At 43.6% G+C, this 70,389-nt stretch overlaps 1 protein-coding gene across 1 annotated transcript; it reads left to right on the forward strand.

Moving 5' to 3' along the window:
* Window positions 1–31,808: 31,808 nt before the first annotated feature.
* Window positions 31,809–58,362, forward strand: TMEM72 (transmembrane protein 72; the record flags this gene model as incomplete). The annotated part of the gene is made up of 5 exons (XM_081268780.1): window positions 31,809–31,878; window positions 51,456–51,522; window positions 54,900–54,971; window positions 56,305–56,444; window positions 57,884–58,362. The coding sequence occupies 5 exons, from the start codon at window positions 31,809–31,811 to the stop codon at window positions 58,360–58,362; spliced, it is 828 nt and encodes a 275-aa protein (XP_081124906.1).
* Window positions 58,363–70,389: the final 12,027 nt, after the last annotated feature.

Below are 70,389 nucleotides of genomic sequence, written 5' to 3' on the forward strand. Positions count from 1 at the left end.
GCCAGAATAGCCAAAGCAATTCTGAGCAAAAAGAGTGATGCTGGCAGCATCACAACACCAGATCTCAAAATATATTACAAAAACAAGCCTGGAGCAGTGGCATAACCCAGCAGCTTAGGAGGCTGAGACAGGAGGATCACAAGTTCAAAGCCAGCTTCAGCAATGGCAAGGAGCTAAGCAACTCAGTGAGATTCAGTCTCTAAATAAAATACAATATAGGGCTGGGGATATGGCTCAGTGGTTGAGTGCCCTTGAGTTCAATTCCCGGTACCAAACAAACAAAAAATATATATACTACAAAAACAGCAAGGTACTGGCACCAAAACAGATATGAAGATTAATGAAATAGAATAGAATTGGCAGAGACAATCTCACATAAATGCAATTGATACTAGACAAAGGTGCCAAAAGTATTTGTTAGAGAAAAGATAACCTTTTAAACAAATGGTGCTGGGAAAACTGGAAAACAATATATAGAACAACAAAATTTGACCTCTATCTCCCACCCTGTACAAAAGTAAATTCAAAGTAGATCAAAGACCTAGGAACTAGATCAAAAACTGCAAATGCTAAAAAAAAATGTAGATTCAATAATCTAACATATAGGAACAGGAAGTGACTTTCTTAATAAGACTCCTAAAATGCAAGAAATAAAACCAAAAATCAATAAGTGGGATAGCATCAAGTTCAAAAGCTTCTGCATAGCAAAGGGAACAATCATGAACATGAAATTAGAAGCTACAGAATGGAGAAGGTCTTTGCTACCTGCTCCTCAGATTGGGTATTAATATTCAGAATATGTAAAAAGCTCAAAAAACTTGACCAAAAAAAAAATAACCCAAATAATAAATGGGCAAAAGAACTAAACAGACACTTCTCAAAAGAAAAAATACAATTGGCCAATAAATATATGAAAAAATGTTCAGCATCTCTAACAATCAGGAAAATGCAAATCAAAACTACTACAATGAGATTTCATCTCACTCCAGAGTGATAATTATCATAATTATAAATAATCATAAAATAATCATAAGTGTTGGTGAGGATGTGGGTAGGACTTCTACCACTCTGGAAAGCAGCCTGGAGATTTCTCAAAAATATAGGAATAGAATCACAATATGACCCAGTCATCCCACTCCTTGATATATATCCCAAAGATCTAAAATTGGCAAAATATAGCATCACATACACATCAATGCTTATAGCAACACAGTTCATAATAGCCAAGGCACAGAACCAATGAGGTTGCTTTTCAACAGATGAATGGGTAAAGAAAATGTGAATGATATCAAAATGAAGAATGAAATTATGTCATCTGCTGATAAATGGATCAAAATGGAGAACATCATCCTAAATGAAATAAGCCAGACTCAGAAAGCCAAAGGCTAAATGTTTTCTCTGGTATGTGGAATCCAGTCCAAAAGAAGGAGGAAAAAAATAGAAGAAAAACAAAGGGACATGGGGGGAACTCCTCTAAAAATAAGGAAGACCAGTGGTCTAGATGAAAGAGACTAAAGGGGAAGGAGAAGAGACAGGATAAAGGAAGAACAGAGGAATGAACCACCTAGCTTTTCTATGTACCACAGTTATGAATATACCACAGTGAATCTCACCATCATCTATATGCAGAAGTCACTAAACAAAAACAAAAAAATCTAAAAGTAAATAGCAGAAAGTTCAGTAAGGGGAAGGGAATCAGTAGAGGGAGGGGAGAGGAAAAGGGGAAATACTGGGGACTGAATTTGAGCAAATCATTGTCCACACTTTTTAAATTTTGTCAACATTAATCCTAGAAGGGGCATGGGGATAGGAATGATGGTAGAATGAGATGGACATCATTACCCTAGGTACATGTACGAAGACACGAATGGTGTGACTCTACTTTGTGTACAACCAGAGAATCGATAGATTGTGCTCCATTTGTGTATTATGAATCTAAATGCATGCTGCTGTCATGTATAACAAATTAGAACTAATTAATTAATTTTAAAAAACTGAATCCTATTGTTAGTTATAATCAAAAAGAAATAATTAAAAAGAAAAATAAAAACAAAGAGTGAGCTCCTCTCTTGACCTAAAGGTCTCTTTCTTTGTCCCATGCACTTGTACTTCTGACAGTCTGCATTTCAAGCTGGGCCTGGCTCCATCTACATGAGCCCTGTCTGTCTACAAGTCATCCTTCTGTTTTTCAAAGTGTTGTGAAGGAGCACAACAGCAGGGTTTATGTGTGCAAAAGCAATATGGTTATACTACAGAAGCAGAGCAAGAAGGGCCAGGAGGAGGAGATGGTGATGAGGAAGGAAGTGTGGATGGTGGACCAAAGCAATGGAACCTAAAATCACACCAATGCAAATTTGTCCTCTCAGGCCAGGATGGCTCCTGAAAGATGCCAACTGTGTTCCCCTTAAAGGAAAAAGTCTGTAAAACAAGAGCAAGAGAATCACCTGGGTAAAACATTCTCTATACACTGGCTGGAACCATACACTAAATGTGAATGAGTATAAAAATCCATAGAATGATCTTCCAGGTCTGCAGACCTGCTGCTACAATATGGACCAGAGGAACAAGCAACCTGCCAGGTCACCCATGACCCTGGGCTCTGCCATGCCTGCTGAGGCAGCAATTTTCTTCTACTTCCCTCCAAGTTCCCTCCACACAGGATAGGGACCAATATACAAAAAAATATTGTGTTTTACACAAGTCATGAACAATCAGAAATGAAAATTTGAAATCAATGCCATTTATAATAGCATCAGAAGTACAAAATAGGAATAAATCTAACAAATGTGTTCAAAAACTGTATACTAAAAATTTTAAAACATTGCCCATAAATTATTTTTAAAAACCTCAAAAAAAATAGATCAATAGATTGTATTCGTGGATCAGAAAAATATAATACCACTAATATGTCAATTCTCCCATGAAATTATCTATAGACTCAATGTTATCCCGGCATAAACCCAAAAATTGGGGCAGGGGAGCAAAATTACAGAAACTAGTATGCCGATTCTACAACTCAGCTGTACCTAAGGAAAAATAGTTGCACACACAAACACACACACATAGGAACAGCTGACATTTAACAAAAGTGTAAAGGTGATTCAATGTGCGAAGGATAATCTGTTCACAAACTGTGCTAAGACAATTTGATATCCATATGAATAAAAAGGGATTCGGGTCTTGAGCGTTAGGTCCAACAGCTCAGTGGTCTATCTGCCGTGCTCACTGCAGCAGAGGGTCACCTCTTCAGTGGGAATTTATTTTCTCCCCAGCATCTGGGTGCATGACTGCTAGAGCCACTACTCCTTGCCGTCCCAAGGGATACTGCGTTCTCAGGTGGACAGGAGAGTTATCTGTCATCAGCATCAGCATCTCTGTGTCACCAAGTACAGTTTCATTTCTACATTCCACATGGGAAGTTTGCATTTCTCAGATTCCTCCAAAAGAAAGGGAAAGCTAAAAATTACCCTGTTAACCCAAGCAGAGAATTCAATAAAACCACATTAAGAGCCGAGTTATCTTTTGTGAGAGATCACATTATTTTAGCTGACAACATCAAACAAGTAACTAAATAATGTTCTGTTACGGTTTAGATCTGGAATGTCCCCCCAAAGTTCATGTGTACAGAGGTAGGACTTTAAGGCAAAGATTGTATCATGAGGACTCTAACCTTGTCAGTGGATCAGTACATCAGTAACTGAGAGGGCTACAGGGAGGTGGGACCTATTTGAAGAAAGAAGTTCATTGGGTAGGTTTATCTCCTCTCCTGCCTTTTCACACATCTCTCTCTCTCTCTCTCTCTCTCTCTCTCTCTCTCTCTCCCTCTCCCTCTCCCCCCCCTGAGATATATATATCATATATCCTTCTATCACACACACATATATATCATATGTCATATATATCCTTCTACCTCTGTTTCCTGGCTGCCAGGAGCTGGGTCGCTTTCCTCCACTGTGCCCTTCCACCATAATGTTCTGCCTTATCTCAGGTTCAGAGCAATGGAGCCAGCCAACCATAAACTGAATCCTGTGAAACCACAAGCCAAAATAAATCTTTCCTCTAAGTTGTTTTTGTCATGTATTTTGGTCACAGCAATGAAAAGTTGAACAACACGCTTTCCAATACTTATTTGTGGAGCTGGTCCAAGATCCAGAAAATACCTAAATGGAAACTCAGATTCATCTGAACTTGGCATTTTCAGTTGATCTAATGGCTCATTTATATTCAGTCGACTGCCTTGATGGCACTTTATTAGAAGACAAGCTGGAGAATTCCAAGTCATAAATTCCTGTTCCAGGTACCTTATCTTTCAGAAAGCTTAAAGGAGTTCCAGATGACATATTAGAAGGGGTGAGAAATTGTGGCTGGCCTGGAAATGAGATAAAATAAGGGCATTAGAAAGCCAGAATGGGATACCTCCATGGCTAGGTTTGAATTAATAGCAGTGTGACTGACTATGTTGTATTGAGAAAAAATCCAAGTCAGGGCTTGCTCCTATAGGCCATGGAACAATCAATGGCTAGGAAAGTATGGCAACCTGGGAGGAAGGAGCCTGGAGACAGGGAGAGGCCAGCATGGGGGGTGGCAGGGAGTTCCCCACACTACTGCACACCCATGGCAGAGATGAGGTGTTGGAGGATCCCTGATTTATGGGAAGTCCCCTGGATGCATTGGCTCCTTAGGCAGTGAACACATTCCTTTGCCCATGAAGCCCCCAGCCGGGACTGAATCCACCTTCCCCAGCCTGAGCCATTGATTCAGAGAAGCAGTGTAAGTACTGAGAAGACATGCTGTAAAGGACAGCAGGGTGCCACCCCAAGTCTGCCACTTTGGCATAGGATCATGTTAATCTGAAGGCAAGTGAAAAGAAACAGATACAAGAAGAACTCTATATTCTGATCCTTTTTGCCTAAAAGCAAGTCATAAATTTGTCAAGGTGTCCCCTCCTCTCTCTAACAGGAAGGACAGAAGTTCATCATCAGAGGCAACTCTAGACTTTTTAGTCCAGAGAGAGCACCAGAAGAATCTACTAATGAATCTTGATAAAACTAGTTCTCATCTTCTATTACCATCTGACATACTGACCTTCCCACTATTTGCCATCCTGGAAACTTAACACATTCCATCTTTATCTTGTTACTTTTCTACAAACTGAAGACCTAGCTCCAAATCCAACTCACCACCCCATATGCCCTCAAAAGGCAAGCCACTTACATTTCTGAGCATCAGTCTGCCCACCTGTAGAGTGCGGAGAGAACATCTCTCTCAAACATCTTTCTCATTTAGGTATTTTCTGGATCTTGGCCCAGCTCCACAAATAATCTCCACCTAAGAGAATTATGAACATGAGATGGCTCTTACCAAGAGTAGAGATAATTATCAAAGTTCACACAGGTCATGGGGAAGAAAAGACAACTTTAGATCACTGTTGGGGCTCCAGGGATGAAGATGGGGAAGTTGAGGTCCTTGATATGGGGCACTGTCAGACCCTTTTATTAATGGTGGGTCACCTTGAACAACTAGATAAATACATCCTGAAACCTGGAGATTTCTTTCTCTTCCCAATCAAATGCAAAACTTCATTATAAACTAGCTTTGGCCTCCGAGTCCTTGCACAGCCATTGTTTTTCTCTCCATAAAGTCAGACTTAAATCTAAGCTAAGAAAAGTCTTATTAAAGGCAAGCATGTTTCTGTTCCTGGGACTAGGACCAGGAGGGACACAGTGGCTTCAAGAGCTCATCCATGAGCCAAAGATGTTCCCTTCTGAGTTTGGTGGGCTGAGTCTGAGAAATTTCTCTATGTTTGGATGACAGCACAGCTTCCTGGCTTGGCTATAACTGGGAGAGTCTGTGGAGGACACAGGGCATGAGCTACTACCTTGTCATCTATTTCTGCAGCCATTGGAAAATGGCACAATTGGCCAGACCAAGATGAAGCAGCTGACACTCTAGGTACACAGACGTCTAAACTGAACATCATGACTTGGGGTAGCAGCATTTAATGTGTGATATCCCCTGTTCTTCATTGAAGGCCAGAGAAAGTAGAAGTGGATAATTCAGGGCCAGCTTGAGCATTCTTCAATGAATCTTGATAAAACCAGTTCTCATCTTCCATTACCATCCTGACATACTGACCTTCCCACTATTTGCCATCCTGGAAACTTTAAATGTTGTTACTTTTCTAAAAGCTGAAGACCTAGCTCCAAATCCAACTCTCCATCCCATATGCCCTCAAAAGGCAAGCCACTTTGCCCTGAGGGAAAATTGAAAGTGGTTCTTAGGTGATCAGGGACTAACATAAATATTGAGACTAGGAAAGATCCCAAATCAGGCCATCATTTGGACCATGAGGACAAGCTAGAACATTTGAACCAGAGGGAGAGCCTGTGGTTCACATGACAGATGCCTGCCTGCTTGTTCTTTGACATTCCTGCTCTCTTCCTTTCTTTTCCTTCTACATGTGAGATGTTAGTCCCTATCAGGGAATTAATTCACTGATTGGATTAAGGCTCTTATCACCCAATCGTTTCATCTCTGAATGTTCTTGCATTGTTTCACACATGAGGTTTTGGGAAACACCTCATATATGAACCATAACAATAGCTTCAATGTACTTGGAATTTTCCCAGTTACTTTCATAGGGAGATAAGGAATGGCTGCCTTCACAGCTTGTTATTCTGGCCTAGGCTTCTCCTTGATAAAGTAAGTTAAAGACTTTACCCTGCAACAGACCTCAGGTCTCAGAAATCAGCATGAGAGAGGGAGTCTGAGATATTCAGGGAGAAAAACTGTATCTGGAAAAAACTCAGATAGCAAATAGTCTAACAATAATCGATATGTTTAATATGTCTAAATAATAATGAGATAAAATTGGTGATAGTATCCCTCCATTCCTTTTAGCAGTATTTTAAAATCATAAAATGCATGAAGCATCTCCAAATATTACTCCATTACCATTAAAACTTGCTCATTGATGATATTAAGGTTGTAATGATACAGTGTTAAGGTCCATTAAAGTGTTCTTTCAAGACTTCTCCATGTCACCTCACAGTTGTCAATTTGTTTTCTGCCTCTACCTCCTTGGCTCGGTAACATATTCTGGAATTCAGACTTTCTAAGGGTCTGTCCTGAGAAGATTGATAGTGTCTGGCAAATGCGTGGAGGCAATGGGCTCACATCCTGAGAGTGCTTTTTAACATGAGCATCAGCACATTTCACATGGCCTCAAAGGAGGTCTCTCTCATCCTTCTTCAGTCCTAATGCTGACAAGTCCTATCATTTAAAGAGCAACTCAGTTTAATGGGTCCACAGAAAACAGAGGGCAATGGGAAGGAGTAGCTAAGAGTCAGCCTGTGTGCATTTTTTTCCTAGCACAAATTATCACTCCAACATTAATTCTCTGATTCTATGACACCAATAATTCAAGTACATTCTGACACTAACAACCCAGAGACAGAACAGATCCTATAAGGGCTCAGTCCTGCAAAATGGCCCACACTTCAGATACTCGCTACAAGTGGAGTCTCCAGGCTGCCTGCATGTCTGCCCACCTGACTATAAATTTACAGGTTCCTCTGATTCCCCCCTCAAGTTTGATAACTTGCTAGAACGACTTGCCTCTGAAAAAATTCAACACAGCTACAATTACAATTAAGTATAATTTTATTGTAAAACAGACAAATGGAAAAGATGTACAGGATGCAGAGGGTTTGAAGGGCAGGTGATTGTGAAACAGACTGAATTTGGGGGCAGAATTAAGAGAACTTCCTGTCAGTAAGAGAAGGAAACTAAAGAGCTATAGCCTTCCACCCTGACAGGTGCCAAAGAACCTGGGCCAGTCTTACACAGTCTAACCAAATCTGCCTTCAATCTCCCTTCCTTGCCTCCTGTCCTTCAAAAGTTCTTCTGAACTTCAGGAATTTTCAAAGGTGAAATATTTTGAAACGATGAAGTTTCTTCCATCTTCCTTCATAACTAGCTTGAAATGAAGCCTATTTTCCTTCCAATTTGACTCCAAGTATTTCTGCTGCAGTGAGCATTGTAGACCAGCCTCCCTCCCCCAGGGCAGTATTAACCTACTCAGTAACCACTCCATGGATCTCCCATGCCTTCCGGCATACCACCCAGCCTCCCAGCACAGGGATGTGTCCCTAAACCCCAAAGCTCTGTTAGTTCCCTGTTTCAGAGTTTTTCTAGTAGTCACATTCCATAGGTGTTGTCGATGTAATCCTTGGCTGTGGGTAATTTCATTAGCGTAGACTTGAGCAGAGAGAGAGGTATGGGGAGAGGGAAATGGAGTTTTCTCCATGTTGAGGTACTAAGGAACATTCCACCTCAGGTGACAAAACCCCAGCCATTAACCTGCCTTTTTCATGGTCAGATACTACCATGTTAAAATTAAAAAAGAAATAGGTCTGGCCAGCCGAAGGGACTTTCCAGCTTTGGGGCAAGTCCAGAGCACCAAGGCACTAAGCCATGGGCAGAAACCGTGGCAACCATCCCCAAATACATGGTATGTGAAGAGAGAGGTTTCCAGACCAAACGTAAAAACCTGCCACCTGTGGTGGATGGCCCCTTAGCAGTTTCCTCTCTTAAAGGCAGTCCTTAGAGCATACTTCCATTTCAGTAAATAAACAATTTATGCTTTTCTAACAGTCTGTTGACTAAAAATCTTTCTTTCAAGAAGATAAGAAATGAGGATGATATCACCAGGTAACAACCAAACTCCATCTCCAGCCTCTCTCTATCCTGAAGGTCAGGGATTTGGGCTAAAAGTTCCAACCCTCTAATCTGTGGTTGATCCCTTTGGTGATCTCTCCTGGGGGGATGGGGGAGAGGTGCCTAGGGGCCTGCCAAGAATCACCTCATTAACATAAATTCAGTTGTGATCAAAAGGAACTTATTAAAAAAAAAAAAAAACCTAATCACTTAGGAAATTCTAGGGGTTTTAAGAGCTCTGTACTAGGAACTAGGGCAAATGTCAAATGTGGGTTTTTTTTAGCTGGTTCAGAGAGGTGGTGCTGTGGCAAATTACCTGGCTATTCTGTACAATGAGTATCAGGTTTCTGATTTGTAAAGTGAATATCTAAAAACAACTCAAAGCTACCTGGGAAGGCTGTGCTCACTGGGAGGAAGTGTGAAAGGCACTTGCACGCTGTGGGTTGTCAAACAAGATGAATGAAAACTGGTATTAGGATAGACTGTTCTCAGGAGGCAGTCGCCTTTCACACCCAGAGTGTGGCTGAAGCAGGAACCACCTGGAGCTCCCGGCTGTGAAATGGCACAGCTTCAGAACCATTGTTTGTTCATTTGTATCAACACACATCTATCCCATGATTCAGCATTTCTATTTGTAGGTATTTACCCCCCAAAGAACTAGAGACTTACATTTACAAAATAGAATTGTACTCAATGCTCTTAGCAGCTTTCTTCATATTAGTTTAAAATAAAACAAACAAACAAAAACTCTGGAAACTACAGGTAAATAGATAAGCAAATAATTGGGGTATAATTTTTTAAAAAATGAACTACTACTATAAAAACCAAATTGGATGAACCTTAGCCTACAGAGGAGCCAGACACAAAAGGGCCTATCGTTTGTGTTCATCTATATTAAATCTGGAATAGTTACAGCTAACCTATAGAGGCTGAAGAACATGACTGTGCATGGTAGTGTCACCAGAATGGGGGTCCTGAGAAGGTCCCACAAAAGGGAAGGGGACCTCAACTCAGGCCATGCGGGTCCTTCACATCATTGCAAAATGTGTTGCAGTAAATCACCTTCAGAAAAAGACCAAGCACCACTTGGAGGGTTGGGGAACTCAGGTTTATTATGCCAAGGGACCCAGATGAGCTATTGCTCTAAAATTCTGGCTCCTGAGCAGTAGGGTTACAGGGTTTTTATAAGGCAGTGTAGGAGATCAGGTTACAAGGGCGGTACTGATTTCTCATAAGTGGGTTTGAAATTGGGGGTTGCTCAAGTGGGAACAACAGTTGGGACAGGGCAGGAAGCTTGTGGAGGGAATTCTTTGAATAAGCAGTTTAATGAAGCAGAAAAAGGCAGAGGAACAACTGCAAGTGATATCAGGAATTGGCCTTTATCACAGGTAGCAGCTTCTCAAGATAACTACAAGCTTACCAGCTATAATTCAAAACTAGCATAGAAATGTTACAATTTAAATGAATATTTAAACAACTCTCACAGAGACAAGTAATGAAGTAACACTCCTACAGAGAACAAAGCTATAAAGTAACATTTTTTCCTCTTCAAAAGGAATTTGAGGACAGGTCAAAATGAGGCACCCACTGAATTTACTGAGAGAAAGAAGTGCATACTCTGAGAGACAGGGTAGATTGTGGGCTTTGGAGAAGCACACACCAGCTTAAGCATGTCTACATGTAAGATCAATAGTAAGGGTGTTACCATTGGGATGTTCAGTTAAAGTCCAGGTCCTCAGGGTCCCGAACAAAGAGGTGTGCAAGACACAGAAGTAACAAGCAAAGTACAGATTATTGAAGGTGAAGGTAGCACTCCATTAGATAGAGCAGAGTGGGCTGAGAGAGAGAGAGAGAGAGACAGAGACAGAGACAGAGACTGACAGAGAGAAAGAGAGAGGCAGGCCCAGGGCCCCAGTGTCAGAAAATTAGGGTCTCATATGCTGAGGTGTGAGGCATTCTCTTGCCTATAAGGACATGATTGGTTACCTTATGATACCTCCTTAGAGTATTTTCCAATTCTCCCCCACTTTGTTACTGTCTAGAGTACTGAGTTCATTATCTCTGTAAAGAATTGAAAAACAGTATGCAGAGATAGCAAGCAAGGAGCAGGTTTATTGCAAAAGTGACAGTAACAGACTTCTCTAAAGAGAAGGGGCCACAGACGCAGGAGTCCAGTGGGAGAATTTGGGGTTGTTCTTTTTCTGAGCTCTGAAATATTCTCCTTTCTTATGCCCTTCCCTATCCATGTTCTCCTCACTTTTATTGATTGGTGTCCCATGTGTCCATTTTAGATATTTATTGGATCCCCTGCTTAGGGGCACAAGTAGGAAAGTTTCCCTCTGATAGTGCCCAACCAGGAAGCTGACCTAATTAGAAGACCATCTCCATGCCCCTTTGCTCTGGCCCCACACCCAACATCCTTACTTGTCACCTGGCCCTGGCTGCCTATGCACATTAATTACTTTAGAAAACCTAATTAGAATGCTGCCCATTTTACCCCCCACTAGTCATTTTAAAATATCAAACCTGTGTCGGGAGTTATTGCCGCAGTCCGGCTGGGCAAATAACCTGGAGGTGACAAGCAACTTGAAGGTAGAAACGGGAACTACTTTACTGCGAGTGAACTCAGCAGGAACTGAGCGAGAACTCAAAGTAGCGGCTCCTAAGGTAGCAGAACCGCCTCTCTGCGGGACAGCAGAGGTATATATACCTAACTGATTACACACAGCTTGACTCAATTAGCATCATCTAGATACAGCAGTCAGCCAATAAGGAATCCTCACCATCTTAATGGCTCCCTGGCGTTGCTTCACAGACCACTCCTCCTGGCAAACTGCCAGGCGCCATCTTGACTTGATTTGCATCCCCAACAAGTTATCAAGGTGATTAAATCCTCAGGGTGGAGTTGCCATGGTAATGGGACTTATTGTAAACAGGGACCTGTCTGATTTCCTTGTCTGGTCCTCCAGCAGCTTCTTTCTTATTCCCTGTCTCTGTTCTTGGTATCCCTGAACTCCTACCTAACACTGGGACATTATATAAGAGGGTGTTTTTGTTTGTTTGGGTTTGTTGTTGTTGTTGTTGTTGTTGTTGTTGTTGCTCTCTTTTGTGATAACTGCACATGCTGTTTCTGGGGGGGGGGGAGTGGTCATTTACTGACATGTTGACTATTTTAGTGGCCTGAAATCAGTCACAGTAGGAGTATTTGTCATACACACACACAAAAAAATGGATATCTGTTGTTAAATTTTTCTCAGCCAATACACTCTTGTCCCAGAGTCTGGAGCAGAATGCACAGAAATTAGGAAGTCTTTCACTGGGAAGTGACATGGTTCTACTTGTGTCTTGGAATGACCCCCTGGCTATAGTGTGGCTTCTAGAATAGCGAGAGGAGATGCAGGAGGCTGAAGATCAGCTAGCTGTTGATGTCACCACATCAGAAGATAAACAGGCAGGTTCTAGGGCCAATGCCACTATAGAAATGACAAGAAGTAGATGATAGCAATGCTAGGGTGTGGAAACAGCAGGGCTTATGCTGAACTGAAAGGGGTTGAAGGAAAACTAAAAGTCAAAGTTGACTCTGAGGTTTTAAGCATAGTGATTTGGCAAATGCTCATATCATCAGTCGAGTTAAGAGCTGCAAGAAGGAGACTTTCAATGAAAAGTAGTATTTAAAAAAAATGAATCATTTTGGGGCTGGGGTTGTGGCTCAGCAGTAGAGCCCTTACCTAGTATGTGCGAGGGTCTGGGTTTGATCCTCAGCACCACATAAATATAAATTTAAAAGTAAAGGTATTGTGTCCAAACTACACCTAAAAAATAAATATTTTTTTAATTGAATCATTTTGGATTTCTTCAAAGCACAAGAAACTGATGGTGTGCATGACATTGAATACAAGGTGCAGGCTAAGAAGAGACAGACAGACATCCATATCCTTGGCTTGCAGATCATTCTCCTGCCCAGCAGTTTTCACCTGGATTTTACAATAATCTCTGGGTGTCAGAGTTGGAAGGATTTGTGATCCTCAGATCTGCTCACCTCATTGTACAGATGAGATCACCAAGACTGGGATTTGATCAGGGAGACACACAGCCTCAAGCCTGCCACCTCTAGACCCTCCCAGAGGCCCTGACATGCCCAGAAAACAAGGGCAGCACTTGCTCATTCATCAAGGGGCAAATTTATTTGTCATTTACATGGACTAGACAGGTACAACATGGGAGATGGTTGCATCCTTGCTAACTTCCTCTATGTATCATTCAGTTTTATATTGCTGTTACAAAACACCTGAGGGGTGGTAACTTTAAAGTAAAGAGGTTTATTTGGCTCATGATTCTGGTGACTAAAGTGTCCAAACAGAATGGTGCCACCATCCTGGCAAGGGACTCTGGCTGCATTACAGCAAGGCAGAGAAGTAGAAAGGGAAAGGGACACATACAGGAGGAACAAGACATAATGTGGCCTTGCTTTATTACAACCTTCCCTCTTGAGACTGTATTAATCTATTCATGAGGGTAGTGTCCCATGACCTGTGTACCTCCCAGTACTGTCTACCAAGAGGTAGAGGTTCCACCACCTCAACACTGCCACACTGGTGACCAGGCTTTCAGCCCATGAACCTCTGGGAGACAAACCAAAACCAGACCACAGCACTCTCTATATTGTTCATTTATAGCATCAATTTTTATACTGTTCATTACTCCTATACTGTGCACTAACCGATGTAATCTATACTTTTTGGGTAATTTCAACAAATTTGTACCTTTCATGATGTCAGGTAAGAGGAGACTGCCAGACTGTCTAAAAAGCTTGGTAATAATGTGTCACTCTCAGACCTCAGCACTATCCTATGCATTGGTCACTTCCAATCGGAGACTCCTATGCACCCAGAAAAGGGGGCACAAGCCAGTGTTCAGGGGAGGACAGCAAGCAAGGGCAGCTCACCCAGACTTCACAATCAATGGTGCTCACATTCAAAAAGGATTGGGCCCAATGGGAATAGATAAATAACAGAGGAAAATAATACAGGGCCCTGTAAATTGTCCCTGTCCAGATTTCTCTGGTCTCCCACACCTGATTCTCCACATATCAACTTCAAACAATGAATTACCCACATCCTGGAGGAATACACACAAGTGTAATTTACAACTCAAAACCCAAGCAAACACTAAACAGCACCCAACACTATGGATATAAATACCAGTTCATATATGTATATTGACATTCTACAGTTTGAAAAGAATGAATGAGAAGGTGTTTTTCCTGGCTAATGACTTATATGCCATCATATCTCAAAAATTCATGAAGGAGATCTCTTAGGGTCTTTAACAAGTGCGAAGCTTCACTAAGATTTACCTAGAAGTAGAATTGATGGACCAGATAGTAATTTTATGTTTAGTTTTTGAGGAAACACCATACTGTTTTCCATAGTAGTTACACCATTTTCCATTTCTACAAGCAATGCACAAAGGTTCTGGGAATGGGAAAGGGAGATGGTTGCATTCTTGCTAACAGTAGTTTTCCCCTACTCAGTAAATACCCACCTTGATTTTGTAATCTCATGGTGTCAGAGCAGGAAGAATGCTTGTGATTCTCATTAAGTACATGAGGTCATGAGGCCCAGGAGTTTGCTCAGAGGTGCACAGCCCCAAGCCTTTCATTCCTGGCTAATGAAGTACACATTAAGGTATATCTGCTTCCTCTTAAACAGATGACTTTATTTTGAGATCATCATTGACAAGCCTATTCAAAGAAATTGATTTACTCTGCAAAAGCAAAATACTGATATACCAATATATGAGCTCTGACATGAAACCACTTCAGCAGTATGAAATATATTGTAGTGTTCCAAGGTTTCAGTGGGGGGAAATCAAATATGCCTATCAGAAATGAAGGTCAGGCAGAACTAGTAACTGAACTTCTCCCTGCAAGTCTTGAGAAAATTCTTTGGAAGAAGGCCCTGTGGTCTTAACACACACTTCCTACTCATTCATGCACATGGGCACTCCAAGCTTATAGCATATAAGAGGTGGGATGGTCCTCTAGGAAGGACCCACAGCCATTCTGAAAGGCAGCCCCATCTGTACTCCATGAGACTACTGTGTACCTGTCACTCCAAGTCCTTCTCAATTCCCAGGGCAACAAGACCAAGAGAAGCCCTGGAAAGACTGATGCTGAGTTCCACGGGCTCAGGTAGCATGAGGGCTAGGATGAAGCAAGTCCAACCTGCTTTATTTCCCTTTGATAGAATGTACATACAATAGCCCCCACTATGGCTGTCTTCATTTTCCATAGTTTTAGTTAACTGTGATTATCACAGTCCAAAAATGATAAATAAAAAATTCCAGAAATGAACAACTTATAAATTGCAAATTCTGTACCATTCTGAGTAGTAAGAGCAAATCTTGAGTGGTCTTGCCTAGTCCTTCTAAGACAGGAATCATGCCTTGTCTAGAGTATCCACACTGTATATACTACTTCCCTGGTTGTCACTTAATAGCTGTCTTGGTTATCAGATCAACTGTCACATGATTTCAGTGTTTGTGTTTAAGTAACACATTTCCCCAGCTGATTAACTCAGATTTACTGAAACTGGAGTTCATTGAAGTTAAGAGAAAGAGACAACGGAGAAGCATGAAAGAACTCGAGACCAAGAGATGCCCCACACACTGTTAGCCAGAGCAATGCACCAGCCCAGCCCAGCCCAGCCCAGAGTCAGGGGAAGTCATTGCAAAGCCACATTGTAAAGAAGGTGGATGGACACAAACACAACAGGAGAATTGTGGCCATTCTTGTACTTTGCCATCACCCTCATGAGGTGACAAAGTAATATACCAGCTTTCAAGAAACCTTTAGATTTGAATAAGAAAAAATCTGTGGTTATCATGGAATGAATAACAGAAGGGGTCTTCTGAAAGTATGCACCATTCAAAACCCCTAAGACTCTTGCTCAGTGAGACAGAGTGTGTCTTCTTCCACCAGCTTAGTGGTCAGAAGCTCACATGGATTACCTAATTTGGAGAAATTTGACCATTTTTATTCTTGAGTGTTTTGGACTAAAATCCATACTCATTTATAAACAGTTAAAGTGACCTAGGCTCCAAGAGGCAAAGTAACTTGCCTATGCACATGCAGCTAGTAAATAGCTAAACCTGGACAGTCCACCAAGTCTGCTTTTATCAATCACAGTTTATCTTGTAACACCTGTCTGAGGAGTGATCAGTCAACTTTTTGATTTATCTGATTTTTCTGAGTCATACAGAAATGCAAGAGCAGAATGAGAAAGTAGGAAACTCATTTTGCAATCTATTAATATATGATACCACAGTTGCCTATCACTAAAGGAGAATGGTCCACTGGTTTTGTCAACCATAAAATGAGTCTTAGTGCTGATAACTGCTAAGAGGGTAGTTTGTGAGGTGTCCTGGCTGGCTATCAGGGAAGAACAAAGACCAGAAGCTGGGCTTTCAACCACTGCACTAGAGAGTACTGCTTCTCTAGCCAAAAACCTAGAAGTCACAGGTGGCTGCTATGTTGTCATACTTGTGTTAAAAATAAATAAAAAAATAATATGGGGAAGCCATCAGGGTGAAGTTGCTCCAGCACCCTGGGTTCCTACAAAAGTCAACTAAAACTCAACTGCTTTGGGTCAACAAAGGCCCACGTATTAAATGTATGGTCCTCGGAGTGGCAAGTAGTGGGAGGTGCTATGGATGTTCAGGAACAGGGGGCTTTATGGAAGGCCCTTTGGTCACTGGAGGCATACCACTAACTGGGACACTCATTTTGCAATCTGTTAAAATATGAGTACTAGATTTTCATTTTTAAAAAAGTCTCTAGAGCCACCCTCAAACTACACAGGTCACCTGTAGGATGGCTCTAGTATCTCATAGGTAAGGACATGAGACTTCCTTCTGTTTCAGGATTCCCTGCTGGACACAAAGAAAAACCAAGTAACAGAGGACAAATGAAGCAAAGGAACATTCATCTAGCCCCGCCATGCCTTTGAAATAAAAAAATGACTACCCCACTCTACAGATGGTGGGGCTGAGCCTCAAGGAACTCACACAGCAGCCAGAGATAGCGCCTCACCCCTTAACCTGCAGGTGGGGCTTCAATACATGTTTGGTCTTATTAGAAACACCTGGGTGGTTTTAAAAATTGCAACTCCTAAGTCTGCCTCTCCAGGGACTCTGGTTCATGGCATAGGACAGCCTGTTCCATTTTACTTTTTAAAAATGCTTCCCAACTGATTTTAATGTGCAGTTAGGATTAAGAACCTGTGGTTCTCGACATTGCCTGAAGTGTACATTGTATGCACATTGAACCAGTTGTGGAAGCTCAAAACAGGTACTAAACCCAGTCCCACCCACAGAATTATGATTGAATTGATCTCAAATCCTGGGCGTCAAGATTTTTAAAAGATCCCCAGGTGATTCTTGGGCAAACATAAGACCCAAAGTTTTAGGTGACATTTAGGAAAAGAATGAGTGTGACAAAGGTCAAAAGACCCCCATCAACTGGCTGCCTGCTAAAACACCCATATCATTTTCCAGAGTCAAGCTCTCTGGCCCTAAACGATGGACCCCAAACAGAGAGAACCTCTATAGCTGGCCCTGCATGATTCAGCTGCTTGTGTCCAGTGTTGCAGTTGTCTCAAAGCTCTGTCCCTGTACTCCTGCTTTTCCTCAGCCCTATCTGAGCCTGGAGCCCAACAAGCTTCTCAAGGGACCCCATCAAATACTTTTCAGTTCTCACTGGTCAATTTTCTGGGTCATGTTACCTTTGCAGGGCATTAGTGGCCTGACTTCTGAGGAAACAGAGTTCTCAGTCCCCAGGGATGCCACAGACTTGATGGAGACACAGGCTATCCAAGAAGAACAGGAAGGGATGACTGTCTAGAACAGCAGTCTCATAGAGTCACCTGGAAGACTTGTCATGCCCACAAAGCAGGCCACAGGGACCACCCTCAGAACTTCTGATTCCATGGGTCTGTGTGGGCACCAGGACTTGCATGTATAACAAGCTGCTGCTGCTGATCCATCAAGCATCCTTTGAGAAACCCTGGTCCACAAATTGCTGCTTTCCATCTTTTCCAATATTATAACTTTTTCTCTGAATTGAGTATTCTCTGCAAGTGTAAAAAATTACCCTGATTCTTATGCCTTGGAAGCAGAGTGGAAAGAAGGACAGAGGGTAGAAGAAACAGAATTATATCTGTTTCTAATCCCTGGAACCTGTGAATGTTGGGTTACATGAAAAAGGGAATTACAGTTTTCAAATAGAAAACTCATCAGCTGACCTTGAGCTTAGCAGATTAGGCTGGGTTAACCAAGTGAGCCAATATCATCATGGTGAAGCTTCTTCCTTGAGTGGAAGAAAAAGAAGAAAGAGGAAAGACTTGAAAGTGAAGGGCACCTGCCCATATTTGCTGTCTCTTAGGTAGATTAAAAAATTAAAAAGCCATCAGCGAAGGAATTTGTGTGCTGCCAGGAGCCGGAAGCAGCCCTTGGCTGACAGCACCAGTGATGAAACAGGGACCTTTGTCCCACAGCCACAGGATTTGATTTCTACAAGCAATCTGAATGACCAAGGAAATGGGTTCTCTCTAGCAAGCACCTCCAGAAAGGAACCCAGCCCTGGTGACACCTGTGCAGAACTTCTGACTTCCAGGGCCATGAACTAACAAGTGGGTGCCATTTTAAGACTTAAGATTGAATCACTGTTTCAGCAGCAATCACTGTGTGTGATTTAATCTTCACAGTGGCTTCCTCTTATATGGAGAACCATGCATCTTGGTCCCTCCACTGGGACACACTAATCCTGTTCCAATTGCATCCAAGGACTCTTTTTCTGAGTGCTGCTCCCTGCCCTGGTTCTGTGTTTGTACACAGTACTGAGGCTTCTAGGACCCTTCTCCAATGACTCTTTTGGACCAGGTAAAACAGATGGGATTTCTATAGGCAGAAACTGTGGATAGAAGAACCAGAGGAGTGAAGGTTTCACAGGAAAAGAAAACAAAGGGAAAGCAAAAAAAAAAACTGTCTCTTACAGTTGAGAAAAATACAGGCAGGGAGCTGACACAGGGATCAGAGGGAGTAATGTCAGCCCAAGTGGAAGACTTTGCAGACAAATACCACCCTGACTCCAAAACCCCTCTTTTGAGAGGCACCCCCAGCTTCTTTTGTAAAACCTCCAGTGATGAAGACCTCACTATGCCAAGACAGTTCAGTTCCAGCCTTACACAGTGTTACATTCACACAATATTGAAATTGTTAGAAACTTCCCAACAGGGAAAGGTAGCTTTGGGTCTTGTGTAAAGGCACATCATTACTCTTCCCGCAAGATCCAGGCACGTGCTTCACTGCCTATGGATGGCATTAGGCTGACAGAGTCCTGGATCACTTTGTCTTCTCCATTGCTGAGGCCTCACATTTGTGAGCTGGAGTGCTTCCAGGAAAAACTGCTGGCAAGCCTCCTAGATCAGCTCAGCCCCCCGTTTCTCTCCCATGGCCTTTGATTCATGCAGCTTTTATCATTGTTACCCATAAACAGCATTATTTCCTTGAGCAGTATCTAGCAACCAGCTGTCTGTAGATAAACACTCTATATATTTTTGTTAGTAAATGGATGATTCTAATATTTTGAGGTTAAAAAATGATTTAGCCAGATGCAGGTCATGGAAATAAAACTTTTTCTGTGTATTCTTGTTTTAGGCAGCTTTTTCGCTACTGTGACTAAAGGACTCAACCAGAACAATTGTAGAGGAGGAAAAGTTTGAGGGCTCACTGTTTCAGAGGTCTTAGTTCAGAAAAGTTGGGCTCCAATCCTCAGAGCTTGAGGTGAAGCAGAACATAAGTGTGGAAGAGTGTGGCACAGGGAAGCAGCTCACATGTAGATCAGGAAGCAGAGAGAGGGAGATCTCCAATTGCCAGATACTAATATACACCCAAAGTCATGCCCCAATTCCCACCTCCTCCAGCCACACCCTCCCACTCAGTTAATCCCTATCAGGGCATTGAATCACTGATGAGATTAAGACTCTTACAACCCAATCATTTCTCCTCTGAACCTTCTTGCACTGTCTCACATGTAAGCTTTTGGGGGACTCCTCACATCCAAACCATAACAATTCTTAAAAACATTATTTAAAAGTTGTATTCTAATATATAAATATTTGGATAAAATGATATTTTCTCTTCTATTTTTGTTTTTCTGGGGTGGTTTTTGGGGGTTACTGGGCACTCAGCTACTGAGCCACATCCCTACCCCTGTCTTGTATTTTATTTAGAGACAGGGTCTCACTGAGTTGCTTAGTGCCTCACTTTTGCTGAGGCCAGCTTTGAACTCAGGATCCTCCTGTCTCAGCCTCCCAAGCCACAGCATGCGCCACTGCGCCTGGCTGGTTAGGGTGATATTTTCTTAATGTTTCAGTTTTCAAAATACATTGTTATTTTTCTCCAAGTAATATATGCACTGAGGCTTTTTAAAATTAGTTTTAACTGGTTATGCATGACTCTATATACTGTAGAATGTACTATAATACATCATACATAAATTAAGTATAGTTTCTCATTTTTCTGGTAGTACATGATGTAGAATCCCACTGATTAGGTAGTTTTATATATATATATATATATATATATATATATATAATATAGTAATAATGTCTGTTTCATTCTACCATTCTCCCTACCCCATACTCCTTCCCCTTCCTTTACTCCTCTCTACCTAAAGTAACTCTATTCTTCACTAGGCCCCCTTATTGTGAGTTAGCAACCATATATCAGATAAAACATTTGGCCTTTGTTTTTTTGGGATTGGCTTATTTGGCTTATTATGTTATTCTCCAGCTCCATCCATTTACTAGCAAATGCCATAATTTCATTCTTTTTAAGGCTGATATTCCACTGTGTGTTAGATATATATATATATATATATATATATATATATATATATATATATATATGTTAAAAAATGATTCAGCCATATATATATATATATATATATATATATATATATATATATATATATCTCACAACTTCTTTATCCATTCATCTGTTTAAGGGCACCAGTTGGTTCCATAGTTTAGTTGTTGTGAGTTGAGCTGCTATAAATATGATGTGGCTGCATCACTGTAATATGCTCATTTTAAGTCCTTTAGGTATAAGTTTTTAAAAATCAAGAAACAACAAAAATCTTAAAGCGACAAAAGAAAAATAAGAAAAAATAGTCCTGTTTTAATCATTCTACTCCCCAAAGACAAACATCAATTCTTATAGAAAATTCTCCTGGCATTCTTTCTCATATTTTTTGGTGATACACCCTTGTTGCAATTTTTGAAGCAACTGTAGGCATTAACTTTTGACTTTGCCAACAATGCTCTATCTCCCATCTTTCTAAATTATGATTATTCTGGAAACTCCTTTTCTTTAGTTCTGAGTCACTTCCTTGTGTTGTATCTTTAACACTTTCCTCTCCTTTGTTCTTTCTTTCTGGGACTGTTCCAGGTCAATGCATGGGTCTTTGAAATCAATCCTCCAATTTATTTATTGCTTTATCTTCTATTTTTCTGTCTTTTGTAATCCCTTTATTTTTACTTTCTAGCCATTCTATTGTTTTTGTTTGCTTTCTTTTCGTTTTGGTTTTTGTTTGTGGCTCGTTTTTAACTCTGAGGTTCCTGTGCTCTGGTTGTTTTTCCACTGTGATCCATCTTTGTTTTAAAGGCGTAAACATTATCCCATGTGTCCTGCATTGGTGGGGCTTCCTCTCTTGGTCCCCCCTTTTTTTTCTATTGTGTTGAGATCTTTCTTTATGTTAGAGCCTTTCCTTTAGTCCCTTGTGGCCCTGGTCTGTCCTGTTTCAGGAGAAGGTACAGAAGAACTGATTGTGTTACATGTGTTGTTGAAGATTACAAGGATTTGATTCATCAGAGGTTCATTAGACTTTCCATTCCCTCAAAGCTAGTATTTTTGTTTTTTGTGAGGGACTATTGACTTTCTCCAGAGTGTTCTATCTGCTTACTTGAGGACAGCTGTCTAGTGCTGTTCTAGAGACAGGAACAGAAGAGTCACTGGTCAGAACAAAGCTTCAATTCTAATCTTCTGTCTCCTGCTTCACTCAGCCTTCCATAGCCCGCCACATTACCATTTGGTTCATCTACAGAATAAATCTTTGGTCTCCCTTGAATGGGGCAGCAGAAGAGCTGGGAGGAGAGGAAGGACAAGGGTGCCCAAATTTCATGGGCTTGGAAAAAGTCAATCAAGTTTCCCTCCATTCTTCAGTTTATGGTAGGGTTACATTGTGATAAACCCATTGCAAGTTTAAGATATCTTAGCTGGAAAATGCATTTATTACACTTACCTGTAGAATGTCACAGCTTAGCAACATAGAATGCTGCAGAGGTTGGTTATATCCCCTCATGATCATGTGGGTGCTCCACCTCACTACCACTGCCCAGTATTGAGAAAGGATCATACCACACAGTTCTAGCCCAGGAAAAGAGCAAAATTCAAAATCTGGAGGACCATTTCTACTGAATATGTTGCTTCATACCATCATGTAAAGTTGAAAAAAAAATTAAGCTGAACTATCTTGGATAGGAGCCATCTGTACAGACTTTCAACTATCCCCCACTTTAAGCCCCATTCTTGATCTCTGTCCCTTGGTTCTTATTTCTCTGGGTACTGAGAGGTTACTTTGTGATAAACCCATTGCAAGTTTAGCTGGAAAATGCATTTATTACACCCACCTGCAGAATGTCACAGCTTAGCAACATAGCATGCTGCTAAGCTGTGTGTTACATGTGTTGTTTTAAAGGCATAAACATTATCCTATGTGTCCTGCATTGGTGGGGCCCCTTAGGGGTAAGCTCAGGATGAATGAAGTCCTCACATTTCAAATGAATAATCCACACAGTCATGTTGGTGGAATTTACCCATGTTCAGGACAATCGATTGCCATTCTTCCATTCTACCCCACTAGAATTCCCCTGCCTGCTCTTATCTGTTTCCTCAGAATGAATGCCTTTTAAATTCTCACATTCCATTTTGGTGAGGAGGAGTCAAATGCTTATCACTAAGTAGACACATTTATCTAAGAGTTCCTGTGTTTTGCTTTTTTCAGTTATGTCAGAAATATATATTTTCTATATGAATTAACAATTGGGCAAGATGGAGCAATTTGGAACAGAACCAAATGAATAAAATATGATTTTAACACTTTAGGAAGTTACAAATGACTTTGGCTGACTTCTTAGCAGGATTCTTTTTTTTTTCCTGATAGAAACTTCTTATATATCTTTTGAGAACAAATTTAAATAAAAAAATCAAGACGGTCCAGAGGCATTATCATTAAAAACACTGATACCAAATGGGAAATGGTAGCTTTCCCTTCCCACTTTGACACCAGCCTTACATTCCAGGATGATGTGCCTTCCTAGGAGAACCCAGACAGGACCCTCATGGAGGACCCTGATTTCTTTATCCTGATCAGACCCTGACCCCTCTAGAGGATCTGGTTAATAAGGAACCCCTTCCTCACAGCTACAGAGCAGAGGGGGATCCCATCCATTGTGTGTTGTTGCCTTTCACTAAAATATTGCTTCCTCTACATATTGGAATCCACTCCTGGAGCCCTGGGGACTTAACCTCTTAAATGCTACAAACCTGGGCAGGTATTTAGTCCCATTCCATCCCCAGGGATGACTGAGGTCACAATTTCCAGACATTTGCCTTCTCTCACAGAGTCAAGCCCAGGGAATGTTTAAAATCTCCTGTGGCTACATGGAATAAATCTGCATCCCGACAGCTCATCTCAGGAGACTGAGCTTCACCAGGCAGGGGTGTCTGATTGATGTCTGGTGAGGAGATTGTACCCTGCTGACCACCCCCCACCTGGCCTGATAATCCTTTACCCTGTCAGTCTTCTCTTTCAAGGTGGCTTAATTGAAGTGGAGCTCATGGTGACAAAGACCCCAACTTCTGTGATTCACAAGGACCTAAAGGGCTCCATTTGCCTCTTTGTAAACAGAAACAATCCAATGCCTAAAGGGTATATGGCTGTCCTAATCACCCTGACTTTTAGCAACAGTTAGAATTCACCTCCAAATAAGATAGGTGGAAAATAATTGCACCATCCCCTCTGCTGAAACCAAGGTAGGAAATGATTGCAAGGAAATCCCTCATTTAAGTTGCTGGGGAGCAGACCCAGGCTGATGGTAACTCTTCCCAGGCACACTTTGGAATCGGCATCTCCTCCCACCCCACTATGAACAGACCAACACCCAGTGGACACCAGGCAGTTATAATGTCCTATGAGCCAAAGAATAAATCATAGTACAATTGTCAGGATGATCTTTTACAATAACATGGCCTTTCTTCTTTTTCTAGGAACACAAGTCTTGCATACTGCTGTGCATACTGCTCTTGCTATGGGAGGAAATATGGGAAGCACTTAATTCAGAGAAAGAAGAAGAGGTGAAAGTTAGAGTTAGCTGAGAATGTACCAGCTACACCATTTAACTAGAGGGAATGTGGCTTTGGCTACTTCCTGTATGTTAACTTGATTAATCCTAAAGAACTAAAATATAAATAAAGACACCCCCTCCAACAAGTCTTTATTCATTCAAGCTTCTGCTATCCCTGAGTCTAACAATCCTGCCAGTTTAAGGGAGATGCCAACACTAATTTAGGGAATTCAAATACAACAAACAGGCTAGGAACTGGGGGCTGGAGGAGAGGTAATTGTGAAGCAAGGAACAGTGGCTTGGGAGGCTGAGGCAAGAGAATAGTGAGTTCAAAGCCAGCCTCAACAACTTAGTGGGACCCTATGTAACTTAGTGAGACACTATCTGAAAAAAAAGAAAAAAAAAACGCTGGGATGTGGCTGAGTGGTTAAGTGCCCCTGGATTCATTCACTGGTACCAAAAAAAAAAAAAAAGGGGGGGGGGAGGGCAAATAACTCATCAGGGAGGTGATAATAACTTTGCTATGGTTTGGATGTGAGGTATCCCCCAAAAGCCCGTGTCTGAGACAATGCAAAAAGGTTTAGAGGAGAAATGATTGGGTTATGAAAGCCTTAGCCCAATCAGTTAATTGATCCCCTGATGGGATTAACTGGGTGGTGGCTAAAAAATGAGTAGGGTGTGGCTACAGGAGATGGGTATGGGGGCATGCCTTTGGGGTATATATTTTGTATCTGGCAATGGAATCTCTCTCTGCTTTCTGACCATCAATGTGAACCACTTCCCTCTGCCAACCCTCTGCCATGATGTTCTGTCTAACCTTGAGCCCGGAGGAATGCAACCAGCTGTTTATGGACTGTAAACCCCCAAATAAACTTTTCCTCCACCAAAATTGTTCTTGCCAGGTCTTTTAGTCACAGGAGGGAAAAAGCTGACTAAAATAGACTTGGACTTTGAATAATGAGTCTAAAGGCAGTGAGAAAAGGAAGAAGGAACAAGATATAACAGAGAATAAGAGCAAAAGCAGGATAAAGCTGACAGTCTGGAAGGGATGGGAGTGGGCAGAGAATTAAAAGGTGGCCTGTGCAGCTTACGAAAGGCTGGGACTCTGGACCAAGGAACTACAACTTTAGGGAGTGGAGATCTGTGGGAGTACTAAGGAGGGATATCACTTGTGAAGATCTGCCATTCCCCACCAGCCAAGGCTGCAGGATGGAGGGTTGAGTGGAAAGGGGTGACACTAGAGGCTAAAGATGCACTAAGAGACTGGGGCAGTGATCCACCTGAGAAATATAATAGAGGAAGCTGCAGCCAAGAGAAGGCGACTGAGACAAAATTATATGTAGAATTGGCAGAACTGGGGAAAGAGAACAGGGAGTTGAAAAAACTGATTTTGATGTTTCTGGCTTCAGTGGCTAGGATTATAATAAGGCTAGTCACCAAGATGCAAAAGTTCAGAAACTGGAAAAGAATTTAAACAGGGAGGCTATGTTGGCTTTGGGATTCACTGACTTTGATATAGAGGTGACCAATAGACAGGCATAAATTTAGTTCTGGTGTGAAGGAAAGGGACTGGGGCTTGAGACCTTGAATGAGAATCACCTTCATTTTTGTAATGCCCAAGCCATGGAAAGAGAGTGGAGAGTAGATAAAAGAGGATTACAAATGATGTATTAGTTAACTGTTGCTGAGTAACAGATTACCCTAAAACCTAGCAACTTGAAACAACAAACATTTACTGCCTCACGGTGTGATGGTCAGGAGTTTGGATGGAGCAGCTGAGCTGGGTAGTCCAGGCTCAGGGTCTCTCTTAGGAGATTGCAGCCAACCTGCCAGCAGAGGCTGCATTCATCTGAAGGCTCCACAGGGGCTGGGGGACCTGACATTAAGCTCACTCACTTGGCTGCTGTGGGCAGGAGGCCCCAATTCTTCATGGTGTGGGCCTCTTTCTAGAGGGCCCCATGACATAACAACTGGCTACCTCCTGAGAGAATGAGCCATGAGATTGAGAGTGATAAAAGTTATATGTTTTATAACCAAATATCAGGATTGACATGCTGCCACTTCTGCCGTGCTCTTCACACAGAGCATCCCTGTATGGTGTGATCCGAGTGAGCACACAAGGGAGGTACCAGGGAGCGGGGATCATTAGGAGGATGCCAACCACAGATCACCACCTGGGAAACGGCCAAGAAAGAGGACTCCACAAGTAACGCACCAAAAGAAGGAACACCATAAGCACTAACACATGTAGCTGGTTATTAAAGAATAATGTCACGTGGGGGATTTTCTAGTAGGAAGGGGTGGTTTAGGTGCCAACAATTCCCAGGGATGGAGCTGAATGAGCACTGGACCTGGTGATGAGCTGCCAGGCCTCCATGGTCAGGCGCAGGGATGTAGAAGCAAGTGGAAGCTACGTCACAGCAGTTGAAGAAGTGAATGAAAAATGAAGGCCATTTCCAAAAGCCTTGATGATGAAGAAAGCAGAGGCCAAGTGTGGTTTGCAGGGGAAGGTGGTGCTGTGCACTGTAATTTGCTTTGATCTTGGCTGTAGAAGACCACAGGGAAAAGGTGGAGGGAACAGTCAGAAGATAGGACACAGAGACTGTAATGGATGACCCAAAGGTCCCAGAGGACATCTGAAGATGGTGATGGAAAACACAGATGAGAGCATGAATCCCTCTTCTTCCAGCAAAAGGCAAAGACAGGTGGGGGGCAGGTGTAGTGAGGAAAGGCATGAGAGGTTAGGAGGCAAGTCTGAGGATCTCTGTTTTATTCTAACCCTGAGACAAGGGGTGAGGTGGCAGGGGGTGGGGGAAAGGTCTAAAGAGGTCAAAAGGTCATCTAAATCAGCTCTGGAATGTCTCCAGGGACAGGCACTTGCTTTGAGTTATGCCCAAGATCTTCCTACTATTTTATGGAAGCTTCCTGACACACAATGACCAAAGATTAGCATATACCCACATTTCATCTTTTCTTGACTTCTCAAGCTCCCCAGAGCCATCCCAGGCATCTGGAATTTGGGGGGTTGCTATCATTGGTGCACAATTTATGTCTACCCATGTGTCTGGGATGTCTGCAAAGCATCCATTTATAGTAACAAACAGAAGCTCTAGGCAAGTCTGGGGGAATTGCAGCCTGACAATCGGGGACATTTGTTCCCATGGACCACCTCTGGAGATGATGGGGGCCCTCATCAAATCTACCTCCACCTCCTCAAATCTAGGCGAAGCGAAGATATTGATTCCAGTTTCACATGCAATGATCCTGAATTGCCCCCTCAGCAGCTTTAGGCTGAAGTACCTGTAAACCCAAGTGAGCATCAAGGGGGCCCCACCAGAGGCTTAGCTAGACTCAATGTTTCCTCATTTCTTTTCTGTGTGGTGTTGAGCTAGTATTCCTAGTACATGTGACCCTGCTCTCTCATCTGTAAAATTAAAGTAGTAATAAGAATAGGGTTGCATGTGCAGTAACAACATTTTGTATCAGAAATACAGTCATGTTGAGTAAACACAATTATAATAAACATCATTGCTAATTTCCCCAAGTCCAAGGGACAGGATAGTTTATTGCCAAGTGGGTTGGATCTACTGAGTCAACCCTTCTTCCTATTGCTCAAACACAATGCTGTTTGGTATATAATGAAATAAAACAATATGCTCAATAAATCTCTGGATGACTCCATTAACCCAAAAAACTATACTTTAACCTGGTTCTCCATGATGTCAGGGGCCTGATAGTGCCCCTGATTAGAGTTTTTAGTTCCTAAAACCTAAGTAATTTCTGTAGGGTGGACAGGTGTTTTATTGGTTTGTTGTTTTGTTTCCCAATAATATCAGCTCCCATTTCCTGCCATCTTCTCTAGAAATGTGCTTTGGACACCGTTCTTCTGACCCAGTAAGGGCACCTTTCAGACATATTTTACAGATAAGGAAATTAAGACAGAGAGGGTAAGGAATGTCCCAAGCCACACCACTGCCAAATGCAGAGCTGATCTTTGTGCCCATCCCTGCCACCCACCTTCCCTACACTGCTGCTCTGTCTGGTGAGGCATGAAGGAACCATGGGCAGGTAGACAGAGAATCCAGATGAGGCATCTCTCTCTCCTTGGCATTCCAGGAGCTTGGAAAGTGTGTATTCAAGAAGCATTTCTTGCAGCATTTATCTGGATTCTTCCAGGAATTTTTAAACTCTGGAATCACAGACACCTGGGTCTGTTCAATGCTTGAAAACGGTCTCCACAGGATGCCTCTCCTGGCATTCACATGAGATTCAAGATCAGTACCTCCCTTCCAGGCCCATCCTATCCCTGGGTGACAGACTGCTAGAACGCATTCCCCTGCTTTGAGCTCCAAGCCTTTCCCCATAATATCTATCCATTGGATTCTGAAGGATGAATTGTGCTTTCCTTGTGTAGGGTCCACATCAATACCGTTGGCCTACCTGAGTTCTGGCACACCCTACTTCATTCACTGCTGTAATTTGAAACTGTTTTTCTGTCACTTTACCTTTGCCCTTGGCAGATTTCTGCCTCCCTTGCCACCTTCCAAGGCTTTTTGCCTTCCTCTGCCTCTCCTAAGCTTGCTAAAAAAGCAAAGCTCCCTGGGTTGCCAGATTTATCCAATACACACCCTTCCCTTCTACCCCCAGTGCATTAGTGACTGTAGGGTCAGGCTGAGATGTCTAAGGCTTCACTGCCTTCTCAACTGAATTCTATTTTAGTATCTGGCCCCTGGTTCCTGGCAATCTTTGAACTGAGAGGTCTGAAGAACTTGTCTGTGCTGGTTTTTCCCTCTCCAGTGGGACTCCACAAATAGGCTTAATGGTTCATCATATGGGAGGCATAAGCTCTGCAGAGTAGACTTTGTGGTTTCTCCAAAAGGGACTCGCTCTGAGGCTCCTCCACATTTCACTTCTGCAATGGGCTCTGCTCTCTTTTAACCATCAGCCCAACAGTCCCATCTTCCAGGACTCTTAAACAGTTGACTCCAGTGAAGCAGGGAACCCTCAGGGCTTGAAGATCCCCCTGACCTCCAGGCTCATTAGTTCTTTATCTCTCCTGTTGGGAGCTCAGTGCAGAGAAAAGTATCCTTAGGATAAAGCTGTGGAGAGAGATCTATTCACACACCACCCACTCTGTCAGGCAAAAATGCTTTCTGCCATAATCAGAAACCTACATCAACTGCTTGACACTAAGGAACAGGTAAGTTTAGCAGTTTCCAATATCAGCATGACATTTTTTGTCTTCTCACAGGTCAGATCCAGTAAGCTAGTTATACCCTTTGCCTGGATCCTCCTCATCACAAGATAGCTGTCCATACTGACCAGGAAAATTCCAAGGGAGGGATTGCAGCCTGTACTTGAGCCCCTTGTTAGAAGTGAAGGACACTTTCTGTAAGCTCATTAGCACAAGCCCCTTCTGGGTTATTTGACCAGAATTAGGTCAAATGTTCATTCCTAAAGCAGAGGCTGGGTAGGGTAGGTCATGGCAATGAACAGTGGACTAAGGACAGTAGGAAATCCATGTCTTCTAAAGCAGGTGTCTATTACAAAGCAAAATCAACTGCTGGCCAGTAAGAATCAAGTGACTGCTATGGGGAGGTCAGAGCCTCCCATCCTCCCAGAGAAAAAGGATCCTAAATCAGGGTATGGAGCCATGGAGCTGCTGATGCCAGTCTCTAGTTTCCTTTTGTTCAATGCAGTGTGTACCACAGAGATCCCAAAACCTGCATTTGGGGGGAGGAATGCATAGTGTCAAGATATATCACTGCTTGGTAAGTTGGAATTGATAGTCTGCTAATGGACAATCAGTCTGCTAATAAACACAGTCCGCTAATCCAAAAAGTAAATCAAATCATACTGGGGGGCAGGGGCATAGTGCTAGCATCCATCGACCCTGGGACCTAACAAATGCTAGGCATTAGATCACTTGAGCACAGTTTCTAAAACTCATTCAAGGAGAGAAATACAAAGTAAACCAATATATAAATATAATAAAGGTGATCATTATGGAATGTCAAATTAATAAGCAAAAAAAAATTAGTACTAGGGATTGAACCCAGGATTCTACACTTTCAAGCAAGCTTTCTACCACAAAACTGCATCCCAGGCCCTTTGAATAGTTAAAAATGTCTACATGAGAGTGTATCATCCTCAATAAAAAAAGAAACCAGACTGCACCTGGTTGGAGGAGTGGTTTGTTTTTTTCTTGTTTGTTTTGTTATTTATTCCACATGAGCAAAGGAAGAATAGATTTTTAAACAATAAAAATAAAAACTTGTAGCAAGAATAATATAATGATTGAATGATACCAAATTTTAGTTTTCTAAAATTAGTAAATTAAGAATCAGTGAAAGCCCACATGGTCCAATTTTAGAGGCAGGCTCCTCCACACAGCTCTAGGGACACTCACCTCTGAGAACCACCAATCCAGCAGCACCTTTCATTTATGTTCTGCCAAACTTACTCAGGCTCACAAATACCTTCAGGTTTCCCCAAGGTCACCTGGTTAATTATTGATGTAGAACTCCTCTCAGAATTGTGGTGATTTCCCACATCACATGTTGAGGATGTATGTCAGGGATAAAGGAGGGGTCCCTATGTGGCACTCTCCTGAGCTAAGCATGACTGGATAGAAACCCTCATTGTTATACAAAATTATATATAAGAGGTTATGAGGGGAATGGGATAACAAACATGGAGGGAAATGAATTACAGTAGATGGGGTAGAGAGAGAAGATGGGAGGGGAGGGGAGGGGGGATAGTAGAGGATAGGAAAGGTAGCAGAATACAACAGTCACTAATATGGCAGTATGTAAAAATGTGATGTGTAACCGATGTGATTCTGCAATCTGTATTTGGGGTAAAAATGGGAGTTCATAACCCACTTGATTCTAATGTATGAAATATGATTTGTCAAGAGCTTTGTAATGTTATGAACATCCAATAAATAAATAAAAAAAAATCCACCAGACTAGAAAAGCTTTCTAATCCACCAATGCATCGAAGAAAGAAGCTTGGAACTCATTTAAGAAAGAAGCTTGGAACTCATTTCAAAAGTTGTTTCTACTTGGTGATTTAAAGACACATCTCTCTCTCCCACATATTCACCACACAACAAGGATCTGCATGTGCACTGTACTCTCCAGGCCCCCAGCAGGTGTGAGGTCTAGGTGTGACTTCCTCCACAGGGCCTGGTAAGGAAGGACCTAGGCTCCTCACTCCTCAGCTCCCTCCTCCCAGCCAGAAACAGTTAATTGCCAGCTCCAGGCTGCCTCCAGCCCTGCCCTAATCGGCCTGATCTCAGGCGGCTGCGCGGTTCTGTGGCTGAAGCCTTCAGGCCAGGCTGGGCTATGCAGAGCAGCAGGAGCATTCTTTCAAGGTAATGATTAAGCCGAGCTCCTGTCAAGAGCACTGGCTACTGGGCTGGGAAGGTGAGCCCTATTCACACCTTGGCCAGGCCAGGCCGTGGTGGCCAGGACTGGTTTACAAAGGCAGGGCTCCAGGGCTCAGGGGGCCCCAGTCAGCAGCCACAGCCTCCTGCCTGGTCACAGGCTTTCTGGAGCATCTTAGGGCCGGAGCCTCTGCTGCCTGCCCTACTGGAACCTTGTCCCAGTCCTCAGCACCATGAAGCTCCAGGTGTTCTGGACTGGGCTGGAATATACCTGTCGGCTCCTGGGCATCACCACTGCTGCAGGTAAGATCCCACCTCCTGGCTGCCATCTCCTACTCAGGGGCATAGTCGACAGGGCCACCGGAGGAATAGGAACCAGCAAGGTGATGGCAACCACCTCTGTCCTTCAGTATCTTTTCTGATACCCCCAGAGACACTGCTCTGTAGAGAAGTGTCTACAGAATAGTAGAAGTGGAGTAGAGCCTTGGACCTGGTGCTGAATCTCAGGTCGGCAACCCACACTCTTTGTGTAACATTAAGGACCCTCAGCGTTCTCATCCACATACTGCAATGAGTGAAGGGGTTTGCCCTGCTTTCTCCAAGGGCTGTGGGCAGAGGTGGAGCCTGAAGGTGAAAGTGTAAAGGGCTGAGCAAACGTGAGTCAATACCTTATTGTGTAGTTATGAAAATGGTCAACTGAACTCAACTTGTCTTGCTTCACTACAGTCCTGTCTTGTGGAGAGAGAATTTCCAGAAAGAGAGCAGCTCTGCTCTGGGACAGGTTAGGCATAGAGATAGCCAACTTCCTCCGATCCACCCCAGCACCCACCAAGAGAATACCCTTTAGAAACCCAGGCCCACTTGCTGTGAGCTGAATGGAGGAGCACACCATTTAGGGACGAGAAGTTCACCTAAGCTGGTCCCTTTTCCTTCACCTTGCTGGATCACAGGACTGTTCAGCTGGCTAGGAGGACAGGTGTTTAGTATATGAACTGACTTCCCCAAAGTAGGCCCTAATCCTAGCCCCTTGACTCCTCTGGAAAAGGATCCATGTTGGAAAAGTGAGTAGGCAGTGTTCTGAGCCCTTAGCTCTGGGCCCCATGTCCCTTGAGAATGAAGGGAGATATACACCACCCATCAAAGTCTTTCCCTGCCTCTGGAAAAAAACTTACTCTGGGGTACTGCCAAACAGGAAGCCCCCCCCCCAGCTCAAAGCTTGGACTCAAGAAGTGCTTATCCAAGCCCTAGTCCAGCCAAATGCTCAACATGTGACCTTGGAGGAAACTCCTGGTCCCCTGGGATGGTACTTTTTGACCTGTATGATGTACCTGCTTGGCCAGATGTTTGGGCAGACGAAGGAAGCAGGAACTGAGCACAGCCAAATGGAGCTGAGGATGAAACATCCTGGCAGAAGACCCTGTGACACACTCCAGAGTCAGTGGGGATCTGGTTCATTCCCAGGGCTCTGGCCAATGGGCTCTTCTGTGAGTTAGAGCAACAAGGTCGATAGAGGTCTGACTCCACCCCTCCTCTTACACCATGGAGAAGCTGAGTTCAGATAGGAGCCATGACCTTGCTCAAGGTCACACAACATGTCAGAGGGATAGCCAGCCTGGAGTTCTGACCCCTAGACTTTCACAGAGGTAAGGACTCTGGCTAAAGCCCTCCCTGCATCCCAAGGCAAGAAAATTAATCTGCTAATTCTCCATGTAGATAAAGTTTTGAAGGAAGAATCAACTCCAGCTTCCTTCCGAACCACCATGTCACCTTCACATAAGGAATAATAGCCAAGTTCCCCAAGAGCCCATCCTGGGGAGAGGTAGATAACCCTACACAAATCTCCATGACTGGGGTTAGAGTTCTGAGATATTGCTATTGATTTGAGTCCACTCTGTTCTCTCTAGGTTTTGGTTCCAAATATGTAAATCATATCTGTTTGGGATACCAGGAATCCCAGTGACTGATACCCCAACCACACCCTACCCAAAACCTACCGGGAAGCTGTTTTAAGATGCATGCATCTAAGTTTCTAATGGATTAGCTAAAGACAGTTTAAAAGGCTGGCTGATTTATCTCTATCAAGGGAAGGGTTTGCAGCCCCCATACATGTGTGCACCCACAGCACACATGGTTTTTTCTTAACCACAACCTTTATTTCTGCTCACAGGGCTGCTGTTAATGTTGAAGATGAGCCTTCCACTTGGTTTTGATACAAGATCCAGGCTAAAAATAGGCCATGAGTTGCCTTCTAATGGCCAGGCTTTCAAATAATCTTGCTTGGGCTTTCTAGAGTGCTGGGAGAGAGTGGAAGCTAGAGAGGGTATTTGGTGCTCTTGGGAAAGTCTCGGGTTTCTTCCAGCATCACTGAACTCCTGGCCTGTTTCCAGTGTATAAGATTTGCAAATTCCTTATTCCCTTAAGCCTCTTTTTCTGTTGTTGTTGAAATCCTCTGTTGAAAAGCCCAGGCCTCATTACAGGGGCACTGCAGCGAAGGAGGAAATGAGACTTAAAGCAAAGGCCGGCACTTTGCAGAACCAGAGGTGTGGGGGTACCTAAGGTGGCCCCTGCCCCACGGCACGCAGAGAGTGTGCCTTCTCCAGAAGCTGGAAAATCATGTGATCAAGGGCTGCTAGGAAGCTCCTGGGAGGCTGCTGCCTCTAGTCAGCAGCTTACTCCCTAGAACCCTACAGACAGGATCCAGGGCTGTCAGAGTTGCTGAGGGAACCAGGCCCTCATGTGACAAGCCCCTGTGTCTGTGGCTGCAGCGATCTCTGCAAGGGCACTGCTCACTATGCTGTCTCCTCCTCACTCAACTCCTATGGATGAAGTCTTGCTAAGATGTCCAGTAGCCCTAGGGTTTAATGTTGCCCTACCCTGAGGTCCAGCCCCATAGCATGAATGGTTACATGAAGATGGAGTATTGCCATTGCCAAAGCGGGGTAAACAGGCCAGTAAACTGCACTTAGCTGAGGTTTTTTTTTTTTTTAAATAAGAAAACTTTGTCTCATAGAACAGTCATATGTTTCCAAGAGACCCACCCCCTGCTATTGTCTTACACTAGACTCACTTACATTGCATCCCTGGCCTGGGAAGACATGTGCACGTATACATGCATGACCTCTACGGCCTCTGTTGCTAAGATGTGGCACCAGGTGCTGCCCACAAAACAGACATACTGAGAAATTGCACATAAACCACGAGTACTCCATACTCCCCATGTGGATGCAGGAACACCTGTCCATCCCTTAAAGTGTTCTTTCACTGTGTTCAAGCGCAAGGACATCCTGGGTGAGCAATCTGGGCCCCAGCAGAGGCTCTGCCCTGTGAGTTGGCTCTTACTAGAGACTAAGTATAAGGAAAAGAGACCTGGAAAATGGGTTTTACTTGGAAGAGGCATGGTGGTCCAGGATACTCCTCCTTTATCAGATGAGAAAGAGCCTATTTTCCAGGATTGGTCTCAGCACTGACTAGGAAGCCAGGTTTGTCTTCCCTTTGGACTTCTATGAACCTTATCCTCAGGGATATCGCCAATGACTCCCTCACCACACCTCAGCCCTGCCCCACTAGCCATAAAATAATGAGAGGAGCTCCCAGGTCAACAAATTCCAGGCCTGGAATGGAGGAAAGGAAGTTACTCATAGCCCTCTCCTCCTAGCTGTATCTTTGTACACAGATAGGCAAGGGCATCCCCAAAAGAGGTCTGACCTGAAAATATCTTGGGTTATTGGAAGGGAACTCTCAACTTTCTTCAGAGCCAAGGAGCTTAAGCTAGAGGCTTCTACCTACCCATCTTGGGGGCTTTATTTCATTCTTCCAGCCTCTTCTCTTGGATTGTGGTAGTTGATAATTAGCATTATTTATCTGAGTCTTTGCAGCAAGCCAAGTCTCTGCTACAGGTTTTTAACGTAGTATTTCATTTTATCCTCTAACTGGCCATTAAAGCATCATCAAGCTCATCCTCACAACCATTGTACAGAGAGAGAAACTAAGGCTTGGTGAGGTGGAGCACTTTGCCAAAGTTTCATGACCAAGAAATAGAGAAGCAAGAATGTAACTGATGAGAGTCTGCTCCTGAGACCCCGCTTTTAATTACTGTGTCCTTTGCCTAAACTGGGATTAAAGGGCATATCTCTCCATATTTTGATGACTCTGAGATACAAGATGCAAATACACAAAGGGTAACAGAGAGGCCTAACCCATAGTGTATCCTCATGCCCCCAGCCCCACTCAGTCCTGACCAGGCGCAGGCTTAGATGGGTGGGGTTGAAGTGAGGGTAGGCATGACTACATTGAAGGATCACCAAATAATTCCAAACCTAAACATCCTGATATTGGATCTGGCTGCTCATTTTCCATCTCAGAATAATTACCATGCATGATTTAACTGATACCTCCCATGTGCATCTTCAACCAAGTCCACTCCTTGACCATTTCTGGGGACAGACAGATCTGCACATATTTCCAGAAGGAACCATTCCAGTAGAACCTTCCATTTATGGGTCTAGAGGAACATGAGTGACAACATGGTTTAGAGACTTTATCTTAAATAGTAAGGGCCCCATAAATGCCTTCAGTGCTGAGCTTAATCTTATTTTTCAAATGGGGAAACTGAGGTTCTGAATGTTTGGGTGATTTGGCAGAGGTCCTTGACCAGTGAACTGAGGTCAGGTATGGAACTCCAATTTGTCCTGTCACACAACAGCTCCTACGGGTAGAACAAGAAAGAACCAAGGAGGAAATGAAGTGGGATGGAAGCCCTACTTGTCATGCAAACATGCTCTTTCTCACAAATCAAGTGCCTGGGATCAACCTGGGATCACTTAAGAGTTTTGTTTTGTTCCAAGTTTTTGACCTATTAACCTGTTTCTCTTTATAATAGATGCAGCCACATCCTCCCCAGCCCTGTTGCTTGTCACATGCTGTTTGAATGCACAAATGACTTATTGATATAGATTAAGACAACAGAAGCATTTAAAACCCAGGTGTTCTCATTTCTTCAAGGGTACAGCAAATGCATAGTTTGACCTTAGCCCTGTTCAAAGCCCACAGGAAAACAAATACTTTGGAAGCAACCTTCTAAAGCCCTGCATGCTAATTTCCACCCCTCTTAAATGCAGAGCCCCATGACCACTTTCCTGCCATTTTAGAAAGTCACGCACTCCAACGTGTCTGCAGGGCATTTATGACCCCAGCTGGACCACTTTGTGTTTCCAGATCTTCCAAGTGAATGCTGTTTTTCTTTCCTGTTCTGATCGTCTTGGTAAATAAACAGAATCCCCAACACCACCACCATCACTGAATTTCTGAAAGGCAATAGCACTTGGTTTGAGTATTTTTTCCTTTACTTCTTTGTGCCTATGTCTTCTTAGATATCTTCTATGTGCCTGGCACATAGATTCCCACTCAGGGCAGGTTAATTTCAGAGGAGTGTGCAAGAGATAAGACCTGCAGAGCATGAGCGATCAGCAACTCTTGCAGAATGGAGAAAAGAGGATCAGAGGAAAGAACAAAGCAGCACATGACCCAAGAGGCTAGAAAGAGAGGAAGGGGCTAAACTGTGAAAGGCCTGACCTTCCAGTGACATTTTCCATCACATCTTGAGCTTGGGTTGCTAATATCTACCCATAGGAACTTGGTTATTCCTATGCCATCTGAAGTGAACAAACCTAAAAGCAAAGGGAAGCTCTGTTCTATTTTTCTATTTATTATTTAGATAATAAATCTAGACAAAGATGTTATAAGAAAACAGTTTTTTTCAAGACTGTTCTTAGTTCTGTTCATCTTTCTAAAGAGGGCCTTGCATAAAAAGACATTAAAAAAATTAGACACCAGAGCCTAGTTCAGGAAAAGGCCAGATGAAGAAGCATGGCATTTGTGCTACGGGTAGATAGTCATTGTTTCTGGCACCAGGAAAGCTGCCATGGAAGAATGAGCAGACACATTTTCTTTGAATACCGAGAAAGAATAAGTAACAAATATCTTAGGTATCCCTGATACCAACCCTAAAGAAATTTCTCCTGTGGGTCCTTCCAAGGAGGATACTTTTTTAATGGGAGACAATATCCTTAACAATGCCAAGGAAATCTATGGACTCCCTTCATGCAAAGAATGTCGTCACCAAAACTGATGTATCGACCCAGGTGGCCTCACATAAGAATTCTACCATTCTTAAAGAAATAATACCTATTCTATACAAACTCCTCCAGAAATTTGAAACGGAGGTGGTGCTTCTCAACTCGTCTTATGAAATCAGCATTTACATAGATAATAAATCTAGATAAAGATGTTATAAGAAAACTATAAATTAGATTAATATCCTTCATCAACATAGATGCATATATTCTAAATACTAATAACAAACAAAATAAAAAACATAAAAAGGATCATATATTCTAACCCAGTGGAGTTTATCACAGAAATGAAAGGGTGATTTAATATTTGACAACTCAATTTATGTAACTGATCACAGGCTATAGATATCAAATTTTTATATGGATCTCAAATTCATATGTTGAAATCCTAACACCCAATATGATGGTATTCAAAGGTAAGGCTTTGGGGGTAACTAGATCATGAGGCAAAACCTTATGAGAGAGATTAGTACCATTATAAGAGGCCTAAGAGAGTTCCCTAGGCTATCTGCCATGTGAGGTTACAGTGAGAGAACTGTACAAGAAAAGGAGGACCCCCAAACAATGAATCTGCCAGCACCTAATTTTAGCTTCCAAAATTATGAGAAATAAATATCTATTTTTATAAGCCATTTAGTCTGTGGTATTTTGTTATAGTAGACCAAATAGATTAAGACACCATATTAACAAATTAAAAAAGAAAAGCTGTATTATCATCTAAATGAACATAGAGAAAGCTTTTGAAAAGATCCAAAGTTTTTTCATGATAAAATCTAAAATCTAGTAGCAAAGAATGGTGTCTACGAAAAGAATACAACTACTTAAAAGATCGAATGCTTTTCTCCTAAAAATTGGAACAAGACAAGGATATCCACTCTCACCACTGTAGTCAGCATCACAGTGGATCTTCCAGCCAAGATAATAATGCAACAAAAAGAAACAAAAGGCATACAGCTTGACAAGAAAAAAAAATTCTCTTTATTCACAGATTATAGGATCACCTGTTGAAAATCTGATGGAACCCACTAAAAATTATTATAACTAATAAAGTGTTCAGCAAGATTATAGGAGACAAGATCAATTTATAACAATCAGTCATATTTCCACATATTAGCAACAATGCAATTTATTAGAGATAAATCTGATAAAAGGTATTTCTTTCAAAACCCTATACACTGTAGTCTAAAGCATTTCGGAGAAATAGTAAAGAAGACCTAAATAATAATGTCAGTTTTCCCAAAAAATTACTCTTCAGTTTCACTGCAATCCCAGGAAAAATCTCAAGAGGTTTAAGATTGAGAAAATTGATGTCTCTTTCTAAAATTCATGTGGAAATGAAAAAATTCTCATATAACACCAAGACAACTTTGTAAACAAAGAACAATTAGGGGACTAACAACACCTGATTTTAAGTCTTATATAAAGATACAGAAATCAAGACCATGCTAAAGCAAAAGAAAGACAAATAGATCAATGGAACAGAACAGAGCCCAGAAATAGACCTAGACATGTAGAAACAACTGGGTTTTGACAAAAGCACAAAGGATATTTAGTATTAAAAGTTCACTTTTTCAAAAATGACACTGGAATGATGAAATATTCATTTATTGATGAACTTCTATCTATATTTTGACCCATATAAAAAAACAGCTTAAAATCAATCATAGACCTAAATGTAAAATATAAAACTACCAGACAATAGGATAAAACCTCAGGAATGGGTTAGGTAGAGATTTCTTACATAAAATTCTAAAAGAACCAGTAATTGTATGCCATCAAAATTTAACATTTTTCTTTTTAAAATATAGGGGAGAGGCAAGGCCACAAAGAAGAGATATAATGTCAAATGAGCACATAAAAAGATGTACTACATCATTAGTCATTAGGGAAATGCAAATCAAGGCCACAATTAGATGCTATTGCATACCCATCAGAATGACTAGAATTAAAAAGACTGGCCATACCAAGTGTTGAAGCATTGGCAAGGAAAGAAAACTTTCACTCTAGTGGTGATGCAAAATGATGCAATCATTTTGAAAATGGATTAACACTTTTTTAAAAAGTGCCATTTAATCTATTCATTCTACTCTTAAGCATTTGTCCAGAAGAAAAGAACATGTTCCTACAAAGTTTGCAAATGAATATTCATAGCAGTTCTATTTATAATAGTCAACAACTAAAAACATCGTTAAGTGCCCATCAGTAGGTGAGTTATAAACAAACTGGGGTATATCCATACAATGGAATATTCCTCAATATAGAAAAGGCATGAACTGTTGATAAAATGCTACAGCATGGACCAATCTGGAATTCATTGTACTGAATGGGGGTAGACAGGTAGACTGCAAGGGGAAAAAAGTCTATGCTGTTTGATTCCATTTATAAAAATTTCTGAAAAATGCAAACTAAGCTCTAGTAACAGCAGATGAGTAGTTGCTTAGGGATGGGCAGAAGGATGTGAGAGTGGATTACAATGATAAACAAGAAACTCTTGGGGAAATGGAGATGCTCAGTTGTAGTGATGGTGTCATGAGTTGTAGACATTTTTCAATGCTTATCAAATTGTACATTATGTACAGTTTGTTGTAGGTCAAGTATACCTCAGTAAAGCTTTTTTTGTTGTTTTTGGAGTGAGTGTGTGTAACTCAGTTTTCAGTACTTTTTTAATTTTATTTTTTTAGTGGTTCTTTTTAGATTTACATATTAGAATTTATTTTGATATAATTATACAAGGATGGAATATATCTAATTCTAACTAGTACCCATTCTTGGATATACAGGATGGTGGGATTCATTCTTGTGTATTCATATATGTACATAGGAAAATTATTTCTGATTCATTCCACTATCTTTCCTTTTTCTATGCCTCCTCCCTTCTCTTATTCCTCTTTGTCCAATCTACTGAATATCTATTCTTCCCTCTCCCCATTTATTTTGGATTAGGTTCCAAATATCAGCAAAAACATTCAGCCTTTGTTTTTTTTTTTTTTCAGATTAGTGTGATAGTCTCTGGGTCCCTCCATTTACTGGCAAATATCAGTCACTCTTCTTAATGGCTGAGTAATACCCCATTGTGTGTATATGTGTGTGTGTGTGTGTGTGTGTGTGTGTGTGTGTGTGCATGCGTGGGTATGCACACATTTTCTTTATTCATTCATCTTTCAAAGGGCACCTAGGTTGGCACCATAGCTTAGCTATTAGGAATTGTGTTGTTATAAACATTGATGCGGCTGTACCAATGTAGTATGCTGGTTTTAAATTCTTTGGATGTATAACAAGGAGTGGGATAGCTGAGTCAAATGGCAGTTCCATTCCTAGTTTTTTGAGGAATATCCATACTGATTTCCAGAGTGGTTGCACCAATTTGCAATCCCACCGGCAATATAGGACTTATAGGACTTACCTTTTCCTCCACATTCTTGTCAATATTTATTGTTACTTTATTCATTTATTCTTGACAATTGCCATTCTGACTGGAGTTAGATGAAATCTCAATGTAGTTTTAATTTTCTTTTCTGTAATTGCTAGTGATGTTGAACAATTTTTCATATATTTGTTGGCTCTATTTCTTCTGTGAAGTGTCTCTTCAGTTTCTTTGCCCATTTATTGATTGGTTTATTTGTTTTTTTTAATATATATTTTAAGATTTTTTGAGTTCTTTATATATTCTGGAAATAAATGCTGTATCTGAGATGCAGGTGGCAAAGATTTTTTTCCCATTCTGTAGGCTTTCTCTTCATATTCTTGCTTATTTCCTTTGCTGTGAAGAAGCTAATAAAGCTGTTTTTAAATGTAGATGTTACCTGTGCCAAAATGATGCTGTGTAACAATTTGAAAACCTCAGTGGCATACAGCAATAAGCATAAATAATAAGTGCATATTTGGATGAGTAGGCTAGGAAACTCTGTTAATGTTGACTGAGTATGCTCCCCTATACGGAGGTCAGGTAGCTGTAAGGCTTGTCTAGACTGAACTTGGCAGGGATGATAAGGGTAACTCTGCTCTATGTGCCTTTCACATTTCAGCAGATTAGCTTGTTCATGTTTATATATATATAGCATGTGTTCATAGTAGTGGCAGAGGCACAAAACAGCAGGCCTGGTTCTCAAAACCATGGTGTGTCTGTGCTTGTTTAACATCCCATTGCCCAAAGCAAGTAAGATCGATGAGTTCAGATTCCAGAAATTAGAAACTTTGCCCTAAGGTAAGGGCTGGGAAAAATCACATGGCAAAGTATGTGGATATTGAGAGGGATAAAAATTGAGGGCACCATTGCAGTTTACCACAGGAGCATGAGAAGGGGAAAGAAAAACAGACCTCTTGGCTGCTCTTGTTTAGTTTGTAGCTCATGTTTACAGAATCCAGTAGAGAGCTATGGGTATAGCCCTGTGGTAAAGCACCAGTCTATCAAGTAAAAGGCCCTGGGCTTGATCCCCTGTACTGCAAAAATTAAAAATAAACATTCTAAAAATAATCTAGCAAAATATGAACTAGGTGAGCTCTATTATCTTTAGGACATTCTCCCAGAACAGACTTGTAAGAGAATTAGACAATATATATGATACTATAACATTTTTTTCCAACTGAATGTCCAGAAACTTCTACCATAAAAGCTGGGCCTTTACTATCGCTAAACCCTGACTCATCTGTGTCAGCTGAACTGATCTCAACATACAGGTTACCTTCCTTTCCATGCTTAGAATCTGACACAACTTATTCTGAGTTAAGAAACCTACCTTATTATCTCAGTGAATTCATAGCAACCGGTTCCAATGTCTCCACGTCTCCTGAGAAACGATGCAGATCTATCATTTCACTTCCCACATCATCTGTGGCACCTCTCCTGAATCATCCCCAGCCATTGCCATCAGGCCATGATGGATCCTTACCTGAGATGCCCTTGGAAATTCTGAAACCAGTAGGAAGGTAGGCAATACCTAAGGATAAGGAGAAACAATAAGTATTCTTGTTGAGTTAGGAAGCTGCCCTCAGAAGTAGTATGAACTTATCCTTGACTCCTAGGACATCAAGGCCATAGTCACAGCTTGGCATGACAACTCAAATATAGTATAGCCTCTGGTAAGCTTGGGAAGCATCTCACATTGCCACCAAGGGCAGCACACTGAATGAAAGACTCGTCAGAACTCAACCCAGTGATGCAGTCAGAACAGACAAGCAAAGTCAATTGTGAGGTCAGCTCTGAGGCAACAGCAGCACCAGCCAAGGGCAACGCCCCTTACAGACAGCACCTCAGACAGGCCCCCTCCCAGACGTGAGCACCTCTGAGTCCCTAGCAGGGAGACAGAGGGTGTTACACGAGAGATGTTGAGATGGATGGGACTTTGAGCCACTTTTACTCCAAGCAGGTCTTGAAAACAACCCTGAGACAGGAAAATCAATGAGCAATGTCATTGTCTCCGGAAGAGCTCTTTAGCAGCAGTGAAAATGTGTTAATGGATGAAAGGATGAAAATAAACCTCCTCCTCTCCCTTGAGGGGAACAGCCTGACTTTTATCATAGTTCTATTGCCATTGTCTAAATTGAGACCACACTCACTCCATCAGTCACTAAAACTGAATGCTTGGTAGCCACAGTGTCTTCATTGTCTTCATTTTCTAGAACAGGAAGCAGACAACAGTGCTAAGATTTACCTGAGGGTCCAGGACTCAGATTTTCTGTTATTTTTGCCCCAGCACAGCCTCCTTATAGTTTTTGTTCACTCACATAGTGAGAGGTTGGACTAGACCAGATGAGAGGGATGGAACCTGGAGCGAAGTGGACTACAGCATTAAGGCCAGGCTTGGCCATGAATGGCTCTGTCCAGGTGTGATGCAAGATGCCTCCCTGGGATTGTGCAAGGAGTGGGCAGAGGAGTGGGGTACATTGAGCAGGGGAGAGTGAGGTGCTTCTGTTTGACTGAGCCAAGGTTACTGGGGATTCTGAGGCAGGGATAACAGGAGGGTTGAAAGGAGTCTAATAGCCACTGTAAAGTACTCCAGTGCAGCTCCACTCAGTGAGAAAGAGGGTGCAGCCTGGATAAGGTAGTACTTGGGGAAAATTCTTCCTCTTAGATCATTTGTTATAAAGAGTCTTTGTTTCCGAGGATGGTGTGACATTTGTCCTAATGTTTGTCTTCATTGTCAAAAGGTGAGCTCCTTTGTTAAGGACCCAGCTCAGGGCAACACCCCAGGATCATTCACTCCAGTGAGTTATTGATGCAGATTGGACTAGAGGCCTGTGAAGGCAAAGGTCCAGAGGAACCAGCCAGGCTGCCCCACAGGGAGGTGGATGGAGAACAGGCCAAATTCCATCAATAAATAAAAGCCCTCAAATTCTGGGACATTTACATCCCTAGTTGCCAGGGCCAGTTGGAGCCACTCTCAGGGACATGAAAAGGCTGTACTGCTGCTGCACAGCCATGGAAGTGAATACCTCCTTTCAAATAGAGTGAGCATCTTCGTAAGTTTACAGTGAGCACTTTCTTACAGAATCAATGCCATTTATTTATACAATGAGTGATACTTAACCCAAAATGATACCCCCTTAATTTTAGGTTTAGCACCTCCTGAATTTTAGGATGACTCACCCTGGTCCTGGTCCTTTAGATGCCGTAACTTCTCTGTGGTTTATGGCATATTTGGAAACCTGTCACAGACCTGAAATCCAATTACATATAAGCAAGGACTGAGCTGTCCTCGTGCATGTGTGAGGTCTTTGAGAGAGCAAGAGTCCACCTACACAGTCTTGGGGAACTGACACTCAGGAGACAGGAATGCCCAAATCCTTCTTACATGTTGATCCCATTCTTAACTCTTTTCTTCAATTTGATGCCACAATTCATATTCACTTCTGGGATTCCAAAATGTTGATTTTAGACAATAGCTTCCTGAAAAAAAAAATATTTAGCAAACCCTAGGCCCTCAGTCAATATATTCTGGGTCCTGTATCTCTGTCATTTGGAACTAAGATGCTTGTACTCCCAAAATCTAGTGAGCTCAGTGGGATGGGCTTCTGCAGCCAGACCCCAATGTGGTTGTCTGGGGTAAGTGTTGGATGTGGTTTGTAAAATCCTCCTATACATGCAATCTGAAACCATGGAAGGAATCTACTATGGATGAGGCCAGATCCTATGGATTCTCCATGAATTCCTAAGACATAAAGCCACCAAAGAGATTCCATGGCCTAAAGGAAATCCTCAGACCCCCCACCCCAACTCTTATGACCATGCATCTTGCATCTCCAAGGTGCACAGATATTGGAGGGAGGTAAGGGCTACAAGACCTAGGAGCCTTGGCTTCCTTACAATCAAGCTGAAGATCCTGTGTGGAAGTTGAGAGGCTCAGGAATCCCTGACAAATGTTTATTCCTAAAAGAATCAAAATCTAGACCAGACCAGATAAAAGGACTTTCATGTCATAAATCTCAGGTAATTTGACAATAGGATGAGCCACAGTTACCTGTGGCTGCATAACAAAGCACTCCAAAACTTAGTGGAGTAAGACTATAACCCTTGCATTATGTTCAAAATGCTGTGCCTCTGGAATTGGGACAAACCACAGTGAAAAGAGCCTATCTCTTTCCATGATGTCAAGGGTCAAAAGTGGGTGCCTGGCATAGCTGGCATGGTGCAAGTGGCTCATTTGAGGCTCATTGGGGAGTCACTAAAGTTTACTTCTGTATCATTTTACCTGACAAGCAAGTCACTAAAGCCAGGCTAGCTAGTTTAAGGGTAGAAGAGTTACATTATACCCCTCCTGGGAAAATCTGAAAGGCTTTAGGTCTGACAGTTGACGGTGTTCATTACTTCTCATCCACATCACATCTGCTGGAGCTGGAGGTCCAGGATGAGTCCTTCATTCATTTGTCTGTATTGGTTGGGAACATTGAGTCAGCTTGGACTGATTGTGCATCTCTTTCTCACTTTCTATAACCATTTCTCCATATGGCTGGCTTGGGTTCCTCACAATATGGTGGTCTCAGGAAAATCAGATTACTTCCATGCTAAGTGGCTTCCCCCAGAACAAGTATTTTAAGAGGCCTGGGTAGAAGACATTTATGAATTAGCCATGAGAGTCCTTACAGTTTACTTCTGTATTATTCTACCTCATATGCAAGTCACTAAAACCAGCCTATATTCAAGGGGAGAACAGTTAGATACTACCTCCCCCTGGGAAGAGTTGCAAAGGATTTGTGACCAACTTTATATTTGCTGCATCAAATTTTATGGCAATGATTAGGGATGTTTCTCTTACTTAACTCTCTGCAAGGCAGTGAAGTCAATTCCCATTTTCTGCATTAGAGCCCAACAATCATCTTGCAGAATCTGAGAGTGCTGCTCCCTAAGAATAAGCAGGAATATCTTCTTTACAATTAGACCAATTCCTGGCTTACTTTTCTCAGAAATGGAAAACAGAATATCATAGCAGAAACTAGGAGTCTTTAGGGAATAGTAATTGTTAAATAATAAAATAGAGTTTTGCAGAAGCAGGCCCATTCCTAGAGCACTTGGTTGCACCTGGGCTGGGTGGGGGTAAGGGGAGCATTGCCCCAGGATCAACCACAAGGCACAGTTTTCTCAGTGTCTTGGTTCTCTCTTGGGTAAAGGTGATGACAGGAAGGTTCAAGGTGAAAGAGAACTTGAGGGTGTGGTCCCAGAAAGCCACACTGCCTCTGCTCATTGTGTCTCCCAGGACCTTGCCCACCCCTGAGAACTTCTCCAATAAGCATCCAGAAACCAGGCATTAGCTTACCAGTGCACAGAATAGTGATTTCAGACTTGTGCCCGTGCTTCTCCATTCTCTCAATGTCACCTTGCCTTCCTCCTGCTCGGAGCCTTCCTGGGTTCTTGGCAAAAGAGAGTCCACCCTCATCTTATCCCCACAGCACTGTGGCCTGTTTCTTAATATCTCTTTATTTGTGGGTCCCTGACTTTGTCCAGGCTCCAATGGGCACTACTGTGTGTACCCCATGCTTCCCCTTCCCTAGGACAGAGGAGGTGCTGTGAATACAGCCCCTTTAGATTCTGACCACACAACTCCTGGTTACAGGGGTGATCCACCCTAACAGGGGAGATTCAGTCTGCAGCTCTGACACTCAGGAGAGCTCTGCCTGTGATTGAGTGCTTGCTGGGTGCCAGGGGTGAGGATGGGTGGGCAGTCTCCCCATTGACCCACAGTTTAGACACCTGGTGGGATATGGAAGCTTTAAAGGGATAGTCACCTGCCTTGTGCTAATCCAGACATTACAATGACCATTCACAGCTGGGCTTGGCAGGACTGCAGTAGTCCACCAATAATAACGTGAATCTCATCTTTCCACATGCCCCCTTCTGTGCTCATAGAGCCCCAGTGCTCAGAAAGCTCCTTTGCCAACTGCTTGTTCTCATCCCTGTCCTTCCCTGGCCCATGCTGGGGGCCTTGGTACCAGTAGAAATTGCTCCCAGATTATGGCTTCTCTCTATCCTTTACTACTTGTGAGCCTCAGGCAAGGTGCTTTACAACAGGAGACTTGCTTGGATTTTTCCATAAATAACAGGGTTTCCCATTCCTTGGAATGTGCAGATTTAAACAAGATGCATATAGAGGGCCTACTTTAGTTTGTGGTCCATGGTTTTACCTTGTTGGGAGGCAGCTAGAGATAGCCAGGTAATTTTCAAATCCAGATACTTTCTGGCTGCCTGTGACCATCCCATACCTCTGCTTTCCACTGCCCAGAAAAAGCCAGAAAAGCAAAAATGCAATGACAGGCCATGCCTGCTCCTTTATGCCTAGAAAGATTCTTTGTGTGAGTCCCAGATAGAACAAATCCTCCCCTCTGCCAGGTCCCTGTGTCAAGCACTGTGCTCTGCAGACAGACGAACAGGGCTACTTAGGCCACACCATCAGGAACCACAACTAGAACTTTCTTCACACCAAGGCCAAAAAGGAGCTAATAGATACTAGTATGCTGGGAAAGAGAAAACCCAGGAACATCCAGAACTGGGCTCTGTTTCTCAGCCACTTCCATATATCACCAAAGTCTCTTACCTCATCTGCCTTAGGTCAGGGAGCCTCCTGAAATATTAGTCTGAATAGGTTTCTCTGCTGCTCCAACACACCCAAGGGTCCCTCTAGGTTCACCTTGACTAGTCTGGTATTTAAGGACCCCACAGATTGCCTCCATTCACATACACTGACCACTGTATCCCTTCTGTGCCTTTCTGTGCCCCTGCTCCAAATGGAAAAAACTTGTTTTTATGGGGGTCCCTTCCAAGAATGCCTGACCCTTCCATTTGTACTTGTCCACTTCCTGCCTACCTTCCTAGTCCCCTCTGGCTTAATCTTTTTTATAATATCTTTCCTGATAGTCCCCAATAATGGCCCCTCTCTCATCTGACCCTAGAGTATCAGGTGAGCCCCTCTTACAGCCTGGGTTGCTCTCCTCTCTGCACCTAGTTCTCTCCACCCACATCACATCCCTCCCACTGGACTGAGCCCACTCCAGGATTGAGCCTGAAGCCTGTTTGAAACTTACTATCTGTCCTGACCCCAAATCACCCCCACAAGAAGCCACAGAAAGTCAGATGGTAGCACTGACTAGAAGAGGTGCCAGGGGGACCCCAAAGAGTATGGGCATTAGCAATCTGAGGATCAGGGCCATACATAGATAGTGCAGGGGACAGATGGAAGGACTTTGTGTTGGTTAATATTGTCCCAACCTGGTATGGCCTTCCTCCAAGAACATAAACCCCAGAAGAGTTAAATATCTGCAGAAAATGGACAATCCCTTTGCCTGGGTGTCAAATAGTCTTAAAGCCTCCCATGAGCATCCCTCTTGGTCCCATCAATCTTCATCTGGACCAAGGAACCATACTCCTGGCTTCCCTGTACTCTTCTCTTCCTGCTACAACCAAAGGGCACCCTCTGTCCTGGAGCATGCAGAACTGGCACAACCATGGTTGGTAGAGAGATTTTTGGAGAGAGACCCCTCTTCTCTGGGTAACAAATGGGCCAGCCAGAGGCTGGAGAAGATGCCAGGGCCCAAATCAAGGGGAGAAAAGTGCTCATGTGCATTTGCCCTTCACATTAGGCACAAAGCTATGTTTCAGACTTGTTATTTTCTCCAATTTGAGGAGTGACTCTTTGATGTATAAATTGTTCTGCCTGTTCCAAAGATAAGAAATCCCAACCTGGTTGGATTATGTACTTGCAAATATTACCCAGGTAATAACTCACAGAACAGGGATTCCAGCCTAGCTCTCCTTTCTCTGTTGCTGTTATTTTAATTTGTTGTTGTTGTTGTTGTTAATGCAAACTAGCACTGACTCTACTGTGTTCCCTCAATGCCTCTCTGTTGACTCTGTTTTAGTCTTAAGGGGACAAAACAAAAGACATGAAAATTGCTCTCCATATGCCAAACAGGTACAAATCAGAAGGGGCTGAGATTTCGAGACACTTTTCTGCCATCTGCTGGTCATCTGCCATAAGCCCATGTAGATCTGCCAAGACCTCCTATGTGAAAGGAGACTCTACCTGCCTGAGAAGTGCCCAACCATAATCATCAGCCCTGCATGGAAGCACCCTTCCTCTGGCCCATGGTGGGAAGACCCTCTTTCTGTACAGGGCTGGTTCTTCGTACCAAAAATTAGCAAATAGTTTCTTTAAGCTCTTGTGACATATTTGGTACCAATTAGTTCTTTGAATCCTCATAGCCATATGTGCAGGAGGTATGATGGGAAAACTGAGGTTCAGAGAGACTGAGCAACTAAGGTGTTAACTGACAAATGTGAAATTGAAACAGAATCTGACCTGTGTATCCCTGGTTGGTTTTGCTTATACTCTGTGTCTCAAGTTTCCTCTCCCGTAAATTGGGAATAACAATAGTGTTTTCACATAGGACTGCTGCAATGATTAAATAGTTAATAAATGCTAAGTATGGAGAAAAGGACAGGATACATAGTAAAAATGAAATAAATGGCCATTTGCCTGCACAACACACATGCACACAGGATTGTATATACTTATTCTTAGCAGTCTCACACACATGTACAAACACACATGAACATTCAAATGCCCATGTAGCTCTGCCAAGACCTCCTATGTGAAAGGAGACTCTGCCTGCCTGAGAAGTGCACATATACACATTCTTACACACACATTTACACACTCATATATGCAAATTAATTCACACATACTGGTAAAGAGTGGACACCAGGAAACTGCCCACCACCTGAAGCCAGAAGGCTAGGGTATGGCGGGTAGTTTCTTTCCAGTGTGTGTCTTTGAGTAAACTAATGAAACCTCACTTTCCTCCCCTGTAAAATGAGAAGAATATGACTCCACGTGCCACAGGACTCCTCTAAGAGGAGCTGGGATGTGTGTGACCATCTGTGCAAGCTCTGAAGTGCTCTTCGATTAGGTTGCCACCATGTGGGGGATGCAGCTCAGCAGCCTCACACCTGCCTCACCCAGTGCCAGCCAGCATGACATCAGTGTTTGCCACCACCCTGTGTCTGCTTCACAGAGGCACATGGGAACTCTCCATACATCCCTCAGAAAATATGACCTCCTCCCCTCCCCTTCCAAGATTGAAGAACTCAGTCCCCTTCTGCCTGACAATCCCCCCAGAAGTGAGGTGTTGGGATGCTGGTGGTTTCAGCGAGGGGCTCCTCTCAGCTTTACAGGAGGCAGCATCTCAGCAGGAGAAAATGGGCCTGCATCAGCTTGGGAAACCAAGCAGGAGGGTCACATAGCTGTTTCTGCAGGGAAGAAAGAATATACCAGGACCTGGGGGAGCAGGGTACAAGCCTCAGGGACAAGGGCCACAGAGCAGCCAAGCCCTGCAGCCCTGTCCTTCCTCCCCTACTCTCTGAAGCTGCACCCCACAGTGGGTGTCATCCATATCCAGGGAGAGAAATGCAAAGTGCCTGGGAATATAATTCAGGACAGTATAATCAGGGTCAGAAATAGATCTCAGCAGTGGGCTGATACACTGTCCATGGGTGGTTCCATCAGTGACTGGACAGGGCCAGAGTGGTGCTGGTTGAGGGAGACTTGGAAGCAAGAGAATCCTTGGGAGAAGAGGACCCTGAGCCAGCCAGTCTGAAAAGCCTAAGACCAAATCCACCTTGGAGGAGTGGAAGGTCAGGTGGTCAAGCACAAATAGCAACTGCCAAGAGAAGACAGGAAGAGAGCACAGAGTGAGCAACATCTCCTATCAGAGTAAAAGCCAGCGGGTAGATAGCACTGGGTCCAAAGCAATGAGCCAAGAGGGTGAGATGCAGCTGCCAAATCACCAAGTGAGAAGGAGGCCATGCAAGCAGCCAGCACAGTGATCCAGGCGGGAGACCTAGGTGGGGGGAGAACACATGGACAAGCACTGAAGCCAGACACAGAACACGCATTGGCCTGTGAGGGTCCCTGACACCACAACATGTGGAGGAGGATAGCTTTGGGTCAGACAGGCTGATGGCCAATTAGTCTCTGGGGGAACTATAAGTGGAAGCTCTATGACCAACATGGGCAGCATCTGTGTTCTGGGGAGGCTCAATGAGATGACCTCTGGGCTCTGCTTGAGGTCCCCAGAGACCAATCCGGGTGGTATTCTACTCTCACCTACTTTCCAGCCACAACCACCAGTTCTCATGTGCAGAAGAAGCTACCCTCAGCCTCAGAAAGAAGCCCTCACTCCAAAGCCAAGGGACCCTCAATAGGACAATGCTGTGGTGTGGAGAACTCAGGCCTACTCTCCCCTCTCTTCTTGCTCCCTTAGTGCTGATCGGCGTGGGCACCGAGACCTTGTTCCAGGGCCAGTACAAAAGCCTGGCTTTCTATCTGCTGTGAGTATGTGTATATGTGCCCTCCTTGCCAGCATGTTATGCCCTAGCTCATTAATTTCTCTTCAATCCAACCCAAAGCAATCCCCTTTCCTATGCTAATTCCACCCTATCCCAAAGGTGGAAAGAGCTGATGGTACTTCAAGGAAAGCTCCTGGTTTGGAAAGACCATCCCATACATCAATCATTCTTTCATATACCCATTCACATACCTACCCACTCACACACCCACCTTCCTACCCACCTTATGCATCTACCTCCTTACCCATGCATCTGCCTACCCATCCATATATTCATCTACGCATTCACTCACCCACTAACACACCCATCACTCCACCCATCCACCTATCCCCCATCCACTCACCTGTTTACCCACACACACATCCACCCACCCACCCATCCACCCATCCATTCATTTATTCACCCATCCACCTTTCCTCCCCAAACCCATTCATCCATGTGTCCCTTAAATTATTTCTTTATTCAGCAAACATTAATGTGCTCTTATTTAGGAAGAAGGGAATCAGGTCAAGGAAATATATATTTGAGTTCTCCTACATGCCAAGCATAGTTAAGTGTCTAAATTATGTCATTTAGCTCTAATGGCACTGTAGAAGTGCATATTGGCCTAGTTGTACAGTTAAGAAAATTCAGGGGGAATAAACAGTCAGTCTACATCACCAAGCTCCTGAACAGCAAAGCCCAGATTTGGACCCAGGGCTCCTTAGTTCCCCAGATAATGTCCTTTCTTCATCACCAGCTATGTCTGCCAATCCCCTGGAGGTGGGAAGGAGATTGTGCAAAGGTATCCCAGGGGGCGACAAAGGTCATGGGTACATGCAGACTCTGATCCAAAGACCCTATGATCCCATCCTGAGAGTCTATGAGCAGTTTCCTTCTAGCAGTAGAAAAAGCCTGCATCTTCCAGTCCCCCAGGTGCTGAAGGGGCCACTGAGCTGAGAAACAATGAGGAAGGGCTAGCCAGGCTGCCTCAGTCTCAGACTGTGTCCTCCATTCCTCCCCTTTACCTCTGCACTTGCATTTTACCCAGGAGGCTGCCCTGTGTCCTCAGCCCTTCACACACACACCCACCCACCTCCAAGTAGGCTCTCTGATGTCCTTGGTGAGTCACGTCCACCCTCCCAGCTGCAGTTCACCCTCTGACTTCATCTCCACACTGACATCTGATGACCCCAACAGTTCCTGCCAAAACTGCTCTAATTCACATCCTATGCCATCTTCTACCTCCACCTTATTTCTCATCAGCCACCACAGGGGCTTCTGGCTCTTTCTCAAACTCCCCTTCATGGCCTGGCCTCCACGATGTTGCTCATCTAATTGAGTGCCCAAATACCATCCACCCATTTTGGCATTCACTAAGCTGATTCCTTCCTAGCAATCTGCCCTGGGCACATTGCCCCAAGCCTAAAACAACCACTGGCTGGAAGTGACTTTTCTTTCTCTGGATATCTCCACAACTCACTGTTCCCAGCTTCTGCACTGTCTCTGTGGGACCCAGAAGCAGGGCTGGGCCTTCCTCTTCTCCATAGGCTGCCTAACTTGCCAGTCATTTCCTTGGCAGGTAATGCAGACTGCCTTTTCCCCTGTACCTTGCCTCTCATTGACTGCTCTGTCCCTTCCTTGAGGGAACCCTGTGCCCATCTGGTCACTCATCAGTTCAGTCCAGCCTCAAATTCTCCCTATTCTTCACCTTAAGCTACTTTGTATTCTCCAGCCATGTTCTGCTTTCTAAACCCTGCAGGTCAGCACTCACTGCCTGTCCATCCAGTCCCTCTCTCCCACTCACTAGTATCAGATAGAAATTCCAAAAGAGTCACTTTATGCCACCTGTCTCCATTTCCCTGCCTGTCCCAGTATGTAGAAAAAGGCACTGTTGATGGTTATGCAAAGTGCCTGAACTAGGAGGGCTTCTTGGACCCCATACAGGCTCTGGAGTCTGAGTGCTGGATTTGTATCTTAACTCTGCTACTGATCAGCTGTGTGACCATAGGCAAGGAGCTTCATCTTTTTGTGCATCACTTTCCTCATCTTCAAAATGAAAGTAATTATAGGGCTTTTCATAAAAGTATTGCAAGGAACAAACAAGTTGGTGTTTGTAAAACTTTTAGAATTGTGTTTAGCACATAGCAATCACTATATCAATTTTATAATTATTTTTAAACTAAAAGGTAAGAATTAGGCAGACATGGAGAGACATAAAGGCAATAGGAGAAAGTAGATATTAAGTACTAAATAGTTACAGAGAGGGAAAAATCATTCTTGTAACAATTCGATTGTTGAGGCAATCAACAGTTTTTAAGTCAAGCCTCTTACCTATGGTCCTATAGCTGATCAGTTAGAAGGGCAACATCCACAGCCCTAAGGAGATCTTAGCCATGAGCTGCCTTCTCCTGTATCACAGCATCTACCTTCACTCATTCATTACTCCAGTGCACATTCATGAAACACTTACAAATCAATCCTGCCCAGGGTGAGCCCCAGGCTGTACAAAGGAATTAGGAAATTCCCTTTAGTTGTTCATAGACTGGTGGCTCTGGTCATATATTACAACATGGAGAAGAAATTGGTCACCAGACAGAAAAGAGAGGGAAAGAGGAGGCCTTACAAGAATGAACAACTTATGCAAAGGGCTCTAACAGCTTCCTGTGTAGTAGGGGAATAAAGATACATAAAGTGGTGGGGGGCTAGGAATCTATGATTTTACAGAGGCCCCAGGAGGTTCTGATTGGTAGGCCCCTAGAGCAGGAGCATTCTGGATCAGAAAAAAATATAAGCACATTTGAGTAGCAGAAGGAGTCCCGGATATCCCTGGTGGTGACAATGGAGGAACAGGAGATGGGCCAGGGAGTCATGAAGGCTGGAGAGCAGAGCTTGGACCTTCTCATACACATATGCTCTGGAGTTTGAATGAGATGCTGGTGAATTCAGAGAGAATGGAGCAATTCTAAAGGTATTTAAGGAACATACTGAACTGATCCTGGTGACTGAAAGATGGGAAAGAGAAGAAGAGAGTCTGGCAATGAGTCCAACCAGGCAATGGGTATCAGTTCTGGTGACTGGCAGGTAGAAGGATACCCCTGCCAGTGTGTACTCAAGGTACCAGGGTGCAGGCCATCTCACCTGTTGGCCATGGCTTCCTCCTTATCCATCTCTGCACCCCAGCCCCACCCTCTCCGGCACAGGTCCTGACGTTGAGAGAGCACCTGAAGGATGTTGCCTGGATGATGACACTAGGTCAAAATATCCTGGTCAGTCTGTTGCTGGAGACGCGAGGGATGTGACGATACTGTGAACACAGCCTCAGGAAATTCCAGGGAGGATCAGAGGTGCTGGCCTCCCTCACCTGTCTCCACCCATAGGTTTATAGGAGCTGCTGTCTCCGTGTGTGAAGGGGCCTACTTTGTGGCTCAACTGCTGGCCATCTGTTTCAAGTAAGTAGCCTCCAGAAGTGGCCCCTCAAATACCCATGATCCCTAATCCCAGATGCCTCCACTCATGGGGCCATAGCTGGGGGATGTCCTCAAGCCACCATAATGGTTTCCCCTTTCAGAGCAGCAAGCCCTGACCTGAAAATGGGCTCAGGTCAGGGGACTCAGTCACCTTCTTTGGCCTTGATACCAGCCAAGAGAACCAAGTGATTTATCCATTCAGAGCCCCCCCCAACACTAAGATTCACCCTAGAAATCAGCTTTATTTCCCCCAAGGAACAGTTTATTGCTGGGCTCTGGTGCCTAAATAATTCACCAAAGGGTAAGAATCCCAGGAAGGATCAGTTTGAGTGAGCAGGGCTGGGTGTGAGAACTGGCTGCTAGCTGTGCCTCCTGGCAGTACCCAGGGACAAGTCAGGGGTCATGAACCTCTGGCCATAGAGGCCCCACTGCTTTCCAACTGCTGCTCAGTATGTGGAGCTGTTATCTGTGTGGCCTTGGCCTGGAGTCCTGAACCACAGCTCTCAACACCTTAGAGAATCTGGTTCCCAGGTGTTCAGTGAGAGTCACACTTCAAATCCAGCTGCCCCATCACCTTGCAAGGTCACTGGCTTTCTTCCAGGTTCTCCAAGCCTAAGAAAGTTGCCGTCCACCTTAATCCTGAATTCCACTGCCAAGTATTCCTTGAAACTTCATGGGAGCTATGGACAGAAGCAAAAAGAACCTTGGATATGGAGCATTTTAATCTTGGGATTTCCCAGGCCACATGCATGTACTGTGACCACAAGGGGGCACTAATGAGCCACACTAGCTAAGACTGCTCAGCATCAGGCCTCTGCCACAGTGGTGTATAATTCCCACATGTTGGTTAGGAAAAACACCTTTCAAGACTGATTTTATTATGTGCCTAGGTGAGCAGAGTTCAGCTAGATTCCAGCCTGCTCATCCATGTTGCCAGGCCTTTTGTGCAGTGCATGCTGTGCACCATGATCCTAGCAAATATCTCCTATGCTACATGCATGTTCTGCTGCACTGCAGACTTTCCAGTGGGTCCTGAACCTCCATTAACCTTTCTTCCCCCTTGGCCAGAAAGGTAAGGCTGAACAATCTTAGAAAAACTGTAGACCTTCTGGATGAAGGATCTCAAATGAGCCCCTCAACTGTGGAACCCACAGTGAGGACCCCTGGAACTTTCATGATTCCAAACCCAAAGGGTGTTCAGCCGGGGGCCACTGCAGAGATCAGGCCCATGGCAGGCCCAACATCAGCCTCCAATGGCCTCCTAGCACTAGTTCTTCCTGGGTGCTTCATGCTAACCCTGATCTCCTTTCTCCAGGTGCCAGCCAGGGTCCCTGGCCCACAGAGCAAGAGAGAAGACCCACTGGCTGGGATGTTTCCAGAAATTCCTGGCCTATATGCTGCTCTCAGTAGCCTGTTTTCTTCACCCTGTCCTTGTCTGGCATGTAACCATTCCAGGTAGGAGCACCAGAAGGTAGAGGAGGTTTGCAGCCCCTGCTCCAGGTGGGTTCTAGGAAGTGGGTGCTGAGTCACCCTCTCTCAGAGCCCACACTGGCCCCACTGGCCTCTCTGCCCTAGGGCAAGCAGCTGCTGGGTATAATCCAGGTTGATCAAATGGCAGCAACGTCCTACACAGCCATCCAGACAGAGGTGATATCCTCAAGGGAACCTGGCCTTTCCTCATATTGACTATATGTGGTTCAACCTTTCCAAGAACATAAAATGATCAGTTCTGACCCTTCCAAATCTCCCTGGTGCCTTCCCATTCAGGTCTAAATTCCTCAGGCTGGTTTGGAGGGATCCCTAGGATGGGACCCCCAAAGGACTTTTTAGCCGTTCTCCTACTTTTCCACTGCAGCCTGCTGGGCAGCAATTTTTGACTGCAGAATCCAGAACTCAGTTCTATCACCTCTTCACTTCTGTCCATGACCTTCTCTGCTAGGATCCTCCTCTTCCCTCCTTCTTATCTATAAACACTATGCCCCTGATAAGAGCCCCCCTGAAATACTAGGAAGCAGACCCTCCAGGAAAACAAAGTTGAAGAGAAGAGCCCCTCGTTCTCCGTGCAATTTCTTTGGTGTATGTGCCACAGTCTTTCCAGAATTCTGGAGAAGGATCCACCTCTGGCAAGGCCAGAACAAGCCCAATCCCCTACTTATTGGAGAATGAAGCATGCAGGAGCTGTGGCTCCAGCAGGCATTAATAGTCACCTCTCTCCCATTCCCCACCTTCTGGACAGGACTGGACTCTTGGCAGGAAACCCAGAGCAGAGCATCATCTCAGCCTGGGTCCAAGAAGCCCATTGTCCTCTGTGGCCACAAAGGAGATGAACATGAGGCTGTCCCCACCCAAGTAGATTTGTACTTTACTGTGAGTTTACTGGGTGAGAGTTAGGGAAGCTGATGTGAAGGGAGATCTGAGAACATTAGGAAGCCCAATTCAGAAGGTGGAGGCCCAGTATACAAAAGAGAGTCCAGGCCCATCAAAGGCATTGTATGTCTAGCACCAATAAGCCATCCTTAGAGGGAAGCTAAGAGTGGTAGTGGGAGGCCAGGCAAGCAGCAGCTGAGCCGACTGTCCACAAAGAGCAATCCTAGGCACTGAGATCAGGGATGGGTCCTCAAGAGCCTAATGAAGCCCTTCCTTTGTGTCCAACTGGGGACCTCGTTTCCTGATTAACAGGAAACCTACGTATGGAACTGGTCCTACTCATAACCTTTGGCTGGGGTCAGGCCTGACCCCTGAGTCTGATGTAGGGGTATGGTTGCTGGAACCATGGTGGAACTGAGTATGTCTACACAGTACCATGCCACGTGGCCCTGCAGAAGGATGGGCTTGAACAACCCTTTTTACCTCCATGACACATCCATCATTCTGACCTCCCAGATCTCTTCCAGGCTCCATGCTCATCATCACTGGTCTGGCCTACTTTCTACTGAGCAAGCGGAAGAAGACCAAAGCTTCACCGGAGGTTCTGGCCTCCCCAGAACAGTACACAGACCCCTCTAGCAGTGCTGTGAGCACCACTGGCTCCGGGGACACTGAGCAGACTTATACGTTCCATGGGGCCCTCAAGGAGAGGCCTGGATCCCTCTTCATCCACATGAAGAGTATCTTGAAGGGGACCAAGAAACCCAGTGCCCTGCAGCCTCCAGACACCCTTATGGAGTTGCCTCTGGAGTCAGCTGACTCCCTGACCAAGAAGAAGCAGGTGCACTTTGAGGACAACGTGGTCAGAATCATCCCATCGCTTTCTGAAGGTGCGGATGATGAGGACAGTGAGCCGGAGGAGACCACCTCTGACACAACCCCCATCATCCCTGTCCCCCAAGCCCCACTCCTTCTGTCTTCACTCATGGCAACCGACCTGTTCTGAGCATCTCAGTGAGGTGTCTACATAGACTGATGACCCTGCCCTGGAGCTCCATCATACCCATAGACTCTCCAGGGAACTCAGGGTCTTTGTGGGTCAGCTCCTCCAGGGGTAATCAGATATCCCCAAGACGACTTGGGTCTCTTGGACCATCAGGTGGTGCCACATCCAGAAGTCCCATAGAAACCTCCAGGAAGATACAAATGAGGCTCATGCCATTTAGAACAAGTTTGGGGTCCTTCTTCATGGTTGTGGTGCAGAAATCCTTGTGCTTTGCCCAAAGCAACCATCATTTTGACTCTACATAAGGCCATAGGTACCACTGCTTCAGAACCAAAGGGACAGAGGATGTCTGCCTTGGCCCAGAACTGCAGGGCTTTTCTTGCCCCTGACATGGAGTCCATTATTAATCAAGGGACCTATGGAACATTTCATCTCTGATGTGACATCCCATCTCTGAAGGTTCAGGGATGCAGTGGCAACTTGAGCATCTCAAAGGCAGGTGTTAATGGTGAGCCCTTTCCAAGACTGTTCAGGATGGGGAGTAAGGGTTGCAAATCCTCAGGGTAAGAGCAGCTGGGCAGTAAGCCACATTCCAACCAGGCTCTGGGGCTGGGGCCAAGTATCCGAAGTTGCAGAGCCGCTCAGGGAAACAATACCACTCTGTGCTCACTGCTGGGAAAGCAACACTCATTCCAGAAGCATCGCTGAGGGCTCCCTGTATCCCCACCACAGGGTTCTTCCAAGATTCCAAGTAGATGATGCAAACTAAAAGATGCTGAGATACTATGACAACATTCACCAGTGACTGCCAGGCCCAGTACGCAGTGCTTGCTGTACCCCAGGATCCCAGAGACAGTGCCCTGGAGAGTCACATGGCACAGAGAACTGGCTCTGCCATACTTAGCCACCTGCTAGTGGAATGCATGATAAATACATGTTTGTTCAAAATGGGAGAGAGGGAGGCAAGGGAAGGATAAATTGGAAGATAATAATCTAGGAGACAAGTTCCCTGCCAAAGGGATATGGAGGTAACGGTTAACCCAGAATGAATAAATATATTTGAATCACACATTTTTTGGTAAAAGGATTTGCAATATAGTTTTTATTTCTAAATAAGGTTCCTTTGATCCTTGAGAGTGTTTCCGGGAAGAACAGATGTGTCATGCCTCATAGACAATACCAATATATCAGCAATCTGATAAAGGAAGAGTCCTATGGTTTCCCAGTCCGTGTGAGAGGGTTGGCAGTAGCACTCCTTAAGAGCAAGTCTTAGATCACATGCTTGTTTGTTGTTGTACCATTTTCAACAGCCCCTGCAAGTTATTGTGTGGAGATAAGGGCCAACCAGAAGCTGGCATCTGTCTGGTATTTAATGAAATAGGTATTCCAAATAAGCAGAGCTCTTTGTGCAGTCATGCAATAGTTTTTTTTTTTTTTTCCTCACGTTGAATGGCAAATGGCTAACAAACACATTCCCATAAGCCTTGATGGTGGGAGCATTTGAGCGGTTTCCTTAGTTGCCCTGAGAAGGGAAATCAGAATCCGACTGTTCATAGCAGACAGGGAATGTGGGTACAGATAGGTGGGGATCTTGTTCCATTCCTGGTGGAATGGGGTCCTGGGTAGGCTCCTGTGCACAGAAGGATCCTCAGTGCGGAGGAGCCAGTGGTTGGTCTTGCCTGTGTTGAGTGGGTGTGATGTGAATGCCATGACCATAGGTACGCCACAGCCTCGGCAGGTCAGGCCTTGCACATCAGAGCAGCCCCATGCTCAGAGTCTGAACCAGTAGAGCAGAATGACCAGGTCACAAGAAGCACACCCAAAAGTGAGTTGTCAGAACCCATATAATAAATATTTCTATAAACCCAACCGCTAACGCATTGTGTTGGTTGTGTGTTAGAGGTGAGGAGTTCCAGGTGATGATGTACGTGTGATTTAGAAACATCTGGGCTTTGTGGTGACTGTCATCCGTTAAAAGGGGAGTCTTCCGTGTGTGTGCAGCATTAGAGAGTGGTGATGACCTTTGCTAAGATAGCAAAGTAAAGCTTGAAAACACTCTTACCACTGCCAAAAATAAAGCTGGGATGAGATAATTGATCATTAGGTAGACTGGAAGCTTTACGCCTTCCAGTGGACAGGGCAAGAAAGTGACACCTTCCTTAAAAGAGATCAATACTATAGGTCTCCATTTGGTCCTCAGCCTGTGCTTTAGTCAGCTTTTTCTATGACCAAAAGACCTGACGAGAATGATTTTAGAGAAGGAAAAGTTTATTTGGAATTCACAATTTCAGAGTTCTCGGTCCACCGATGGGACTCGATTACTCTGGGTCTGAGGTAAGGAAGAGTGTCAGAGAGGAAAGCATCTCAAGACATAGCCACCAGGAAACCGAGAGAGCTCTGCTCACCAGGGACAAAATATATATTCCCAAGGCATGCCCCAGTAACCTACCTCCTCAGCCATACCCTACCTGCCCAGAGTTACCCCTGGGTTAATCCAGTCAAGTGGATTAATGTCCTGATTGGTTAAACCCAATCATTTCACTTCTAAACTTTCTTGCATTGTCTCATACATGAGCTTTTGGGGGATACCATAGGTCCATAACAGTCTGGGATACCTTACACTTTTATCTGTATCCCCTGGTATCCCTACAAAGCAGATGTACTGATGAGCCTCATCCCTACTGAGAATCAGACTAAGTTGGCTGAACCTATTGTGTCCTGCCTCCTTCTCTTAGAAGAAACCAGAGCTGACAGTTTGTCCATGTGGAACAGAGCCATTGGAATTAGAAAGAGGACTAGGCTGGGGATTGTTCGGTCCTCCACTAACATGCTGATTGCCCTAGGCCAAGACCCTTAACATCTTTGGTAAATGTTCCTCAATTAAGTGTGAATAATGGCAATGGCTCAGTGAGATATGGAGAGGTGTTTTCAGGCCACAAATCACAAGTCATGGTAAGGTCCCCTGTTCTCATTGCTGTTGGGGCATCACAGTGAGAAAACATGGAGGAATCACCACCCCAACTTTACCTGGGGCAGGTCCAAGGCAGGTCCAAGGCAGGTCCAAGAATTTCTTCCTCAACCTCAGATTTTAGGACTTGAGTTTGGGGAGGGTATAACTGCCAACCCCAGACGAAGAGCTACATGGACCCCACAATCATGAGGAGCTGTGCACTGGTGTCCTTCCTTTCTCCCATCAACCCTAAGGTTTTTGTTTCCTGGTTTTTGTTTTTTTTATTTCTTTGGTTTATTGGTTGGTTTGAGTTTTCTTAAATATCTTTATTGAGACAAAAATTCACATACTCGAAAATTCACCAATTAAAAGTGGACATTTAAGTGGTTTTTAACATATTTATAATCTAAGTTCACCACAATTTCCATAATCTATATTCACATTTTCATCACACTTGAAGGTCCCCAACCCAGTCCCCATTTCCCGTCCCCTGTTCTAGGAAACCACTCATCTACTTTTTACCTTTTTAAATTTGCCTACTCTAGGCATTTCATATAAATGAAATTATAAAACACCATGTAATATTTTCTTTTTTTTGACAGCTTCTATCATTTTACTGATATTTTCTGTTTAATAATACTTCATCCTACTTTCCTTTAATCCTTTAGACATGGTTTCTTTTAGTTCTTTGAACATTCTTAGGATTGCTTTGAAGTCTCTGTCAGCTACTGTCCTACATCTAGGTCACCTCAAAAGCTGTGTCTCTTGTCTGATTTTTCCCCCAATGTAACCTACTTTCCTGTTTCTTTGTATGTCTCAAAAATTTGTGTTAACAACTGGACATTTTGGCTAATACCTAAGGCAAACTTGGATACTGGCTCTCCCTTCTTCTCTGCCTGGTTTCTTGTTATTTGTACATTCATGTGTTTGTTTACTGACATGGCTGCACTAATTCTGTGAAGTCAGATAAGTCAGATTTTTTTTCTTGCTTTTAATCTTTTAGACACCTATTAGTTTCTGTTTTAGTCATCTTTTTCGTCACTGCAACCAAAAGACCTGGCAAGAACAATTAGAGGAGAAAAAGTTTATTTGGGGGCTCATGTTTCAGAGGTCTCATGCCATAGATAGCCAACTCCATTGTCTGGGGCCCAAGTGAGGCAGAATGTGGTGACAGAAGAGTATGCTGGAGGAAAAGTGGTCCAGGACATAGCCAACAAGAAGCAAGGTGGGGGGGCTGGGGATGTGGCTCAAGTGGTAGTGCGCTCGCCTGGCATGCGTGCGGCCCGGGTTCAATCCTCAGCACCACATACCAACAAAGATGTTGTGTCTGCCGAGAACTAAAAAATAATAAATATTTAAAAATTTTTAAAAAAAAGATGTTGTGTCCGCTGAAAACTAGAAAAATAAATAAATATTTTTTTTAAAAAAAGAAGCAAGGTGGGGGGAGCTCCCCTCACTACTGACAAAATATAAATCCCAAAGGCACATCCCCAGGACCCACCTCCTCTAGCCACATCAAACTTGCCTACAGTCACTACCCAGTTAATCCCTATCAGGGGATTAATGCACTGGTAAGTGTAAAACCCATAACTCTATCATTTCACCCCTAAACTTTCTTGCATTGTCTGACACATGAGCTTGGCAGGGGTGCCTCATAGTTAAACCATAACAGTTTTCCTTGAGTCTTTATAAGCCATTTATCTCTCTGGACCAATTAGATTCTTACACTTCACCATTGCAATCTGTAAAGCAGGGAGAGGAGGGGAACTTGCAGTCTTCTATCACATATCAAGGAGTTTACACTTTCTCTACAGTTAACCAGGGACAAGAAGGTATGACATCCTTTTTTATGATACTCTGGAGAAGAATCATTCTTGAACATATAATACTGTTTGCCAGAGTGATTTTATTTTCAGGACTTTCACCTGGCCCAATATTTAGTTAAAGGATGTACTTAAATCCCTTATGCCTATAAGCCATCTACCCTTTGTTGATGGATCCATGTGCAGATGGGGAATGTTTTCACATCTGCCCCCACAGGCTGATCTGATTGCCCCAGAATACATCCAGCCTAGCACTTGCATAGAGCCTTCCAAACCCCTGGAGTTGACTGATTCCCAAAGGGCTCTTCTTGGCTGTCTCTTTTCCATTTCCCTATTAAACATATGACTGTCCTGTTCTTTTGCTTACTGCTACCAGAACCATGACTTACAAACACCCTTTTAATTGTTTTTCATCAAGAATTCCATTGCCTTTTTTTTTGCAGGGGGGGTGGGGGGGTGGGGTACCGGGGATTTAACTCAGGGTCACTTGACTACTAAGCCACATCCCCAGCCCTATTTTTTGTATTTGGAGGTTTCACTGAGTTGCTTAGCGCCTTGCTCTTTGCCAAGGCTGGCTTTGAACTCATGATGCTCTTGTCTCAGCCTCCTGAGCCACTGGAATTACAGGCGTGTGCCACTGTGCCTGGCAAGATCTTCATTGACTTTAAGAGCTCCAGGGTGGTGGAATTCTCCACATGCTGGTGTAAACAGTCATTCCTCTCAGACAGAGCTCCAAGCTCTTAATTCTTACTGTCTTGTTTCTCCCTGAGCAAAACTTCTGCAGCTGCACAGGAGCTAGGGGTGGAGACAGCTGCCTGCTTCCCTGGAGGGACACCTTACCTTTGCTCTACAAGTAGGTACAGGAAGGAGTAGCCCCTGGTATTCTTAGTGCATCCTTCCCAGAGTGGAACCTCTGTACTAGGAGTGAGTTGGGGCTGGGAAATCAAGGCGACCATATTTTCAGCCTGCTAAGCCTGGAGTAAGCATACTGTGTATGAGTGGGAGCTTGGTAGGAGAAGGGAGTCAGCCATTTTGATATCCCTGACTGGAATAGAACTTCTGCAACACAGGGCCAAAGGGTATGAGGAACAGAGCATTTTGCTCCTCCCAAAATGAGATCACACCCTAGGTTTAGAAGTGAGGGAGAGGAAGCCCCTGTGTTTTGGACATATAGAGTTTCCATAAGGTGGAATTGAGAGGAGCATGCCATAGTCCCTTCCTCACTGTTCCTATAGATATTTGGTAGGTTTTCTTGAATGAGTGTTTCTCTCTTTGCTGTGTGCTCTTAGGACATTTTCCAGATGATTAAAGGAGCTATTATGTATAATTTGCTCCAGTTAGATATTTTTTTCTGGGAAGAGTGTCCTCTGAGCTACTCTGGGTCAAGAAGTGTTGCTCCTAATTTTTAAAATTGTGTTTATTTGTTTGTTCATTTTATGAAGATCGTGAAAAAAAAAAGTGGAGGGCACTTATGAGAATTTTGACCATCCAGTGCATACCATAGGCCCTAAGTTTGAGCCCTGTGCCTGTTCTTCACAGACTGTGGGGCTGGAGCTTATCGAACTTCTCTAAGCCCTCCTTTCTCCCATTATAATGAGGGAATAAGAGTACCTCTATCTGAGATTAGCTGAGGACTGATTTTAATACTATAAGTTTGTTCCCACAGGGTCCTTCTGCCCTTGAATGCCCTTTTCATGGGACATGAGAGCCTACAGCTGCTCTGAGGTCATTTGCTCCCTCCCTGGTCAGCTCTGCTGGCATGCAGCTCTCTCTGCAGGCTGCAAGTTACTCTCATCAAGTCCCAGCTCCTGTTTTCAGCTCAGCCCATAGCTAGCACTTTGCCAATGTCTTGTCAGTTTGAGAAACTAATCTGACCCATCCCATTCCTCACTGACTTTTCAAAGTCAGTGTATATCCAAATGGAAAAATCTCTGGCCCATTCCCTGCAGGCACAGCAATTTTAAGATTTCTCTGCAAACTGGCCAGTTATTCAGCTGTCACCTGCCTCTGAAAGCCCTGGGCTCAGCTGCTGGCCTTCTGGTGAATGGTCAGCTGTCTGACCACACGGAGAGGGAAGGAAAAGGAGAATATTCTAGGGAGTTGAAAGGGACTGTCCCTGTTGGCTGGAATGGGACTCTCCCTTGGGACATTCCTGGCTGACCAAAAGTGGATTGTTATTTTCCAGAAAAGAAGGAAGAACTAACCCATGACCTTTGTACAAGAGAGACAAGGGATTTTTGAGAAGCAGAGTTTTGGGGATTTTGTACCCTGAGTTTCATGTCATGACAAGGGAGAAAGAGAGAGAAACATCAAGCTAGAAGGCAGAAGGGCAGCCAAGAGTGTGTTCCTATGTGGCTTACTGTGATTTGGGTCAATGGGCCCATATGTCACTTGAGGGATGAGGCCATTTCTAAAGGTCCAGCCAGCTCTGAGACTCAGAGATATCTAGCTGTGCACATTAATGGACATTTCTCCAGGCTGTAGAATAAGACCAAGGAAAATTCAGCATGAGTATAGCAATATACTGTGCAAATTTTTTAATTAAATTAGATTTAAATTTTAATCAAATTAAGATTCAATTGATTTTTAAATTTTTTAAATTAAATTTGAATAATCACTTAGATCAGCAATCTAGGTAAATGGAAGTCTCAGAACCCAGAATAATCTGGGGTGGGTACAAAAGCCCAAGGGAATGTCTACCATCCCGTGGGTATACTGTGAGTTAAAGAGCAGATAACAAGTGAAGTGAACAGGCCCTGCCTTTAATGACCCATTTGTCCCTAAATAACTGCTTCTCTCTGAGTCTGCATATGGCCCACAGGGTGAGGGTGCCCCCAGCCCACTATCATCTTAGTTTCCAGGAAACTGGGTGAATATTTTCAGGCCCAGGTTTGGTTCCTCTTTCCAGAATGGCACATGTTCTGTTCTTTTAAACCAGTAAATATAAACTTAGAAAATATGTTGCTAAGGACAAGTCAGTTTAATTCAGCAAATGTTTATCAAGCACCTACTGTGTGGGCCAGACAGCATGCAAGCTTCTGGGTCTGAAGGGGTGAGTCCGCCACCCTGTCTGGTCCCATGAATGGAGCATAAGTAAGTGGGACTGACGTGAGGAGGACATAGCATTGCAATACGCTTGCAGTGTGCCATGAGAAATTCATTCAGGCAGAAGGAAATCTAGGAAAGTAGTTGAATTGAGCTTCAAAACCAGGATTTTTACCAGTCACATCATTATTTATCCTGAGACAAAAGAAGCATGACCAAGTTCGTCAGAGTCTGAATAGGACAGATAGTCTTTCCATCCAAAACAAAGAAGGTCTTTGTGCAGTAGAAAGAACGCAGGGCAAACAACAATGACAAGAATGACTGACAGACCTGAGTGTGTTCAGGGTTTTCCGTGTTCTGTCTCCTCCAATCCTCACAGCCCGGGACACTGCAAATGGGATCGAAACAGTGGATGGAAAAGCACAGCATGGAGAATCTCATAGCTTACACACTAACCGACACAAGTTAAAAATGGTAGAGCCTGTGTTCACTGTATCCCCCAGAGCAGAGGCTCTTAATACCATCAGGAGACCAAACATCAATGCTGGCCAGCGGGTCTTACCTGCCCCATGATCTTGACCCCTTCCTCAGGGCCTCCCTCCCCTCCTTTTTAAACGAGTGTAGTTTTGACCTAAGATCATATCATACTTCTTGCTGCTGTAACAAACACTAAGCAACTTAAGCAACATTTTTTTGTCTCACAGTTCTGGAAGCTTCCATCCAGGGGCTCAGGGCTTGCTGCCCTCCAATGCCTGGGAATTCTAGAGAAGATTGTCAGAGACAGAGAACAGCCACATACAAGCTCCCGAAGCTCCTTGTCACTGACCCCAGAGCTCGATGGATAATTTCACCAATTCCCAGCAGCCTGGTGGGGGCCTTTCTTGCCTAAAACTTTAGAAGTCATTCTTCATTTCTTCATGTATATTTTCAGTTCCTACTTCTCCAGCTTGAGTGGCTCACTGTGTCTCTGGCTGGGTCTTTCCTAATCACCCCAGAGCCTTGCTCCTCATGCATGATGTTCTATAGAGTATAATTGCTCTCTTGTTCTTCTCTCTCTTCAAGACGTTCCCTTCTCTCCTTAGACTCTACCTACTCATCACATGATGAGTCCCAGCAATGACTTTGCTTCCTGGAATGGATCCACCTTATTCCCTGGTACTTTGAAGAGTTAGAGTAGGGATTAAGGAGCTTCTGCCCAAGGACACCACTGATTCTTTCCTTGCAGGTAAAGCCTGGGTTTTCATGGCTTATATACCTTGGCCAGCAGTGTGCTTTGCCCAGCCAGTCACAGTGGGTCCATCCACAGCAGGGCTTCCGTACCCTGATCTGATCAATGGGAACATTAGGAAACTTCTAGGAAAGGTTCCTTGGCATTAATAGAACCCTTGTTTCAGTACTCCCCTCTGGAACCATTTGCAAATATCTTGGGGAACTAAAACGAGTCTACTGAAGATGGCAGAGAGCAAAAATGGAAATAACTTGGATCTTTTTAATTTTTTTCTTTCATTAGTGAATAATAGTTGTACATAATCATTGGGCAACTTTTTGACACAATCCTATGTGCATGGAATTCAGTTCCTAGTTCCCTCCCTTTCTCTCTCCTCTTCCCTCCCCCAGTCCCCTTCCTCTACTCTCCTAACCTACCTTCCACTCATTTATTTATTGTTTTATTTATTTTTAATTGGTGCTTTATAGCTCCACATAAAGGTAGAATTTACTATGGTATATTTATACATGCACATAGTGTAGTTTTGTCAAAATCATTCCTCCCCTTTCCTGTTTCTCCTCCCTCCCCCTCAATCTTCTTCTACTCCACTGACCTTCCCTCTGTCTTTATGATACCCAATACCTTCCTTCCACCCTCCACCTTATTTTGCTCTAGCACTTGGGTCTTTAAAGATGACTTTGAGACACTGAAAGAACCAACCTTGGGACTATCCATTTATTTTTTTTAAAGGTAAGATAGTAAAGTCCTCTTTGTTGGGGATCTTTAATTTCTCACAGCTGAAATCATCCAAACCCTATTTTAGCTTATTCATCCCTTTCAGCAGGTTTGATAGGGAGAAAAGATCTGATATCACCCCAGACTCTTCTGTTACCTGCAGACCAAATCAGGCCTTCTGCTTATTTTTGTAAAAAGGAAAAAAAAAAAGTTTTATTGGAACATAAGCCACACTCATTTACATATTGTCCACAGCTGCTTTTACTTGAGTATTTTCAAGATAGATGGTATAACCTTTGAATATGAATATGGTTACATCCAGCCCTTAACAGAAATGTTTGCCAACGCCTAACGTAGACTTATTAGGCCAGGAGGAAGAAATATATTCCTCAAATATTGCCACAGGTTACATAGGTACATTAAAACATGAAATCTGCCGGGTATGGTAGCACACATCTGGCGCAAACCTGTAATCCCAGCTGCTTGGGAGGCTGAGGCAGGAGGATCACGAGTTCAAAGCCAGCCTCAGAAAAAGCGAGGCACTAAGCAACTCAGTGAGACCCTTTTTCTAAATAAAATACAAAATAGGGCTGGGAATGTGGCTTAATGGTCAAGTGCCCATGAGTTCAATCCTGGGTACCCACCCCACACACACACCAAAAAACAAAACAAAGCGTGAAATTCCAGAAAAAAAGGTACTGTTCCATCCTGCAGAGCCTTGAATGCCCTGCAGTTGGACTACACTCTGTCACAGAGGTTGTGCCCTCAGAGACATGCAACTGGCATGATGGCTAATTTTATATATCAACATGGCTACCCTATGGGGTCCAACTGGTTGATCAAACGCCAGTTTAGATGCTGCTGTGAAAGTATTTTTTAAGCCAGATTAACATATAAATTAGTAGATATTGAATAGTGAAGATGAACCCTTCATAATGCCAGTGGGCCTTATCCAATCCATTGAAGATCTTAAGAGGAATACTGGAGCTTTCTGGAAAAAAAAATAAATAAAAAAGCAGTTTCACTTCACAACTGAAACACAGAAACCCTGCATGAGTTTTCAGCTTTCTTGCTGACCTGCAAATTTCAGACTCATTGCAACATTGACTCTTATCTGAATCTCCAGCCTGCAGGGGCCTGCCCAAGAAATTTCAGACTTGCCAATCCCACAATTGCATGAACCCATTATTTCTTAAAATCTCAATCTCTTTCTGTCTCTGTCTCTCTGTCTTTCTTTATCTTTTGATCTCAATAGGATATATATAGTCATTATTCAGTGTCTGTGGGGAATTCATCTCTTGGATGCCAAAACCTGAGGATGCTCAAGTCCCGTACATAAAGTGGTGTTGTATTTGGGTATAACCTGTGCACACATACTTTAATCACCTCTAAGTTACTTATAATAGTGAATGCAATGTAAGTGCCATGCAAATAGTTCTTGTGTTGTTCAGGGAATAATGAGGTGAAAAGCTAGAGATGATTCCCAAAAGGAGACAGAATTTTAGCAATTATATGATGCTATGCTTTCTTGAACACATAGATCCTTAGTTCACAGCCATAAGGACTGGTAAGTCAGTTTGGGGATAAGCAGCCCCCACCCTCCAGGGGCTACACAGAGGTGGCTTTGACAGTAGGCTGGGGGTGCAGCTGGAACATCTTTCAAACACAGAGCTCAAAGGTCAAGCCTGGCTGGCTGTAGGCCAGTTTGTCTCCTCCCTCTTGGGGAATGTTTTGCATTCCTTCAAAGCTGCATACTTGGAAGAAGAGATGGTGGGAACTGTTTTCCTCCAGGACACAGGAGCTACCCATTCTCTTGCTTGCCTGAGGACCATCTATTTTGAAACACAGTCCCGGAACTGGACAGACAGCCCTTGTCTGTGCAAATTTTCTGTGCTTTCTCAAGCTTCCTTTCTTTTCTGTCTGGGGGGTCTCCACTTCCTTTGGCTGCTTCATATCCTGGCTTGAGGGAAGGTTCTGATTGCTTCCTAGTTCTCAACCTTGCATCTCCTGTTGGCAGCTCACTATTCATAGGAATTCTGGCTTTCATGCAACACCAGGCCCTTTGTGGAGAACATTATTTCTGAAAACATCCTCCTGTAAGAAGCACTGCCCTCTGTACATCCTTTGTACCATCTCATGCCTAGCTCCCCGAGTCCCACAAACAGAATTGCTATTTCTTAAATGAAAGAAAATATTGAACAAAATGGAGTCGCTCTCTAATATTACTAAAATTATTGTTATACTGCAAATGCACTTTGTTGCAGAAT

This window comes from Spermophilus citellus, assembly GCF_964194105.1.
Source record: "Spermophilus citellus genome assembly, chromosome: 15".
Classification (NCBI taxonomy): Eukaryota; Metazoa; Chordata; class Mammalia; order Rodentia; family Sciuridae; genus Spermophilus; species Spermophilus citellus.